We start from the raw sequence: 65,378 nt of genomic DNA on the forward strand, positions 1-65,378 counted from the left end.
GGAAACCGTCAAGGTGTCTTTGTAAAGGAGAGTAAAAACTTTAATTCTTCTAACTTGAGGACCAAGGGAAATGTAAGAGCCAATGAGGATTTGTCACGTGAGAAAGAAAAAGATATTGAAGAAAAAAAAGACGTGACAATATATTTTAATTAATACATTGTTTATTTTTCATTTAGAAAATTTTTATTCTTATTTTTCTTTGTTTTAAATACATCTTTATTATTTTACTTCAACTGAATAAATTTTACAAACATTTTTAGATAAAAAATAAATAAATTTATTTAATTTTAAATATTTATCATACTTGAAAAATATATTTTTATATCAACTAGTTATTTAGAAGAAGAAATTTAAATATGTATATTATTTTATATATAATTAAATTATTAAACAAATTTAATTATAAATTCATTCAAATTATTTGTAACATCCCAAAATATAATGTTATAAGAGATCTATCACATAATTAATAAAAGTAGAATAGTCGACAATGCAAGACATATAAAGTTATTTATAGTCATCTAAATAACCCTAAACACACTTTATATACCAGACAACTAATCAAAACTAGATACACATAACTGAACTATATAGAAACAAAGCATTTGTTGATCCTCCCTCCAAAGTCTGTTCCACAATCATTTCTTCACCCTCTGCTCATACCCACTAGATGATCAGAGCCAAGACCAAAAAAAAAAAGAACATACAAATTATACACAAACAAAAGGGTAAGCTAAAGATACAAAACATTTCATAATATACTTAAACATTTCTCACATAATTCATATTTCACACCAAACCAACCAAAAACTCTTTAAGCATGCCAAGACTTAGACTCGACTATCACGATTAGTATGAATATTGAGCTATAATGGTTCATACACTTGTAGTGGTGAAACAACTGGTCCACCCCCAGCTACCACACAAAGTTAGTCCATTACCACTCGCCTTAGGCCAAGCTAAAGTCCCTAGACTAGGAACTCCTACTACTCTCACCACATGTCTTACCCCTCTCTACTTGAGAATGAATGACCATTAGAGTGTCAAGATGAACCCCAAGACCGAGCTTCCTATATTCATACATATAATACTTGAAACTACAACAAAAAAGTTGCTCCTTGGAACTCATTTCCACAACTTTCCATTCAATACATATGCATACACATATAAATTTATGTATCATAACAAAACCAACATTAATCCATTTCACATACATCAAAAATTCAAAACAGTGTATTAAAAAACACAGGATAGACCAAAACGGACTAAGGGATGCTCAATGCCTGGAAAAGGGGCGTCCAGGCGCCGAACTCATTAGAAAAGGGGGCTTAAGAGAGCGCTCAAGCGAATTCTTCTCGCAAAAAGGGCGCCTAAGGGTCGCTTTGGAGGCACTTAAGCCCAAAGCTTGTACAAAAAGGGCGCTTAAGGGGCACCCAAGGGGTGCTCAACATCACACCAGAATCTAAAATACCTCTAATGTAATATGTTCTCCCTTTATACAAGTTCAACTAGTTCCTATGACATTCTAAACATAGAGGAACAATTGGAAACACACTTCCAACTCAAATTATCTACCTCAAACCCAACTTATCTACTCCAAACTTACCTAAGCTTAAATCTATTTATTCTAACACCAAATTCTGCAAACTGAAGGCGTGAACAAGTCATAAATGACTCAACCACCAACCCCAAACCATGCTTTTTCGAATAGAACTCATACTTTAGAATCCCACCATTCAAAACCTCTAAAATTTGAGCTTAAAACCTTCTAAAACCTCTCTACTAGCTAACACCTATTTATAACTCATAAATATAACTATTTCTAATGTCTACAAGTTTTAAATGATATAAAAACAGACCTGAAATATCATATTACCCATTCCAATAATTTTCTTACACTTTTTCCTATTAAGAGCTCTATTTTAAATACTAAACCCTTTTCTTTGATACTCACTACTCGTTACCCATTTTAGCCAATTCCAATTATTCATACAACATCACACATGTTATTCACAACATTAATAACATCATATCCACCTCATACTAGTTACTCAAACAATTACTCTACTAACTCAACATTATCCAATCTCAAGTAAAACTAAAACGCATATCACATTTATAATTTAATTATCATATCATCCAACCAAATACAAATTATACTTATAAATTAGATGTAGGACTAAAACACTAGTTTTTTTATCTTACACCAAAACAACGGAGCTTTATAAACATTGAACCATTTCTTAGAGCTCAAAACACCGAATTGAAAATGGAATGAGTCCTTAGGTTCTTAGAGTACCAAAACAGATGATTAAGAAGTTAGAATTTTTGGAAAAAAGCGATAAAAAGTTAAGAGAAAGAGTTTTAGAGATATGATTTGTATTTTAAGTAAAGAGACGAGTTTAAGAAATTTTATTTATTTTATTAAATTATTTTAACTTTAAAACATAAGTCTCATTATTTTAAAACATCTATTAATTATAATACTCTATTTTTTAGATTCTTATATATTTAACTTAAATTAATGTTTAAATTTTAAATGTTTATTAAGAAATAACATGACATTTTTAACAAAATTTTATATCAATTTTATTTGCGAAAAATTATTATAAAATAAATGTTAAATAGTACTTGTAAAATATTGACGATTTTTATTGTTACATTTTTAAATTTCTAATTTTTGTATGATTTCAGTTGCATTAAAAAATTAGATAAAAATTCGATTATTGGATAATATATTGTGATGTACTTTGGACAATCAAATGACAAAAAATAGATATCAGTCAGTTTCTTAATAAATAGAATTCTTAGCGAGAATAGTAAACCATATCATTTTAGTAAATATCTCCGACAAAGTATTACTGCGCGATAACATGCAATTAATTAGTCGATGTTCTTGTATAATAAAAACTAAAAGTTAAAAATACTAAATACTTAGAATTAGTTAAATTGAATGATATATTTCAGTGGTGGTTATGGATAAAAACTTTGCTTTAATTGGTCGGAGAGTGTTGCAAATTTTGACAGAATTATATTATTTAAGTGTTTTTTTAATGAGCAATGCATATTTATATTTATTTGATACACGTTATAAAAAAATAAAATATGACAAAAAATAAAATTTTATATATTTTTAAAAAAAGTAAAAAGTAAAAAAATAAATAAATAAATGTAAAAATTTTATTTGTGTAAAAATATATTTATCTTTTTCAATCTGAATTTTCATTTAATGCATTAGTTAAACATTTATTTCATATAACTGTTTTGGAGATATAATACGAACACGTTCTCTATCTCATAATAATGTACTCATCTTTAGGTCGTTTTGTGTGACTTATATATGTTAGTTATTTTAGAACTCTATTTATTCTTGTTAATATTCTTATTTATTTGTTTTTATCTTAGTATTTTAGTAAATTCGTACACATTCGATTTATTAATAATTAAGGTCTCTTTTAAATACTTATATAATTATTTTAATCAGTGTTTTTCTTACAACAATGTATTACATCTGAGAGATTCTGAATTTTAGACTGACTTTATTAGACAATGATACCAATTCAGATTCTTTAATATGCCTTAAAATATTAAAATTAGTGTATATTGATATATTTTTAAAATATAATATAATAAATAATATCATAAAATCAAGAATTGAAATTCCTGATGTTGCAAGAATCACGGTGTCATGATCAACAAAAAACAGTGCCGACATTGCTGGAACGATTATGTAGGTTTTGATAAGTCAAATGTTCTTCATTTTAATATACAATAAAAGTCAAATTTTCAGTGTTTCACATTGCATCAATGGCCCAACTTGAAACTCATTTTAATGCTATTTAAAACATTAATGCTGTGTTTGGGCACATTATAATGGATAATATAAATAAAATTACATTATATGTTATTATTGTACTTGTATTTGTTTTTTAGTATCTCTTTGGTCACATATTTTAAATGATAATAATTTTAAATTTTGTTGGTATTATATTAAAATGACAGGTATTGTTAAAGCTTTTGGTGGAATTTATATTTAATATAATAATTAATTGTGAGAACCTGATAAAATTAACACACTTAAATCCATTCTCTGATCACTGTTTTAATATACCTGCCACGTCAAAATTCCACTAAATCCTCTCTACATGCACTGAATGCCATATGTCAATTTGGAAGCTTCTAAAATCAGTATTGGAAACCAGGTGGCAGTGAATAACTGCTCAACCGTTTGACGAGGGAGAGAAAGTGATTTCTCTGAAAAACACTTCTCTTCATTCCATGCAATCACCTTCTTCCTCTCCAATTTCTGATCTTCCATATTCTCTGCATTTCTCTGCACTCTTTCATCTCCTCTCTGAAGTAACTCACCATAATCTACTCCAATCCCATTTCAGAACCAGTAGAAAAGTTCCCTGCACCGTGAGTATCAAGTTGATCCGAACAGAATTGAGAACTGAACTGGTAAGTTCTCATTCTGCATAATTGTTCATTTAGTTTATGCGAACCAAAATTCTGGTTGCATGCAGAATTAGAAATCTGATCTGTGATGATTTTGGTGTATTAGATTTAGTGGAAGTGGTTGAGTGATTTACTGGATAGAAAGCCGTGAGTGCTAGAGTGAAATTTTAAGCAATTTGGAGAATACTGCAGTAACAGGTAAGGGAAGCTTTAGTAATTTCATTTAATATATGTTTGATCTGTATGACAGTAATGAATAATGTTGAATGTCTGAAATGTATGAAATACGTGATGTGTAATTATGTGTGAAAAGAACTTGTTGTACTGGTTGCATATGAAAGATGAATACTGTGGAAGTGTGCTGGTTGTCTGAAATGTATGCCATAGATGAATTTTGAGTGTGTGCATGAATCAGCAGAGTTGAACTGGATGTATATCAGAAATGTTGTTTGAAATTATGCAGAAAATGAAATGTATGGACTGTATTATGATTTGAATTCTGGATGATTTGGAATGATACGTTTGAATTGGGAAATTCTGTAAGGTATGAAATAATGTTGGAAATAAAATTCTAAGTTTATGAATCATATGAAAATCTGTGAAGTTATCGAGTTGAAAAATCTGGAAATTTCATCTTCTCTGATTGATCATGTGCGCTCGTTATCGAACGGTCTTATACCGTTCGGTTTCCCTGGAACATCACTTAAAATGAGGATCCTTTCATTTGGAAAGGACTCTGATTTAGAACGAGAGTTATTGGTGTTAAGAGTTAGGCGTGAGCGTTCGGCTTAGCCTAGCGTGTCCAACCATTGAAAAATAGTTAAGTATAGTTGGGACGCTCGGTTTTGTTTACCAGCGTTCGTCATAAGGGGCGCTTAGTATTTTACTGAGCGTTCGTCCAAAGTAACTCTCGATCTTAGATTGAGCGTTCGTCCTAGTTAGCGTTCGGTCTGATAACGGACGTTCGTTCAAGTGCACGTGCGTTCAAATGCGCGTTCGTTCAAAGTACACGTTCGTTCTACTTGGTGCTCGATCATTGATCTGGCGTTCGTTCTGAGCAGCGTTCGGTTTTGTAATTGAACGCTCGTCTTTCATGGCTTCGTGAGCGAACGTATCTGGCGTTCGTCCAAATTATTAATTAACGTTCGGTCTTAGACTGGCAGTGTTGTTTTCTGAATTCAATTATATTTGGTTGTTTATCTAAATAATTCTTACTGGTTTAATTCTTTGGATTCTGCCTGGAGTCTTTATACTTAAAATTTTTCTAAGTATTATCCATAAATTCTAAGATCAAGCTTTTTAAAGTATTAAGTGTCATCAAGTATCAAGGGATAAATGGCTCGTTTCTATCGTTCAGAAACGTGGATGTATGAGTACTGCAATATGTTCCTTCCTATCTATTGAGTGATGGTTGTTCCTTAAAAGTAAGAGAGTGAATACAGAATGAAAATTTGATTAAGAGAAATTGTGAATATGTGCGAATTATGGATTGAATGGATTTATTGGAATGGATTGTGAAAGAGCGTTCCAAGGAGGAACGTCTCCATGATGTGAATATGAGAAGTAGTGTAGTATGACCATGGATAAGCTACTGATGGCTGTTCATCCTGATATTCCGTGATTGCTCATCCTCATGTAGAGGAGAGTAGTTCATGCGTGGGAATGGCAGGAGGCCCTAGTCCTTATAGTACTTGGGCTGATAAGGGTTAACCTCGGGTGGCAGCTGTTGAGGGTATCCCAGTTACTACATCACCCGGGTGCAAAGAACGCCTGTAGATACATGGATCATACAGTCCGGACAGTCTATAATTATGAGAATTTGAATGAGTTCCTTTATGCGTGGATTTATGTTTAATGTTGTATGAACTGTATGATTGATTTTATTATGTTAAATCATGTTGATTGTATTGAATTAAATTACCTAAGCTTACCCTTGCAATTTTCCTTGTGTTGTCTACTGTTTCTGTATGTCCGTCTTGTCAATGCAATGATCATCCGTTGTGGATGTGAGCAGACGGTGAGGCTCCCCTTGAATCTATGCTGGAAGAAGAAAATTTGGAGGATGCCAACCTTGTGGAAGTTGAAGTTAAAGCTGAGCAGTAGAGGCTCGTTCTATAGCAGCTTTTAGAATTTTGAGTACTGTTATGTGCTGTATGTTCAGTTTTAGATTTCTGAACAGCTTCTGTAAATTACTGTACGTGCTGTTTTATTTTGGAACAGCTGTTATTTATATTAAGACTGTATTGTGTTTACTGTAAATGTGATTAGTTCTGATTAATGGTAATTATCATTTATTGGGATGTTACATTTATTGGTATCAGAACAGTTTTGTTCTTTTAAGGACATATAGGGTATGAGTGCACTGTGCTTTTCGTTGTGTGCTTGATATGTGTTTGATGAGTTAGTAATTTTTAACTCTTGAACATAGCTAACGTACGTTTTCTCTGATCCAGAAAACGAATGGCTCCTAGACTTCCTCCCCCACCTCAGCCGAACGAATCTGATGCAACAGTTAGTGCCCGTGTGTTGGAGGCAGTCATAGACAGGCTTCAACAACAGAACGCAACTTTGGTGGAGCAGAACGCTGCCTTGATGAGGCAAAACCAGGAAGCAATGCAAAGTATGGAGGCTTCTCGTGTTCATTCAGAAGCAACGCAGAGACAACTAATGGATATTTTGGCAGCTGGCCGAGGCACACCAGGAGCCTCTTCTTCTAACGCTGCACCTCATGCAGAATGGAGTTTAGAGAGTTTCTTGCAGCACCATCCAGCCAAATTCAATGGCAAAGGGCTTCCGGATGAAGCTGATCAATGGTTGAGGGATATGGAGCGTATCTATGATGCCAAAAGATGTCCAAATGAAAATCGTTTGGCATTTACAGAGTACTTATTGACTGGTGAAGCTAGTCATTGGTGGGCGAGCATGAAGGCCATCCTAACAGATGCGCAGAATCCAATTTCTTGGGAGGTTTTTAGAACCAAATTTTATGAAGAGTATTTTCCTGATAGTGTGCGGTTTGCTAAGGAAGTGGAGTTCCTTCAACTGGTGCAAGGTGGTATGTCCGTCTCGGAATACACCAACAAATTTAAGCATCTGGTCCGTTTTAACACCATGGCTACAAACGAAGAATGGCAGTGCAGGAAGTTTGAGAATGGACTTAGAAGTGATTTGAAAGTGTTGATATCCTGCCTGTGCATTCGGTCTTTCCCTGCCATGGTTGAAAGAGCAAAGGTACTGGAGAAGAACGTTGCTGAGGCTGAACAACTGAAGAAGCAGCAGATGAATAGGGGGCAGGTGGTATCCAGAAACACAACGAACGTAAGAAGGTCCCCATACGTTCGTCCAACTCAATCATCAGGTGGATCACAAGCCTTGGTCACTGTTGGCCAAACTGGGCAGCAGAGGAGTCTGACGTGTTATCAGTGTGGAGGACCGCATTTGAGATGGGCGTGTCCTCAACTTGCTGGAGGGAAACATTGCAACAAATGTGGGAGGAACGGACACTCGGATCAGGAGTGTAATATGGGAGGCCGTGCAGTGATGAGACCTCCAAATGCTGGAAGAACTCAACAGGGAAGAGGTGGACGTGCACAAGCAACAGGAAGGGTGTATGCCATTACTGGTGCTGAAGCTGCTCGTTCAGGTACACTAATCACCAGTACTTGCTTACTGTTTGGGAAGCCGTGTGATGTGTTGTATGATTCGGGGGCAACTCATTCCTTCATCTCGAAGGCGTGTGTTGAGAAGCTGGGATTAGTGGAGAGCGAATTACAGTTTGATCTGGTGGTGTCAACCCCAGCAGCTGGTGGGATTAAGACATCTACAGTTTGTGTGAGATGTCCTATAGAAGTTGAGGGACGTAAATATAAAGTTAATCTCATTTGCCTACCCCTTCAAGACTTAGAAATAATTTTGGGGATGGATTGGTTGAATGTCAATCGGATCCTCATTGATTGTGGGAAGAAGGAGTTGATCTTCCCAAATGAAGAAGAAGAAGAACTGTCTATTACTCTTGGACAGTTTAAGGAGGACATTATGGAGGGAGCAAGCTGCTTTCTGATTATGACGTATGGAGATGATGAGATAGAGCGTTCATCCACTATTGATAACAGTGGAGGACGAACTGTAATAGATGAATTTTCGGATGTTTTTCCGGATGAAGTCCCTGGTCTACCTCCCATCCGTGAGGTAGAATTCACCATTGAGTTGGTAACTACTGCTGCACCCATCTCGGTTCAACCTTACAGAATGGCACCAGCTGAGTTGGTAGAGCTTAAGAAGCAAATTGAAGATTTAATGGATAAGAAGTTCATCAGGCCGAGTGCTTCTCCTTGGGGAGCGCCTGTATTGTTGGTAAAGAAGAAGGATGGCAGCTCACGGCTATGCATTGACTATAGACAACTCAATAAGCTGACCATCAAGAACAAGTATCCTCTTCCAAGGATTGATGACCTGCTGGACCAGTTGCATGGTGCGTGTGTATTTTCTAAGATTGATCTACGTTCGGGCTATCATCAAATCAGAGTTAAAGAGGAGGACATTCAGAAGACTGCATTTCGGTCACGCTATGGCCATTATGAGTATGTGGTGATGCCCTTTGGAGTGACAAACGCACCTGCAATCTTCATGGATTACATGAACAGAATTTTTAGACCGTACCTGGATAAATTTGTTGTGGTGTTTATTGATGATATCCTCATTTATTCCAAGAGCTTTGAAGAGCATGAAGACCATTTGAGGACTGTCTTGAGTGTATTGAGGGAGAAAGAACTGTATGCCAAGCGTTCAAAGTGTGAATTCTGGATGAAGGAGATCCAATTTTTGGGACACGTTGTGTCTGCTGGTGGTATTGCAGTGGATCCAGCCAAGGTGAAGGCAGTGCTGGATTGGGAGAGTCCACGTTCTGTAACAGAAGTTAGGAGCTTTGTGGGGCTTGCGGGCTACTATAGGCGATTTATTGAGGGATTTTCTAAGATAGTAGCCCCTCTAACTTACCTCACCAGGAAGGACCAGCCGTTTGCTTGGACTGATAGATGTGAGGAGAGCTTTCAGGAATTGAAGAAGAAATTAACAAGCGCTCCTGTGTTGGTCATTCCAGACACGGCCAAACCTTTTGAGGTATATTGTGATGCATCGTATCAAGGTTTGGGCTGTGTACTGATGCAGGAACGAAGGGCAGTGGCATACGCTTCTAGGCAGTTAAAAATTCATGAGAAGAATTACCCCACACACGACTTGGAGCTGGCAGCAGTCGTGTTTGCTTTAAAAATCTGGAGGCATTATCTGTATGGTGCAACGTTTCAAGTATTTAGTGATCACAAGAGTCTCAAGTACCTCTTTGATCAAAAGGAGTTGAATATGAGGCAAAGGAGGTGGCTTGAATTCTTGAAGGATTACGAATTTGAATTACTGTATCATCCTGGAAAAGCAAACGTGGTGGCTGATGCATTGAGTAGGAAAGCAGTAAGGGTTTCGGCAATGATGATAAAGGAGTGGAATTTGGTGGAGAGTTTTAGAGATCTAAGATTGCAGTTTGATGTAGGAACGGACGTTATCAGATGCTGTAATCTTAGAATTTCCAGTGATGTGTTTGACAGAATTTGGATGAAGCAACGTGAAGATGAAGAATTGGTGAAAATCTTTAACGTGCTCGGTAAAGATCAGGCTAAGGGATTCAATGCTGGAACGGATGGCATGTTACGTTACATGGGTAGAACGTGCATTCCAAACGATGGAGAGTTGAAAAGAATTATATTGGAGGAGGGACATCGCAGCCGTCTTAGCATGCATCCTGGCATGACTAAGATGTATCAAGACCTTCGTTTATCCTTCTGGTGGCCGGGTATGAAGAGTGACATTGCACGTTTTGTGTCAACTTGCTTAACCTGTCAAAGAGCTAAGGCTGAACACCAAAGACCTGGAGGATTGCTGCAGCCATTGGAAATTCCAGAATGGAAGTGGGATGGCATCTCTATGGATTTCGTGACTCATCTGCCACGCACAGTCCGAAACCACGATTCAATTTGGGTGATTGTAGACAGATTGACTAAGAGCGCTCACTTCCTTGCTGTTAATTTGAAGATGTCTATGACCAACTTGGCAAAGCTGTACGTTAAGGAGATTGTTAGACTGCATGGAGTTCCTTCAAGCATTATATCAGATAGAGACACGAGATTCACATCTCGTTTTTGGCAGTCACTGCAAGGAGAATTGGGAAGCAAACTGCAAATGATTTCTGCTTATCACCCTCAAACGGATGGCCAATCTGAACGAACCATCCAGACTCTTGAAGACTTGTTGAGAACCTGTGTGATAGATCATATGGGGGTTTGGGATGAAGTTCTGCCACTGGTTGAATTTACCTATAACAACAGTTATCAAGCAAGCATAGGAATGGCACCGTTTGAAGCTCTTTATGGAAGAAAATGTAGAACTCCTTTGTGTTGGTTCCAAGAAGGTGAAACTGCAGTAACTGGACCAGAATTAATCCAGCAAACAACAGAGAAAGTGAAATTGATTCAAGAACGTTTGAAGACTTCTCAAAGTAGGCAGAAATCGTATGCAGATAAGAGAAGAAGACCCTTAGAGTTTGCTGCTGGAGATCACGTGTTCCTGAGGTTGAATCCAGTCACTGGTGTGGGAAGAGTCCTGCGTCCAAAGAAGCTTTCTCCCAAGTACGTTGGACCTTATCAAATTCTGAAGAAGATTGGAGCAGTGGCGTATGAACTGGCTTTGCCACCTCAACTGTCCAACCTGCATCCAGTCTTTCATGTTTCACAACTCCGGAAGTATATAGCAGATCCATCACACGTATTGGAGTTAGAAGATATCCAACTTAGGCCAGATCGAACACTGGAGATGCAACCTGTTTGTGTGGAAGACAGCCGCACCAGACTCTACAAAGGGAAGGATGTTCGTCTTGTGAAAGTGGTGTGGAATGCAAAGACTGGTGACTCAACATGGGAGGTTGAAGAGGCAGTGAAGGAGTTGTATCCACATCTATTCCCTGGTAAGCCTTAGAATTTTCGAGGACGAAAATTTTTGTAGTTAGGGGGAATGTGAGAACCTGATAAAATTAACACACTTAAATCCATTCTCTGATCACTGTTTTAATATACCTGCCACGTCAAAATTCCACTAAATCCTCTCTACATGCACTGAATGCCATATGTCAATTTGGAAGCTTCTAAAATCAGTATTGGAAACCAGGTGGCAGTGAATAACTGCTCAACCGTTTGACGAGGGAGAGAAAGTGATTTCTCTGAAAAACACTTCTCTTCATTCCATGCAATCACCTTCTTCCTCTCCAATTTCTGATCTTCCATATTCTCTGCATTTCTCTGCACTCTTTCATCTCCTCTCTGAAGTAACTCACCATAATCTACTCCAATCCCATTTCAGAACCAGTAGAAAAGTTCCCTGCACCGTGAGTATCAAGTTGATCCGAACAGAATTGAGAACTGAACTGGTAAGTTCTCATTCTGCATAATTGTTCATTTAGTTTATGCGAACCAAAATTCTGGTTGCATGCAGAATTAGAAATCTGATCTGTGATGATTTTGGTGTATTAGATTTAGTGGAAGTGGTTGAGTGATTTACTGGATAGAAAGCCGTGAGTGCTAGAGTGAAATTTTAAGCAATTTGGAGAATACTGCAGTAACAGGTAAGGGAAGCTTTAGTAATTTCATTTAATATATGTTTGATCTGTATGACAGTAATGAATAATGTTGAATGTCTGAAATGTATGAAATACGTGATGTGTAATTATGTGTGAAAAGAACTTGTTGTACTGGTTGCATATGAAAGATGAATACTGTGGAAGTGTGCTGGTTGTCTGAAATGTATGCCATAGATGAATTTTGAGTGTGTGCATGAATCAGCAGAGTTGAACTGGATGTATATCAGAAATGTTGTTTGAAATTATGCAGAAAATGAAATGTATGGACTGTATTATGATTTGAATTCTGGATGATTTGGAATGATACGTTTGAATTGGGAAATTCTGTAAGGTATGAAATAATGTTGGAAATAAAATTCTAAGTTTATGAATCATATGAAAATCTGTGAAGTTATCGAGTTGAAAAATCTGGAAATTTCATCTTCTCTGATTGATCATGTGCGCTCGTTATCGAACGGTCTTATACCGTTCGGTTTCCCTGGAACATCACTTAAAATGAGGATCCTTTCATTTGGAAAGGACTCTGATTTAGAACGAGAGTTATTGGTGTTAAGAGTTAGGCGTGAGCGTTCGGCTTAGCCTAGCGTGTCCAACCATTGAAAAATAGTTAAGTATAGTTGGGACGCTCGGTTTTGTTTACCAGCGTTCGTCATAAGGGGCGCTTAGTATTTTACTGAGCGTTCGTCCAAAGTAACTCTCGATCTTAGATTGAGCGTTCGTCCTAGTTAGCGTTCGGTCTGATAACGGACGTTCGTTCAAGTGCACGTGCGTTCAAATGCGCGTTCGTTCAAAGTACACGTTCGTTCTACTTGGTGCTCGATCATTGATCTGGCGTTCGTTCTGAGCAGCGTTCGGTTTTGTAATTGAACGCTCGTCTTTCATGGCTTCGTGAGCGAACGTATCTGGCGTTCGTCCAAATTATTAATTAACGTTCGGTCTTAGACTGGCAGTGTTGTTTTCTGAATTCAATTATATTTGGTTGTTTATCTAAATAATTCTTACTGGTTTAATTCTTTGGATTCTGCCTGGAGTCTTTATACTTAAAATTTTTCTAAGTATTATCCATAAATTCTAAGATCAAGCTTTTTAAAGTATTAAGTGTCATCAAGTATCAAGGGATAAATGGCTCGTTTCTATCGTTCAGAAACGTGGATGTATGAGTACTGCAATATGTTCCTTCCTATCTATTGAGTGATGGTTGTTCCTTAAAAGTAAGAGAGTGAATACAGAATGAAAATTTGATTAAGAGAAATTGTGAATATGTGCGAATTATGGATTGAATGGATTTATTGGAATGGATTGTGAAAGAGCGTTCCAAGGAGGAACGTCTCCATGATGTGAATATGAGAAGTAGTGTAGTATGACCATGGATAAGCTACTGATGGCTGTTCATCCTGATATTCCGTGATTGCTCATCCTCATGTAGAGGAGAGTAGTTCATGCGTGGGAATGGCAGGAGGCCCTAGTCCTTATAGTACTTGGGCTGATAAGGGTTAACCTCGGGTGGCAGCTGTTGAGGGTATCCCAGTTACTACATCACCCGGGTGCAAAGAACGCCTGTAGATACATGGATCATACAGTCCGGACAGTCTATAATTATGAGAATTTGAATGAGTTCCTTTATGCGTGGATTTATGTTTAATGTTGTATGAACTGTATGATTGATTTTATTATGTTAAATCATGTTGATTGTATTGAATTAAATTACCTAAGCTTACCCTTGCAATTTTCCTTGTGTTGTCTACTGTTTCTGTATGTCCGTCTTGTCAATGCAATGATCATCCGTTGTGGATGTGAGCAGACGGTGAGGCTCCCCTTGAATCTATGCTGGAAGAAGAAAATTTGGAGGATGCCAACCTTGTGGAAGTTGAAGTTAAAGCTGAGCAGTAGAGGCTCGTTCTATAGCAGCTTTTAGAATTTTGAGTACTGTTATGTGCTGTATGTTCAGTTTTAGATTTCTGAACAGCTTCTGTAAATTACTGTACGTGCTGTTTTATTTTGGAACAGCTGTTATTTATATTAAGACTGTATTGTGTTTACTGTAAATGTGATTAGTTCTGATTAATGGTAATTATCATTTATTGGGATGTTACATTAATCAATCAATTTATATATTTAATCATTTCTAATACTTCACTATTAACATAAAAATAATAAAGTGTTTCAGTCTACAATTTAAAATAGTTAATATCAAATAAAATTTGAATACTTTTAATTTTAAAAGAAATACATTCAATAATAATCACTACAATTATTTTTAATTGTATTTTGGATATATTTTGATATAATTAATATTTTTAATAAAGTAAAATTATTTTTGAAATATAATTTAATTTATATACAGTGTTAGTACAATATATATTTTTTTCATAAAGGAGATAAGTAAATTTGATTAGTATGCTATTTTATTTATTAGTATATTGTAATTTCCGTTGATGTAAATGTTTTACTAAAAGAAAAAACTTGTAATAACCACTTTTAACATTAACATGAATTTACACCAATCATTTGTAATATATATCAAGAAAATCATTCACCTTCAAATACTAGAAAGAATCAAATCTTACTAAAACCACAATGATACTAAAACTCATCATTTAAAATCTCTCAAGCTTAGTTAAACTATTAAAGATATCAATTTGATTCACAAAGTTTGTATACGCAGAATTAGTAATAAAGCACAAAATAAACTATTCATTTGTGTTTTAAATTGAAATTTAGATAAAAACTAACTTACTTAACTTAAAACTATTCATTTATAATCTAAATTTGAATTTAAAATAAGGTTATATAACTTTAAATTTCCTTTATAAGTAAAGAACTAAAGTTGAAGAAGATAATGAAGTTAAAGCATTCAATAAAACTTTTGAAATTCTAACAATTTAACATCATAAAATGAAGCTTAAAAACCCAAAATTTCCTAATCACTATAAAAGAAAGAAGAAAAAGGAGGAAAGGAGAAAAAACATAACTAGAGCATAATGATGTTTTACATTGTCCTTGTAATTAGAAGAAATTTATGAAACGAAGGAGCAAAGGTTTTATGTGCTGTTTTATAAACAAGAGGAAGAAGAGCTGGAGAATAATGATAGACAAGCTTTGCTTAATTAGGTTTAATATGATATTATTTGGAAATTCAGATTACTAATGGCACCCCTCGATTTAATAAGTTCATCCTGTTTTGTATTGATTCTGTTATAATTTCAGCTAACAACTCAAAGGGCCAACTTGCTTTTGCTATATTCAGGACCCTAAATTACTAGTAGTACCCCTCTATTTAAATATAGTTTGAAAAGGGAGATCAGTTCTTAACAAAATCAAAATTTGAATTCAGTTATCCTTACCAACAAAAGAAAAGAGTAAAGCTTCAACTTTAGACAAATATATAGATTATTTATGATGTTTATTATAATACAAACTGATTAAAATATATTATCATAGATAAATTTTTGCATTCACCTAAAACTATTTAATACATCATTGAAGTATATCAAAATAAAAATAAAAATTGATTTGATTAGCAATTTATCAGTGTCAAAATCTTATATGAATTAATGCAGTACACACAAAAAAGTTATATGCTCAAAATACTAAAACATGTTTGGATTTCGTGTGTATTGAATGACATTAAAAAGGTAAGGGTCCACGTCATTGTATAGTCTTAGTTATTGTTAAACAAATGAAAAAATATATATAAAAAAAGTTGAGATTTTCATAGTTTATGTATAAAATTATTTGTAATATATATTTTTATAAATTTTATTTTTTATCTCAATATAAACTAATACTGATTTATAAAAAAAAAAATTGGTTTATAAAAGCTGCTCCAAACAAACTTTACCTAACATGTTTGAGGTTACGGGTATCTAATCTCATCAAATTGATCACTTTAACTAATTTTGATTAAATCATATTAAATCTGGGATTAACGTAAATAATTGATGACCTAACCGTTAAGGTATTGCATTAAATTGAATTCATTTGATCATTAAAAGCAATTAACTCAATTTATTTGAAATGAATTTGTAGGGATTATTAGTGTGTTTATCCATTACAATCTCCCCAAGCAATTAAAGAGTTACTACTCAAATTCATTCATTCAACATGGCACCAATTTCTATTAATATTTTCAAAAACTAAATCCTTTTTAAAAATGTAATTTGATTTATACATAAAAAAGTTATTGTTTATCTCTATTTCTAAAATCTGATTTATTTCTTCCATTGTATAAATTGATTTTAGTTTTGAAAAAAAAATTAACTGGTAAACTTCCTTTGACATTAATCTTTCAGATTCATCTGTCTAGGTCTCTATTCATGACAGAAAATGACAGAAAAACCAAAACACTGCGTCAAGAACACCCTCACAAAACTAAAACCAAGAACTCCCAAAATGATTAAATGTTAAATCCCTCGTATTTATATTCAATGCATGAAAAAGTTGACGATAAAGTAGAAGTAAAAGGGAACAGAACAGAGAGTGAAATGTAGCTGAATTATAATCAATGATAATATGTTTACAATAAAAAAGAAGTTTTGAATTACATTTCACATCCTTAAAGTTTAGAGAAAATGTAATGAACACTGTATTGCATTCTCCATGCAAAAACTGCACAAGGGTCTTTCCATCTCTTTGAAATCTTACCTGAGTATGTTCTTTGTATGAGAATATTGAGAGTCAGAAAACAGCATCTCTTTGATGCATACCTTCACCCTCCACATGATGGAAAAAGGGAAGTTACCGAAATTACAGAGCTGTGTGAATGGGATGTGACTTAGAGCTGCCATAAAGTCTTGGTTGCAACTAGAATCTTCTCTCTGCCGTGTGATTCGGGTTCTTTATCATAAATGGTAGGCTTCCACCGCACTGCTCCGGCGATGCGAGCTACTTTGTCGATCACTTCAGGGGCATCCCTTACCACCACAGTTCCCTCTGGACGCAACATTCGATCAATTTCTACCATCAAATCAACAAGACTACATCTGCAATCAAAGTGTGAGCTCATTGTTTACTATGCACTACATTTGGCATCAAAGTAAAGAATTTAGGGTGTCTTTGGATACAAGCTACAAGTGTTTTCAAGATCTTTACTAGAAATATAGACTTGTTTCAGTTAAGAAGCTTTCAGAAACTCTCAAAAATACTTTTAGCTTTGTATCCAAACAGACTTTTAATACAAGGTAATTTAATCGTAATCAATTATTCCAGAGCAGACCAAAGAATTAGAACATTGAATGTCTCTTTGCAGGCTACACAAACTCAAACATAATATAACCTAGTTGCAGAAGTAGATCATTCATTTTCAACATTCTGAAGTTTGAAACATTTAAATGCATTCAATACAATGATATAAGTATTCATATTCTTGAGGAAAAATAATCATACTAAAATTATGTGTCAAAGAAGCTATGAAGACATAAAAGCAGAGAGAATGAAAACACTATACGTCTTAAGTAAATCAAGTGGATATAATTGTTTCTCTTGAATATCAAAATACAAACACCAGTTCAGAGGCAAATCAAGCAGTGAAGATATATGCTTCAATACACATGTAACATGTTCGTGTGTATAACTCATAACTTAGTTCCCGTAGCAATGTTTCTTTCTATCACGCTTGCCTTGTTTGTTCTCTTTGTTAACAAATATCTATACGCAATGACCATTAGTTTTCATTTAGGAATTCGATATATTCACCAAGATCTTGTACAGTCCCTTTGTACAAAAAATAGATATCCCAAATCAATTCGGAAGTGGTGTGACTTCATACAAGAAGTTAAAAATGAAAATACCTGTTTTTACCAGAAGCTGGATCTTTTATAAGGGATTCAATGCTGGCTACGTGGATTAGATCATAGCTACGAGGGTATGTTGAAAATGGTTCACACCTGGAAGGATAAACATAAAACTTAGATCCAATAAAATTCATCCATTATAAATTGAAAAATCATTCAAATATATTAAATAAAAAACTAGACTATCAGAAGCAGGATCTGGATTAAAATTAAGTTAGAGAGCTTATGTGCTTAAGTTTTCATTTTATAAATGATATGTAAAAGACTTTCACTCCTTTTCCATAGAAGATTCGCTACAATCACAAAATATTACCACTGAAGTTTTATTTGATGAAGCCGTATGATTAATTGAGAAGTTTAACACAATTTAGATCCAAAAAACTATCTTAAATGAGAACAAAATTAGCTTGAGACACTCTGAATTTCTTATACAGCCATATTTGTTAGCACACAAAGACACATCCATAATACAGTAGAGGTCCGTAATTTTCAAGTGTAGTAGAGTGACAAGCATTGCAAACAAGTCAAAATTGGAGAAGAAGGAAGCACTTGCAAAAAAATAAAACCACTGAATACCATGCGAATAATCATTGCAAATCACAAAAATTTCTCACAATATATCCTATTTTCAAATCATATTATCAGTTAAAAAAGGAAGGTTTATTTTCAAAGGCAAGTGCCAAAAAGATCAGAGCACTAAAGATTCTGGATAATCCCATTTAAGAGAAGAAATGCAAAAAGATCAGAGCTCACCAGTCATGATAGACTCCAATAAGACCTCTGTCAAAGATAACATCAAGAGTGGGTGGCTTTTCAGCAGGAACTACATTCATCACCCACACCGGATCAGATTTTAAGGCAGCAGCAAAACCCCCAAATAATGCATTCATGTCCATGACATTGCGTACAAATTGAGTGCCCAACTTGGTTTTTAGATAATTCTTATAGTGAGCCACCCTCCTTACCCATCTCTTAGTGTCAGCCTCAAACAAATCAACACCATTCTTCAGGAGGGTGGATCTTGGAGGTGTTGCAGTTAACCTCTCCGGCCACTTGGGAATTACCCCTATAGCATAATCTCCTTTTACAGATGTCCTACTGACACATTTCTTCAATTTGAAGTACCTACAAAACAATCAACTGTTTGAATTTAAAATAATCCATAAGATCTTTTAACAATGGCAACATACACTCTAGTAGTACTATATACTGATGCTGAACAAAGCAAAATTGCAAAGCAATGAAAATAAGAGCAGAAATAACTTAATCTAGCTGGTCTGCCGGAAATTACCAAGCTTGACTTGGGTCATCTGATTCATCACATAACTGAAGACCAAATTCATTTTCATTAGGAAGACATGTTTCTCCTGCAGGCTTCTTCCAGATCACAGTGTTACCATCTACAGCAATCAGTTCATAACACAAGATTCTTGCCACAGCCTGGAGATCAGACCATTCTTTATCTTGTTTATGCCACTGAACAGGGGGGCCAGAAATAACTAAATATCCACCAGGGCGGAGCAATCTGTCCACTTCAATGAAATAAGAGGCATCTGCAAGGCAGATCTCCTGCATTAGGGAAGTGACAAGCATGTAGAAGATTGGAAGACATACAAGTGAGCTGCAATGAAGAAACTTACTGTAGGCTGTAAATGGGATCAAACACCTAGAGCAATGAACTAAGTCAAATCCAAATGCAGGAAATGGGAGTCTTCTAGTACCAAGCATAGCAACAAAAGCCGGTATTCCTCTTTCCAAAGCAAATTGTATTTGAGCTTTATGAGAATCTCTTGGAGCAAAAGACATGGTCAAAATATTGTGAGATAGCATAAATCCTCCAAAACTAGCAACCTGTAAAGAAATGGGATATGTTTGCATGTTAAGCAACAATAGATTCTAGTGAGTTCTCAAAGGAAAAGAGTATAACACCTCTTACCCCACACCCCATGTCAAGGGCAGTCCTCAGAACACCTCCACTTATTGGAATGTACTGACCAAGTTTTTCAATATATTGCTCTGCTCCATCTGGAAACATTGTACCACCACCAGGGAATATAAAGTGTTGACCTTCTAGTTTCATCCATCCCTGGTGACCTTTCCTGTCAGCAATCTTGTTGTATGGCATGTTGCTGTGCCATATCTGCACAGAATATATCATCAATATTTTGGATTGACAAATCATGAGTGATAAACTCTATCATCATTCTAAACTACAGTATAGGACATCTTGAAGATGTCCCTCGTTAAATGTGAAAGAGAAAAATGTGGAAAAATAGAAAGAAAACTATTATAGGCACTACCATCTCCCATCCATCCTCTTAAAAATATTTTTACGATTAGAGTAATGAAAATGAGAACCTTCTATATAGAAAGCAACCAGGGGAACATCAATTGATCAGCTGTCCATATACACAACACAACTACTAAAACATATTTTGTCCATAGCTCTCTCAGGAATTAAAAATTTACACTAGAACAATTGGCTTTAGATCGACTAAGTATTAGATAGAAATAAACTCATCACTCACATGAATATAATTTAATCCTTTCTTCTCTTTTCTGTCCTTTTTCTCCGTACCATCTCGTTCTCAATTTCATCACACTATGTAGCAAATTCTATTTTGGCTGCCAGCCTAACATCATATTAAGATAAAGTGACGCCCTAACCAAAGAGACCCCTTTCCTAAGTATTTGAATTCCTATTCTGAAAGGAATTCTCTTTGTCCTAGGGGATTCTAGAAATAAATACGATGTGGCCTAGTAGCCACAATTTCACCTCTGAAAAACATGAGCACATTCTTTAAACCCACAAGAACACTAAATTAGAGACAGCCATAAGGGGGACTCTGTTAGATCAATAAGAACTCTAAATAGAGAGACCCATCACGGCACCTTCCTTCAAAAACATCGTACTAACATCTAATCATGAATTGATCTTGGTCTGGACCATTAAAATATGAACTCTTCCGCAACAAACAGCACAATTACTTTATTATTTCAACCACCAAGACGCATCAACAACAAGAATCAAACTGGCAACAAGGTCCAAGATCCAAAAGCCGCTGAAAATGCAAGTTTCTTCCAAAACACAAAAAGGGACAATAAACACTACCGATTTAAACCCCCCACCAAAGCCCCGTCCCATTCCAAACTCCAAATCCACAAAACTAGCTCCTTGGTCCATCCTCTAAGTCAACAATAGTCAGCATACACAATAACTAAACACCGGAATTAAAAAAAGAATTCATTTGAATACACAATAAATGTGAACATTCACAATTACTCTATAAATGACTTCTAAATAATTATTACAAAAGTCAAGGTAAGGGTGGGTCTGTTAAGAATGTATTATTTATAAGTTGCTTGAACTAAGTTTGTGACAAATATTTAATCGTTTTTGTTATCTATAGGAATTAAACACGTACAAGGGAGTATACAACTCACGCCCCTACTGAAAGACTCCCTTGAGAGTTCATGAAAATGATAGGTCCGTTGATTAAATGGCCTTAAATAGTTAGTTAGGGGTCAATCAGTGGGTTACTCAGTTAAAATAGGCTTTGGGAGAAGCTATAAGAGAACTTTTACAATCCAGCTTAAGTATAAACTAATTTGATCTCATGGAAGAAGCTTAGCTTCTTTTCTTAAAGGTATTCCTTGAGAAATCTATCCAAACCTTAATCAATAACTTCATAACTAAGTTGTTTATCCACATGGACCCTAAATTCATTAACAAAACATAAATAAGACAAACATCTGTCCAAAGTAACCTCAGCACAAAAACGCAACACACACCTTGTGCAAGCTCTCCGGCCACGGCACCGGCACCCGGTAACCATTCGGCGGCGGAATCAAGCAGAGTGGCGACTCTTCCGGCCTGGGACAATGCCTCTCCCTGTAGTAGTTCATCTCCCTGCTCAGCTGGCTGTTCAGCCTTGGATCTTCGCACGGCATGTAATCAGCCGTATCGGCGGGGCACGCCTCCACGCCCCGCCCAGCTGTCTCGACCGCCTCCACTAGCTGGTGGCGGTGACGGGAGTCAGCACCAGAGAGGAGCAGCGTCTGGCGGCCAGAGGCGGCGAGCGAATCGCCCAACGGGGTAAAGACCATGACGAAGAAGAGCACTACAAGGAAGAAGAACACGCCGGTGACGAGGTCCAGGAGCCGCCACTGCCGCACGTGGCCGCGCTTGGATGGCGACGAAGAATTGGAGTGACCCATTTGAGGAAAATGACGGATCGAATCAAATCTTCATCTGGGTGTCGGGTTTCGGCGGTAAAAATCGGTGCTTTAAGTTGGAATCGTGATGGGTTGCTTGGCTTGCTTAATCCGGTGCTTTTATTTTATTTCTCAGGTTTTGCTCTCTGATGGAATGAAGAGAGTGAAAGGTTTACAGAAAAGTGAAGTAACTTCCTTTCTTCCTTGTTGCTTTGATGAGAAAGTGCTGGTAGAAACAAGTTGAACGAGTGAGAAGGAGAAAGAGTCTTGAAGGAAAGAAGAAGGATCAGATGTGATATTGTTCAGCATTTCTGATTTTTTAACCATTTAGTTTTCTAGCACGCATAAACTAAACAAATATCACCAAGTATAACAAATAATAAAATAAATCTTACTTAAAAAGAATGCCCTCCTTCTTATAAAAAATTATTTATATTCTTTCAAAAAATAATTAATATCATTTATCAATGTCAATATTATTCAGAAATATTTTGTAAATTAATTTCATTAGATTTGATATAAAAAATGAAAAAAAAATACTTAGAAAATATAAGAACATATAAAATAAAGTATTAGAGTTGATAGATGTATTAAAATAATAAGACCGAGTATTTTATTATAAAATAATCTTATAATATAAATAGAATTTTTTAAAGCTCGATTCATTATCTAAAATATTTCTATCTCTTTAAAACAATATTCTCTTTTCTTTCTCTCACTTTTCTCTACAATTTCTTATTCCTCAATCATCTCTTCAACGATCAGGAAGTGTCTAGGCGATCCCTGCGTCAAGGGCTACCAATCTGACCGATCAATTGGTTTAATCAAGCAGGTAAGTGGTAAACCCCTTTTTCCTTAGTGTTTAGGGTTCTTGATCATGTAAAGTGGTTCTGTTTTGCATGGGTCAAGAATCTCTCTCCCGTGATTCTTAGTTTGTTTATGATTCTAAGGTTGGTCTCCAATCGCCAATCGGTGATTTGTAAGTTTTATAGAAGTTCCTTGTGCCGCAAGAAATCTGTGGAGTGTTTAGAGGTTTTGGAGTTGTTGAGTCGAGGTAATGGAAGCTAGATAATTGTTTTTAATTGAAGTGTGTAGTATAAGTTTAATGGTATGTGAGTACTACATTGTTTGGATGAAAAATGTTATTGTGTGTTAGTGATAATTGAACTAATTGGATGATATTGATGATTTGAGTGACAATGAATGTTGTATAATATGTTGAATCTATTGTATGTATGTTTGTGAGATTGGATTTGATGTTGATGAAGTGAATTGTGTTGATTGAACTGTTAGAGGAAAAATAGTAGTCTTGGTTGTAATTTTGTTGGGTTTAAGTGGAGGTTTAAGGTAGTGAAATGGTTGGTAAACTGAACTGTTGAAGTTTGGGTGTTTATGAACTAGTTTGGGTTATGTTCAACACTTTAATTGGGCGAGATTTTAGTTTGGGGTGAGTGGTGGTAATTGTGTAGAGTTCAACTTGGTTTAGAACTCAAATGGAGGAAGTAAAATAGTGAAAACTTGGTTTTGGGGTTCTATGTTCAAATGGTCATTTTGGAGAGCTTTGGTAAGTTGTTTGGGACTTGTTTGAGTCCCTAAGTTGCTTGAAATTGTGCCACAAGTGGTAAAATTCAATTTGAGTCTCTAATTTGAGTTTTTGTGAGTTTTTGGTTGAGATCTTGTAGCCATTTGTTAAAAATAGGTTTAGAAAGGTCTAGCCACACTTATTTAAGTATAATTGGGTATGTAATATGATCTAGGAGGATTAAAAGTTGGGAAAAATATGTTGTTGTAATTTGAGATAATATCTTTAAAATCTTCCTAATTAGAGGAAATAGATATATAATCTTTATTTTATTTTACTTTCCTAGTTTCCCTATTTCCCTTTTTAGGAGAATTAGATTATTTCAAATAGAAAGTATCAGAATGAACTTTTTATGATTGAGAATAATAAATCAGTCTTATTTTCCACTTGGTATCAGCGCTTGTCTGATCCGCTTCCGCTGTCTTTGTTGTCTACCGGCGGCTGGCCGCCATGGCCGTTGGCGGTCCCCTAAAAGTCTTTTCTTTAACATGTGTTTTTAATGGGCTCCAATTACCCTAGTCAAGTTCTGCCTTAGAATTTTGGCCTTTCTCCACTATTATCAAATACATTTGTTTTTTCTAATAACAGTTATTACAAAGTTGTGTTGTGCTTCCATAATCTGGCCTAGCTATAAGCTATACTTCCAGTTAAAATCTGACCTAACTATAAGCTATACTTCCAGATTTTAATATGACTTAGCTATATGCTATACTTCCAGAAGTTATCTCAGAATGGGTATTTTAAGTGATGCCCAATCCTTTTTTGGCATTCGCATTGCCTGTCAATCAAAGATCAAAAGTCTTTATTGTATTCTGCTGTGCACCGTCGCTCTCCGCCGCCGGCCATCGGCGACCACCGTCGTAATTTCAACCAGTGACCAGCGGATCTAGATCGTCTCTTCAAGCGATGGCCAACCGCACCAGTTCCGATGGCTAATTCTCATTCACGCGCCGCCACGAGTGCCAAATCAGTCTGGTAGTCACCGTCGCTGCCGTTGTCTTTTTCTCTAGCGAAGATAAGGGTTGGGTGCGCCTCAAGGAGCGTGGCTCAACCCTAGTAATCCACCTCCCAGAAGCCTCCACACGCGCCGCCTTTCTTCAGCTGGTCTCGAGTGCGTGTTTGTCACGCACCGCTGTCTTGGTGTCGGAATCACACCGCGATGCTTCCGGTCGACTCGTCGGACCTCCTCTTCTCTATTCTGACCCTCCATAGCTGCCATTGCTACCATCTTTGTTGCTTCACAGAATCTTCATTCCTCGCAACACACTTCTGCAACGGGTTGACGAGGATCCATCTCATCCGCGAGGAGGAGAAGGTGTCACCTCGCGTTTCCACTTCGAAACTACTGCCCTTTGTTGTTCTCTCTGATGCAGTCAGTCGTCGCCGCTGCCATCACAGTCAGTTGTCATTCCTACCTCTACTGCTTCCGCTATTTTGTTCTCCATCCTGAAAGGTGTCCCTAGTTGCACCTGGAAATTCATTTGCTGAAAAATTGTGAAGAAGGCCTCTGATTCCAAATCTGTGGAAGGGGCCTTAGCCTTCCATTTTCCCTCATTGTCTGTTTCCCGGATGTTCTAAAAAACCACTTAGCTCCAAAATTTCCTTCGTGGCGTCCTCGGGCAATGGGCCACCGCTAACTCCATCGTAGACGTCGTAATCACCAATAGCATCATCGAAGCCGACATCTTCAGCATCAGGGAAGGAAACATGGTTGTTATCAACGCGGACGAAGACGCGGTTGGATTGGGAAAAAATGGGTCAGAGGTGTCGTGAGCGATGAGCTGGAAAGTGGCAGAGTTCTTCTTGTCAATGAAATTCTTCTTCCTCCCTCCCATTTTCACTTCCAATTGTTTGACGAAAGGAAAGACTCTAATAATTACAAAGTGTGTCAGTGTTTCGATAACTTCTTGGGCGGCAGTGTTTGTTGTGTTTGTTTCTTCTGTCATCTTCTTCTCCATTGAGAAGGGTTTTATGCCTTCACGGGCTTTCTTCCACCACCAATGGATTTATTCTTCCTCTTTCTTGTGCGACACTGATTGGTGTTTCTTGCCGACGTCTCCACCGTTTGTGCCGCCGAATGCACTGACACCTGTGGCCAAGCCTGTCTCCACCATCTGTTAGTTGTTGCAACCTCTACAGTTTGTCACTGTTGTCGCATTTTCTTTGATCAAGAGTTTTCGCTGTTTGTCGTAAGGGGAAAAATTTTTCTGCCCCTGCCGAGAACTTTCTTCTTGGGCTAGAGTTTAGCCCGAACTTTTGTGATACATTGTAAGTATCACCATTTGGGAGTAGTCCAGTAGAGAACTTAGGACCTCCAACCTATCTTTGGCCTTTTGATTCCATCATAAGTCCCAATCTTTGGTGTTTTTTGGTTTTTGCAAATGCCTTGTTGTAACAACTCAATGAGAGTTGTTTTGTGAGACCACCCGCTGATTTGACTCGTTCGATGTTAGGGGTTTCAGATTTGTCCTCAAGTACGGAATGGTTCTCACCAGTTCTTCCACCTTCACGTTCTGTCATTGACGTGCATATGTCATTCAATCGTGAGGAGAAGAAAAGTTTCAGCCGTCGTAGGGTAGTTAGTCCTTGAAGGTTTGTTGCTGTTTCAGCCACTGTAGGGTGGTTAAGTCCCTATAGGTTTGTTGTTGTTAGCCACTACAAACAGTTCAGTTCCTGCAGGTTTGTTGTTGTTCAAGGCAGTTAAGTCCCTAAAGGTTCGTTGTTGTTAAGGCAGTTAAGTCCCTTAAGATTTGTTGTTGTTCAAGGTGGTTAAAGTCCCTCCAGGTTTGTGATTGTTAGCCTTTTAGTGCCGCTACAGGGTAGTGTAATCCCTACAGGTCTGTTGTTGTTTAGAGCAGTTAAGTCCCTGAAGGTTTGTTGCTGTTTAGGGTAGTTAAGTCCATACAGGTTTGTGGTTGTTAGCCTTTGAAGGCCTCCCATATGTTACTCATGGAAATCATGTTCTTGAAGTTTTGTTGTTGTTCGCCACTATTGAAAGCAATCCAGTCCTTGCAGTTTGTTGTTGTTCGCCACTGGAGTCCTTTCATCTGTTCTTGTAGTTTGTTGTTGTTTGCTGCTGCAAGTCATCATCCCTTTGTTATGGAAATCTCCCTCGTCCATTTCTATCCAAGTTGAAGTTTCATGGTGCTAGTTCGCCCTCGTCCATTGTTGTCCAAGTTGAAGTTTCATGGTGTTAGTTCGCCCTCGTCCATTGTTGTCCAAGTTGAAGTTTCATAGTGCTAGTTCGCCCTCGTCCATTGCTGTTCAATTTGGTTTATTGACGTTCTCTACAATTGAGTTTGACTATTCCAAGCTTGGTTCATACAATCTTGTATGTTCCAGCTTGAGGGGGAGTGTTGTAATTTGAGATAATATCTTTAGAATCTTCCTAATTAGAGGAAATAGATATATAACCTTTATTTTATTTTACTTTCCTAGTTTCCTTATTTCCCTTTATTTTACTTTCCTAGTTTCCCTATTTCCCTTTATTTTACTTTCCTAGTTTCCTTATTTCCCTTTATTTTACTTTCATAGTTTCCCTATTTCCCTTTTTAGAAGAATTAGATTATTACAAATAGAAAGTATCATAATGTATTTTTTATGATTGAGGATAATAAATCAATCTTATTTTCCACATATGTTCATTTGCTCAAGAGTGGTTTGAGGGTAATAATTCTGCAGTTTTCGTGCTACAGAATTATGCAGACTTGCTGAGCGACTCTACTCACTCAGCGAAAGGTCAAGGAGTATGGGTCATTGTCTCAGGTTTTTCGCCGAGTAGGGTCGTTGAGCGAGTAAGTTGGGGGTCTGAACCACTGTCTTTTTATTCGCTCAACGAGTGGGGTCGTTGAGCGAGAGGACTTTGTGGTCGCTCAATGCGCTTGGTCATTGAGCGACTAGTCCAGGGGGTGTTTTATTCTTTCTATTCTTGTTTTCTTATGGAGCGGAGTTACATTTCTATTCATTGTGAATGATGTATAAGTATGTATGAGATTTTATGATCAAAGATGTGATGTGATGATGATGTTCAAGTAATGTGTGAGTTGTGGATTTCATGTTCCACGTGAGAAAGGAATTCCAAGGAGGAATATCCTAAGTTGATTATGTGGTGTTATATATTGATGTAGGGGCTCATGGATTGGGGAATGATCCTGAGACTCTCAATAACCCCATTTCATGTAGAGATGGGTGATTATGTTGTGGAGAGTAGCAAAAGGTCATAGTCCATGGTCACTAGTTAGGGCCATAGATGTTTGACGGATTAACCTTGGTGTATGATTTTATTATTGGTGGTTGAGGATGTGGTTATTATTATTATTATTTATGAGCTAAGTTGCTCAACCATACACGGGTGCAGATTCCTCATGAGTCCGATATCAATGCATCTATCTGGATAGTAAAAAGTGTTTCAAATGGATTGGACAAGTTGATGTGTTGTTTGATTAATCATATGCATGTATATTGTTATTGTTTTAAATAGTATGTAAAACCTTTTGATACTCTAGCTTACCCGTGATTTTTTGTGGTTTGTCTTTGTATGTTGTTTCTCTTTCACGATGATCACCTTAATGGTGTGAGCTCAGGGATGCAGCCTTTTCAGTTGGCGCAGGTGAAGATGGGGAGTGAAGCTTATAGTATAGGTAGTTACTTTTGTTCTTCAGGTGAAAATTTTTATTCACCTAATCTGTAGTTCTTGTTCTATCATTATACATGTAATGTTCAGTTTAGTAGTTTTATATTACTAAATTTGGGATGTTACAGAAAAAAGTCTCAAATATATTAAGATATTTTAGAAATAATTTTAATAAATATAATCAAATTATTCGAATTGTTATATTTAAGAATTAGTAATTATGAATTTTTTATATTTCAGAGCGAAAAACATCTTAAATTGTTTATTTTAAAATTAGTAGATAATTATAGATTTTTGTTTTAAATCAATATTTTGTATAATGTTTAAGATGAACATAGGAAATTGGGAGAGTGTAAAAAGCATAAAGGTATGAGTATATAACTTTATTTACATATAAAATTGTATTTACATATAAAATTATTTACATATAAAATTGTATTTCAATATCTATAAAAAGAAGAAAAGAAGCTTATCTTAAATAAGCTATAAAACAAACCTCATTAACTAAAAAACAGAAAATCCCTAAACACAATAGTCTCCCTTAAGTTGGGCAATAAATATTCATTAACCCTAGCTTGCAAATGTTAGATTTGAATTGGCTCCCATGAATGAATTTTGTAAAAACGTTTGTGACTTGTTCGATGGTGCGAATGGGCAAAAGAAGTAGGATATTTGATTGAATCTTCTCAGGAACCACATGACAGTCAATGTCTATGTGTTTCATGCGTTCGTGAAAGCTTGGGTTGTGAGTTATGTGACCAGTCAATTGGTTGTTGTAGTACAACATAGTCAGAGTAGAAGGATGATATTGCAAATCGTAAAGAAGAAATGGGAGCCATTGAAGTTCACATATGACAATAGTCAAGTCATGATATTTTGCCTCTAAGAAATCAAGTTCCCTATGAAAATGAAGAACCTTGTAGTGGAACATAAGGTGTTTGAACAAGTTGTCTAGTCAGAGTCACTAAATGCTTTAAGTTGAAGTTTAGGGTTGGTAGGGAAGAAAAGCGCCCAGGCAAGACAAAACTTTATATATCAAAGAATGTGTTAAGTGCCTTGTGGTGTTGAACATTAGGTGCTTGTAAAAATTGATTAGGTGAACTGCAAATATTTTATCAGGGCTAGTATTTGTTAGATAAAAGATCTTCCCTATGAGTCTCCTATAGGAATCAATATTGCAAGGTTGTTCCTTTGGTTAAAACAAAACAGCGTGGAACTTGTTTTGCTTCCAAGCATTCTAGCTTCTTCTAGAATGTCAAGTGCATACTTGCATTGATATAAATGGATACCCTTTATAGAGCTAGCTACTTCAAATCCAATGAATTATTTCATCTCACCAAGGTCTTTTATTTTGAAAGTGTTGTGCAAGAGGTCTTTAATCTTCTTTATTTCAATTAATGAATTTCTTGTCAATATAATGATATCTACATACACAAGTAAGGAATAATCAACTTTTGACTATTAGAATAACATTTAGTAAATAAGGAATAATAAGCCTTTGATTGAATGAAACCATTTGAAATAAGGAAATTAGACAACTTAGTGAACCATTATCTGTTGTTTGTTTCAAGCCATAAAGAGATTTAGTGAGTTTAGAAACTTGCTAATTGTTGGTGATAAGGTCAAGAGGAGGACTCATGTAAACTACCTCATGTAGCTATCCATGGAGAAAGACATTTCCTACATCAAGTTGATGTAGGTGTCAATCTTTGATAGCAACAAAAGCGAGCAATAACCTAACAGTTGTTATTTAGCTATAGGAGGAAAAGTGTCCATAAAGTCTATTCCCTTGAGCTGTGTATACCTTTTAGCCACCAACCTTTGGGTCTTTCAATAGTGTCATCAACTTTGTGTTTTATCTTGTAAAACCATTTACAACCAATGGGTTTCTTCCCTAAAGGAAGACTAGCTAGATATCATGTCTTATTATCTTGGAGAGCCTTAATCTCTCTGCTCATAACATCAATCCAGACTTTTTGTTTGAGGGCCTCATTATAATTTATTGGTTCATTACAACTAAATATGACAAGATTGCATATTAAATTACCTTTAGATAGAGAACAAGATAAGATAGAAGAGATAGGATGAAATACAATTTCCATTTCTGTTTGAGAAATTGGTTCCAATAATTATCTAGGACGCAATTGATAGAAACTTTAGGGTCTTTATGAAAAAATAATTTCATAAAAGACTACATTTATCCTAATAAAAATTTCTCTAGTTTAAATGTCCATGAGAATATAACATTTAATTCCAAATTTATAACCAATGAAAACACATCTTTTAGTTTTAGGCCCAAGTTTGGTTCGATTATACTCAAGAATAAAGACAAAACGTAGCCATCCAAAAATTTAAGATTCAAATAAGTAGGAGGAGAGGCATGAGGTAGTTCATATGGAGTTTTTCCAAAAAAGCACAATAGTAGGCATTTTATTGATAAGATGCATAGCGTGACAAACTACATAAGATCAATAGGCTTTGGGTAAATTAGATTGAAAAATAAGGTTGCGTGCAATGTTTAAAATGTGCTGGTATTTTTTATTCACAACAAAATGTTGTTGTGAAGTTTCACACAACTTTCGTGGTGTAAAATGTTATGTTTGTTGTCAAAATCATAATATTCAAATTCTTATCCCTTATTAATTTTGATGATTGTAATGTTTTGTTCAAATTGATAATGTTTTGTTCAAATTGATTTTTTATATAAGTAACAAAAATGTTTAAAAAGGGTCTTATTTCACATTTATTGTTCATTAGGAAAATCCGTGTGTGTCAACTAAAATCATTTACAACAATTAATAAATATGTATGGCCATGAACATACGATATAAAACTAGGACCCCACATATCTATATGAACAAAATAAAAGATTCTAGGATATTTGGTATCACTTTGTTTAAAAGAAAGTGTTTGTTGTTTGACATGATGATAAATATCACAAATAGTTTTAGAGTCTAATATGATGTGAGGAAAATGCATGCATATTTGTTCAACAATTTTGTTGGCAAGGTGTCCTCGTCTAAAATTCCATAGATCAATGTCATTTTGTTTACAAGTATAGAAAAAAATAATAGGGACAAAATCTTTATCAAAAATAGAAGAAAAACCCTATAGGTAGTATAATCCTTTACATAGATCAACATGTCCAATCATCTTTAATGATGAACTATCTTGAATCTGACAATACTCACACAACAAAAAGTTAGTTTGCAGTTTGAGTCTTTAATCATATTTTTGGACAAATATTAATTTGAAAGAAAAATCTAGTATGAAGAGAACATTGAAAAGAATAAGATATTTTTGAAAACTATAAGGGTCTTACATATTATGCAACAACATGGGTATGATTAGGCATCTTGACATGTACATGTTCGATTTTGTAAAAAGTGACAAAAGTTTTTAACATAGGTAACATGTGGCTCCTTAAAGAAAATTACCTTGTTGATTGTCAGTTTTAGAAGACTCGATTATATTTCTTTGAACATGATTAACAGAGTGAGTAGGGTTGTCAACATTTTCTAAAAGCTTCAAAATCTTTTGCATTTGCTTGGGTGTGAATTGATTGAGATCTTGATTGGGAGTTTGTGTATTAATTTGTGACGTTTCTTCCTTTCATGTTGAGATTGCAATTTACCTTACTGCCTCCCGTGTCTGCTTATACCATGGTTGGAAACCATATTTTGAGTAGCATGCATCTGTAGTATGATTCATTTCATTGCAACATAAATATTGTTTACCATAGTTAAGATTTCGTCCTCTTCCTTGATTTATCTCACCTGTGTTTCCACGTCCTTGCCTTTTCCAATTTCATGTCTTCTCAACAACATTGATTAGAGGTTTGCTTTTAGCCACTAAACCAATACCAATTAATTGTCGTTCTTGTTTTAAGACTAGAGAGGAAACCTTGTTGATATTCGGTAAAGGCTCCATAAGGAAAATTTGTGTCTTGATAGTGTTCTATATATCATGAAGGCCTTTCAAAAACAAATCCAATACTCTATTTCTCTATATTTCACTAAGGTTTTAGATAGATCACAAGAACAAACAGAATTAGAAATAGGTCTAAGAAATTCAAGTTCTTCTCATAAAATCTTTAAATTAGTTAAATATTTACTAACATTTATTTCACATTGTTTAGTGGAATATATCTCTTGTAGGAGATTAGAAATTCTAAAATAATCCCATTTTGAAAATCTTTCTTTCAGTTCCCATAAATCATTTGCATTTTCAATATATATGACGTTGTGTTATTTATGGTGAAAAGGTTTGAATGATCTAAGAAAGAATCATCACATTCATTCATTCCCATGCTTCACGTGTAGAATCATTAGATATGGGAGTCTTTATGTTTCCATCTAGGAACTTTCCTTTGTTCTTTGACAAAAGAGCACACCTCATATGGGCTTGAGAGGTTTAAAGTCATATCTATATGATTTGCTTGATTATTGAAGGTTGGCTCCTTACTAGTAGTTATGTTCTTTAAAAAGGAAGATATAAAAGAACTTCAAAATCTTGAAAAGAAATACTAACAAACAAAAACAGATTTTTTAACCTACTTTGATACCATATTTGATATGACACAAACACGTGTTTCTTCTAAACTCTGAAGATTACAAAGTGGTGAAACTTAGAATATTGAAAAAGAGAAATGATCTATGAAAAAATAGATACATATAAGATATAACTTTCCTTTTCTTTCATATAGAAAAGTATATTTCAATATAAAAGAAGAAAAGAAATCTATCTTAAATAAATAAAAAACCTCTAAATATAATACAAGCTACCACATGTGACATTTATTTAGTTTGATGTGATTGTAACATGTTTAATTTTATTTTTTAATTAAAATTATTTTCTCTATTTCAGATCCTTTCACCTTTTTCTTATCTTCTTCTCACAAATCCTAGGCTCTCTTTCTTCTCATCGTTGTGATGAATCCCAACGTTACCACCAATAATCTTTGCTAAAAATAGGTTTAATACATCATTTGGTCCCTAGTTTTGGAATTTTGTTCAAAGTCGTCCTACGTTTTAAAAAAGTTCAGTCAGACCCCATATTTCGTTAAAAAATGTTCAAAATGGTCCTTTTGGCTTATGACGTTAAAAACATAACAGTCCAGTTGCCTTCGTGGCCAAAACTAAATGACGTGTAAAGTTTTTGCAATACGTGGCACATATGATATATTTGAATGTGTAAATTAAAAAAATAATGATGTCAGTTAGGTTTAACGAAATGGGTTAAATCAAATTATACTTATCTAGGAATGCTATCGTGATTTCTGGGTTTAACAATCTGATGAAATTGGTCTTGTAATCACTATGGTGTGGTGATTCCTTGAAGGTCAAATTTGAAGAGCGTACGTACGTGAGGTAAGTGTTACTAACCCTAGCCTACTTACTTGATGTTCTTGTTGTTGGATTTGGGGGTTAGGGTTTGAGGTGGAAATAGGGGGTGGAAAGTAATGGTGGAGAGGAAGTGGATGATGGAGTGGAGGTGGATAGAGATGGTGGACTGGAGGTGGAAAGTAATGGTGGAGAGGAGGTGGATGGTGGAGTGGAGGTGGACAAAGATGATGGACTGGAGGTGGACAAAGATGGTGGACTGGAGGTGGAAACTAAGCCAGATATCTTTCATGTGTTTTTCGTTGATATCCATTTGGGACCAAAGTACACAGTTTTAAATTGAAAAGGGGACGACATTGCACATTTTTTGACCAAAGGGGAAACTAAATTTAACATTACATATTAACACATGAATGTAAACATTGAGTTTTACCTTCACATTACATGAACACCTATACCTGAACGTAAACATTGAGCTTCACCTTCACATTGTTTCTGCGTTTTTGGCTTGTGCAATTTGCAGGTTGGTACCCATGGATACTGCTTGCGAACTAGGGTTTCTATGGTTTGGCTAGCGATTATGTATGTTTATGGTTTGCTGCAAGTGTGAATTGGGTTTCTAAGTGTCACGATTGCAATTTTCTTGTTCATATTTGGGTTGGAATTTTTGGTTTGCAGGTTAGAGATTTCGATTCGGTTCTTGCTTAATGGTGGTGAGGCGCAACGCATGGTGGAGATTTTGCCCTGATTACTGGCTACACGGTTTAGGGTTTCATGGTGGCTAAGGTTTGATTTCTGGGTTTTCTGTTGCTTTTCTCTGCTTCGAATTGTATGTCTTTGTTAATGGTGGTGACGACAGCATGATGGCCTAAGGTTTTGGTGGTGGCGCGTTTCGTTCTGCGGTAGCGGTGACGGCTAGGGTTTCACGGTGGTGGCACAAAGGTTTCTGGTCTTAGGGAAATTAGGGTTTTATGGTGTCCTCCCATCCTTTTACATTAACATTGCCACATCAATGGATCACAGTTGTCACGTCATAAAAAATTGGACAGATCACAGTTGTCACATCATTACACCGTTATGTTTTTAACGTTGTAAGCCAAAAGGACCAACTTGAACCGTTTTTAACTTGGGATAATAGTGAATTTTTTTAAAAGATAGAACGACTTTGAACAACGCTCCAAACTAGGAACCTGATGAATTAAACCTTAAAAATACTATGACTAGAGTTGGTACGGGCAAAACCTACCATTCTCGTACATCCAAGACGAAGCAATTGCCAATTTCCTTCCTTACACCAGTGCGTAACTCCACTTTATCTCCTTACTCGTCTTTTATTTTAAATTTTTTGGTTGATTAATTTGTGTTATTGAAATATTGGAAGCGAAGGTGGAAGACTGGAGGGTGTGTGAACGAAAAAAAAGAAGAAAGTTTTATGATAGTTTATAAATCAAGAAAAAACGAAACAGTAAATAACTTTCCACTAAAGTGTGAAAAGAGTTATACAACGAGAATATATAATCTATTCGACATAAAATTTAATTCATTAACTTAAACAAAGTATTTACCTTTTATTGTAACATAATAAGTTATTAAAATATATAAACATAAATAACTAGTAAATATTTATAAACACATTATAATATAATAAAACGAATAATTAAAATGAAAATATTCAAATATTAACAAAAAGGTAAATTTAATATTTTATTAATATGTTTTTATATTAAAAAGAGAACATGATTAAAATAAAAAAATATAAAAAGTAATAAATAAAACAAAATAATTAATTTAAAATTTGATGACTTATTTTAATATATTTTATAAATATATTATATCACATCAATTAAATTAAGTTAGATAACCACCAAATTAAGATTACTTTTTTTAATAGTCAGGCGCCTTATCCATTAGGCCACAGGCGCTTGATATACCATTTAAGTAAACAGTGTGTGATTCATAAAGTATAATTAGGATTCAATGATAAAGTCAATATTACTATAGTTATTGAGGCTTCAGACCCAATGGGTGCAGTTAGATTCCGAACTCAGATATTTATCGTCACCTTTTTCCATATCCATCTTTTCGTCAAGATTTCTTACAGACATTCCTTGCAAAAGCAGGTTTATCGCCATGATTGTGAAATGGTGACAAATTTGTCTACAATGTTACGTGACTCAGTACTGCAGCACTTTGAAAAAGATTACTTTTATGTGTTTGCTGCATTAGTGAAGAGCCGTTGTTTTTACAATATAGTGAATACCATTGATGAAGAAACTGTCAAAAGAGCTCGTCCGAAACATGTGTGGACAACAATCTTTGCCTGCAGGAACACAACACTTGAAAGATCGAAAATAAACGATTAATGTTGTTAAAAAATAAATACTAACACATAAAGTTTATATAAATTTGCTAATTTACACATGCAATAAACTTTAAATTTATGAGTGTTAATTTACTAAATATAGACTTTTGAAAAGACGACTCTAATAAATTTAGTAAACATTATTTCATTACTAAATTTTAAGTTGATTTTTAATCCAGACCACACGGCGAGGCCAGTCCTCCATCGTGACGGAGAATGGGAAGGGAGAAGAAATTGTCGCACTTCCATCACAGCACTAAAAGTAATGCGAGATCACGGTTGATACCAATTGAACTCCAGATCAAGGTTGACACAGAGGAACACGGAAAGATGAATCGTATTTCAGAATTAGGGATTTTTACCAAAATTAATTAAAAACAAAACCCTAAATTTAAGGATTTTCTCATAAAATTACGGTGAAGAAGTCTGCATGTTGAACTCAAAATGTGTTTCATAAACTAACAAATTTTGCAAGCTGATTTTTATGTGTGAATTGAAAATGGTAAAAGGTAATGATATTTGTGAGACATTTTTGTATTCTCATTGCCCTTTCCTAAACTATGGCTATTTGGTTAAAAAATATATCATTTACTAAATTTAATCACAATGACACATCTTTTTAAAAATAAGACATGATTTAATTGGCTTAAATTTTTCAAATATACATGAGATAATTACAAAAACGAGAATCTACTTGAAATTTTTAACAAATATAAGACTATCCGATGATTTTGAATTAATAATAAATATAACTTCTAGAATAAGAGAAACATCTTCTTGGCGGTAGAAGAGTTTCACATAAATTTTTTGTGATATTTAAATTTGATTATTTTTATTACAAAAGTATTTGCAATCTCAATATGATTGTTTTAGGTGACAGTGCCAATATGATACTAAGAAATAAATAAAAAAACATATTCTTTGATCACTTCGTCTTATAGGTAGAAAAAGAAAACACACATCATGATTAACATCAATACAAAAAAAAATATCAAAGACCCTAAATTTCACTTCTTCTTTGCTTTTCCTGAAAACAACAGATCCCAAATTATGTTTGAAAGATTAGAGAAATGAGTTCTTAGCCTTCTTAATCTATTACATTTTTCATAAATAGATATATTAAATCTTAACTAATCTTGATTAATTCAAATATTTTTTTTTTGTAAAACCCCAAAAAAATGATATTTTTATAAGTGGTAGAGGTCTAAAAATAGTGAAACTCGATTATTTTAATGTTAAACGATTTTATTATAAATAGTTTTGTTATAAACGAGTTTCATCATTTTAAAACGTATCATCTTTCAAGAAACCAATTTTCGTTCTCTACCTTCTCTCTAAGAGTTCTAACTCTTGAATTATCTCTTTGACGATCAAGAGGTGTGTAGACGACCATGACGTCAAGGTCTACAAATCCAACCTATCAATTTCTGTTTTAGAGCAAGTAAGTTTCTACTCGTTTTTTTGTCCTCTTTGCTTCGGTCAATGGTCATGGACAAAATTGTTATGCATGTATCATTTAGTTCTCTTTTCTTGCTCTTGATGAATTTAGAGTTCTAAGAACTCTGTTTGTTTCAATTTTGGTGCCTCGTAGGTCTGTTTAGGAATTTCTTGCGTTTCAAGCGACCGTCGGGACGTTTCCGTGGATTGAGGTTGTTTCTTCTAAGGTAAGGGAAACTAGAACTTGTCTTAGTTGTGTTTATATTATAAATTTGGTGTATGTATGAGTTATAGATGATTTTGAGAAAATTGGTATGATTAGGTGTATAAAATGTATGTTTGATTGGTGATTTTGATAGTGTGATGTTGAATATGAGTGATATAGTGTGATTATGATGATTAATACTGTTATAATTGAGTATGATGATGTTGAAATGTTTGAAACTGAATTCAAGTGGTTGAGTGAAATATTGGTCAAGTTACTTGAGTTTCAAGCTTAAAAGAGAGGTTTTGGTGAGTGAAATTGAGAATTTGGTATTTGAGTGATATGACAATTGGTCTAGCACTGTTATGTGGTTAATTGGGACTTGTTAGAAGAGTTAAATGGTTGAAAACTGATATGGAGTAAAGATTAGGGTTCATTGTTGATGTTTTGAAATGTTTTAGTGGAAAAGGGGGGGGGGGTTGAGTAGTGAGAATTAGAAGTAAGAGGTGTTGACTGTTTTGGACAGTTGAGAGTGTGTTATAAGACTCATTAGGACTTGTCTAGGTTGTTCAATGAGAAAAATCTGGTATAGGACAATTGGTGTCATCTTAGGATGAGTTTTGAGAGGTTTTTGGCCCAATTTGAGATTTTGAATGGTGAGATCTTGAAACAGAGGGATTGTAATCAATTTGGGGTGTTGGGGTGTACTAGCTAGTCTGTTTAGACCTGGTTATGCAGTTGGGAAACTGATATAGTGGTTAGAAAGTATACATTTGAGTTTGGGTAGCTTATAGGAGTAAATTTGGGTTTTCATAGGTCAATTTGGGATTTCGAGTGGTCAAGTCAAGTTAGGGGTCTGTTTTTAAATGTTTCTCAGTGCCTAAGAGTTTTTAGGAATAATTTAAAGTTGTATAGAAAGTCACCAAAGTCCAAATAGGTGAATTTTAGAACCTGGTGCAGCGTTAGGCGCCCTCCAAGGGGCCCCTAGGCGTTTTTGCGAGAATAATTCACTTGGGCACCCCCTTAGCGCCCCTGTTCCAGGGGTCTGGCACCCGGGCGCCCCTTTTGGGGGCGTTGGGCGCAACTCAGCAGATTTTTTTTTCACTTTTCGGGATCTCAAATTTGGGGTTCCGAGTGTTCGTTTTGGACGTTCTTTTATTTTAATTTGGGGGTTTTGGACCCTATTCCAGAGCTATTGGTGAGGGTTTCAGAGTTGTTTTCCTTACCTAAATATATGAGTATCAAGGTGCCACAAATAAATTATGTTAATGGGTGATTTCTGATTACTTGTATGATTGTTTCTATTTCTTTAATGTATGATTAGTAGTCTCATGTATTGGTGTACTATTTGAATGTGAAGTGATATCAATGGTTTCAAAGTTATAAAGGTTAGTTCCAAGGTGGAACTTCTTGGTGGTGGTTTCAAGTATTCTAAGTATGAAGGTAAGAAGCTCAGTTCTGATGGGTTATCCTGACACTCTAATGATCATTCATGCTCAAATAGAGAGAAATGAGTCATGTGGTGAGAGTAGCATGAGGTCTTAGTCTAGGTGCTTCCAGTATGGCCTAAGACGCGGTACATACTAACCTTGTGTGGTAGCTTTGATGGTTGTCAGTTGTTTCACTACACAAGTGCATAACCCACTATGGTCTTAGCCTAGGGCCTTTCTCCATCTGGCAAAAGGCATGTTGAAGGACTAACCTTGTGAGGTAGCTTTGATGGTTGTCAGTTTTTCCATTACACAAAGGGCAGAACATGTTTTAGTTCGACATTCATTGTATATCCGGATAGTCAAGTCTAAGTTTGTTGCATGTTTAGGATGGATGTTTATGTTGTGTGAGATGTAAAACATGTTGCAATGTTGTTTTATTATGATAAATTGTTTTACTCGTAGCTTACTCTTGCTTTTGTCTTTGGTTATAAGTTATTATCTATGTAATGTTTTATTTTGATAGTTTTATCCTATGACACTTTTTGAAGAAATTTAGTTTTATTCAATTTTAGTTTCACTAAAAAAAATTGAATTATTCTTTTCGAGAAAGCTGCTTTAATCATTATTAACTGTTTCAATATTTTAATTTCAATAAAAAAAATAGCAAAGCTGGCATCAACTTTAACTTTTCATATTATTTTTGAAAAAATGTTGTGATCTAACGATACAATTACATTACGCGTTATTAAATTTGTTAAATACATATTAATGTGTTAAGTGACAGTCAGTAAACAAAATAAAACGCGTTATGAACCAGCTCGATTCCTTACATAACCAGTAATTGCAGGTACGTTTTACATTCCCAGTCTTTATAAGGAAATTGTGATATTAATCTGCTTAAATTTCATTTTACAGTTTTACCTTTTAATAATAATTAAAATTTTAATTCTTATAAAAATGTTCATATTCGTGTAAAATGACATTTAGTAAGGAGACAAACATATGATGTAGAGATCCTGGTGTCTGGTAAAAACATTATAATCGGTTCCTTTGCACACTCATTTGATTGATAGATATGGAGTACAGGATAGATAAGTTACCAAAAAGTGAAAAACTTAAGAAACCATAATTGGTGTAAAGAAAAAAATTCACTTTGCACACCACCCATAGAAGCGGGGGTTGGAAAAGAATAGAATTCTGAAAAAAATTGTGAACACGAAATAAAAAATTACACATATGATGAGCCAGAAAGAAGACGAATTTAGAGTTTTCTATGTTGATTTTTGTTCTGGGGGTGGAGCAGTCCAGTATTTCTTAACAGCAAAGAATATCTTTTCTCTCTGGTGAGGCCCCTTTTCATGGTCTGCGATTCTGGAATCCCATTCCATTGCATCTGCAAATTTCTTCACCTTCAACAACACATCCACGTCATCACGCAGGATCACACTGCCCTGTGGCCGCAAAATTCTATCCATCTCAAGAAGAATGTCCTCCATTTTACACCTGCCACAGGTTAAGACAATTATTTAATACAATTTTTAAATTATTGAACCACCATTGAAGTAGTTATCTGTCAGTTTTCAAGTCTTTCAATCAACTATTGAAATAGTACTTAGTCAACTTCGAAAGTAGGAGATGCCATCCCTGTAACATTTTTTAGCTGACCAAATTGAGAAATACCTGTTTTGGTATAGGCTGAAAACTGAGTCACCGTGTATGAAGTCGTAAGTTCTTGGGTATGTGGACATTGCTTCACACCTGTAAGCAAAAGTAGTTAGTGTTGAAAAGTGTAAAGACAAAGATTTGGTTTCTAAATCATTCATAATAATAGATTGAAAACAAGTGTATCTGTATAACAGTGCCCTGTCTATGGTAAAGGACAAAAGTTGGTACCACTTGAGTTGTGTTTAAGCATTTAGCAGTGATGAACAGAAATTAAGCTAAAGTGAGATATGCTTCTAATCTAATCAGTCAATGAGAAAGCTACTTTCTACCCAACTATGTTCTACTTTTCCTAGAATGAGTCCCTCTACTAATTTACTATTATGGAAGAAAGGCATACCAGTTTTGGTAGGTTCCAATCAATCCACGTTCATATATGACACCAAGGGTGTTGAACTCGGCCTCAACAGGGACAGTGTTCATGACCCACAGAGGATCATCAATCAGTGCAGCTGCAAAGCCTCCCAAGAAAGCATTCATATCAAGCAGATTACGGTATCTACCACGCTCTGCTAGCTGATAGTCCAAGCTCTTGTAGTATGCTACTCTCTTCTTCCATAACTCTGTGTTTTCTTTAAACATGTCAGCCGTAATTCCCTTCAAGCTTCCACTACTAATCCTTGGTGGCACTGCTGTTAATCTCTCGGGCCAATTTGATAATTTGCCACCACTAACTTCACTGACGTCATTCACCTCTGGCAGTGGTGTCAAGCAGGTCTCCATTTTGGTGTACCTGACAACGAAACAAAATGTTAAAAGTGAAAAGGTCGCCAAAAGCATGTAAACAAAATATTTAACATTAGGGGCCACACAGAATCTTCTCCTTTTGGCTGATCAGCTAGATTCGGGAAGGTAAGGGAATGGAGTGAGAAACAAGATGGAAAAAGCGACATAGATTATGGTTGCACTGACTACTGACTAGTCACTTTAAAAGCTTTATCTTCCAAGTGGTTTTGGTATCACTACTAAACTCTCATTGGCAGCAAGCATAATTTGCTTTTTATCCTTAGAAAAGAGAAAATAGAAAAGCTATAGGCTCAAAAGCAAAATCAATAGCACACGGAACTAACAGTGACAGTGATTGTAAGCCGATCTATCTGCAATACTGCCAACCTAAAGCTTCACTATCCGAGAATTATCTTCATCTAAGACGTATTTTAGGTCTCTCAACTTTCAGCCATAAGGGTCTATTCTCATCCTAAATCTGCCACCAATTATATATGTGTCTAAAACCATGGAAATAGAATCAATTTTGCTAAAACACATTTTAGCCATCTTAAGATTGGTACTGCCGTTACCATGCTGTGTCTGGATCCTTTGCCATACAAAAGGGTCTATTCTTGAAGACTTTTCTTGTTATTTTGCAATGTATATGATTGGTGGGCTTCTGCCATATGGCAAGGTCACCCTTTTGCACCAATTTTTTCCAGCATAGGCTTTTTGCCACTTTCTCTATTGTATCTTGTTCCTCATTGAGACTCTCACGAGTCCTCTCCCAACCCTTCCAGTGGCTCTGCCAATTTATCGGTGGCCCTGAAAGAATCCAGTAACCACCTGGACGCAGCACTCGATCAACTTCTGTCAAATAAATTCCCTCTGCCAACATCACCATTGAAAACCAGAAAAAACAAAAATTAGTCCACACAAAAATGTGCACACGAAACAAGATTTGATGAATTTATTATATGTACCTCTCTGGCCCCAGGGAATGAGGCAACGTGAGCAGTGTGCCATGTCAAAGGCCCTTGAAGGGTAAGGAAGCCTAATTGAGGCAAGAACTCCAATCAATGCAGGAACCCCTCGTTCAAGAGCAAATTGAACTTGAGCTTCGTGTGTATCTCTTGGTGCAAATGACACTGCTAAAATGTCTCGTGACAGAAGATATGCTCCCCAACTTGCAACCTGAATGGTATAAACAAATCATTAAATTAGGCCAAATGGAGAATTTGTGACATACAAAAATGAACTTCTTCTGGTAATTAACCATGTCAATAGTAATAGGCTTATAATGTGTTCCAAATTTTTAACAGAAAACCATTCCAATGTGATTACCAAAATAATGCTCGTAATGGAACATGTTTCAAAACCATGAGAAATAAGCTTGAGGGGTCCAACAAAATGTCTTCTTCTAATAATGAAGTTTGATGAAGTAAATTGCAAATCAGATGAAGAAAGCATAATTGCGATGGTTGGTTAGGGATCAACATCTAACTCCTTAATCAAGATTGTCCTTTCCAGAGATTCTTCAACGAACAACACAAATTCCAATAATATTATAACCATGATTAGCACCGATTGAATTGAAAAATATATTTAGTATGTTTGGCCAATTGCGTAGTACTTTATTGTCATAGTCAAGATCGCACTTTACTTCGATCTGAAGAATTAAGTAGATTGTTTTGTAAACTAGTTTTATGTGATTCCCATTTCACTTTCCTCCCTTCACAACTGGACAAATTCGTAGTTCCAATTTTCACGTCTCTAATATCGTCACTCAAATCCTTATCTATTAATTCATGGCATTCACAAAGAAGGGCCACCATCACATGTTATAAAAAAATAGGAAAGTATTAAAAATATATTTTAAAAAATCGGAAGAACATGCTGAGACAAAATTTGCGGGATTTAATTTTGATCAATTTTCGACCTTTTTTTTCTTCTTTCACCCACATGATCACTCAAATAAGATATTCCATTCCATAAAAAATAACATTTTTTGAAGCATAGAAGGAAAGAATACGTAGCATTTACAATCCCGATTCATCCTCATTCTCTTTTCGAAACATTCCAAATAAGACAAAATTTCCCACTATTATTAATACCAGAAAAAGAGTTTATCTTTTCCGGAAAAACCCAATTGGTCAAGGGTGGACCCATTATTCTATAGTTGTTAAACCACCAATGGAAAAGAGGCGAACCACTCGGTTCACCTGAAACCAAACACAAACATAAAGCTTCTACAGAAAAATAAAATAAAATAATCAAAAGTAAACAAAAATCCATGGAAAGGTGGTGACCCGCCCGGTTCAACTAAAACTAAAAAACATTAGAAAACAAAATAAAATAAATTACGAATTGAGATTCAGGCCTCTCAATTTTCAATCAGAAACAGAATGTAATTCGTATATCGAATAAAAGAATATGATATTCAGAATTTTTATTTTCAAAATACAAGCATATAGAAAATTTTTAATCGAAAATGAAGATCCGAAAACAAGTGTTACAGTAAAATTAAACAAGAAAACAGTGTAATTTGAAAGAATGAAACTCTTAAACCGAACCGGTTCAAAGAAAGTACGTACCCCACAGCCAGTGTCTAAGGCGGTTCGGATGGACCCATCTTTTAGATTAATGAGTTTTCCGATGTCATCAATGTACGCACCTGCGCCACGTGGAAACATGGTCCCACCCCCTGGGAACCTGAACCGGTCTCCCTCGAACCGGACCCAGTTCTGGTTCTTCTTCTCCACGGTCAGCTCCTTGTGTGGCACGTTCGCGAACCACGCAGCATCGCGGCTCTCCGGCCACCGCAGCGGCACACGGTATCCGAACGGCGCAGGAATCCGGCACCGCAGCACCTCAGCCTCCACGGGACAGTGCCGCTCGCGGTAGATCAAGTCCTCGCGAGGGAACAACAGCGACCGTTGCACGTCCTCGCAGGGAGTGTACTCCGCCAGCGTCGGATCACAAGGCGGCGCGTGGAACCCACGCGCCGACTCCTCGGGATCGGGAGCGAAATGGGTAGCGGAAAAATCCAAAGTTGAATTGGAAATGGAATTGGAGAGGAGTTTTGATGTTGGGTCGGGGCAGTTGCGGGCGCCAGAGAGGTGTGTGCCGGCTGAAACGGCGGCTAGTGAGGGCGGAGAGTGGTGCCAGAGGCCTAGGAGGTAGAAAAGGGTGCAGAGGAAGGTGGTGAAGGTGAGAAAGTAGAGTCTTGTGAGTTGTTTGTTTTGCTTCTTGGAAACGCAATTCTGAACTAGGGCTGCCCAGTTGGCCATTGTTTGACCGATGAATCAGAAAGAAACCGAAACTGAAGGGCTTGTGGTGGCGTTTGACGTGAAAGGTGTTGCTGTCGTTATATAATGGTGTTATGCGTCTTCATGGGGAGTTGTGAGAGCATGACGGAAGAGAAAGACGCGTTATTATTTAAACGAGTGCGTGTGTAGAGAGAGAGACACACACACACCCATGGGGAAAGAGTCGATGAGAAGAAGAAGAAGAAGAAGAGATAGAGAGAGAGAAGAGTGTGGCGGTGGAATCAGGTTCTTCTCTTTGGTTCTTGCTTTGCTTGGACTGTGTGTTTGTGTGAAATGAATGGACGATGAGTGGACTGTTTGTTTGTGCTGAATTGAATTGGATTGAATGAATGAATAAGTAATATGAATAAGCACTCTCTGTTACTATACGTTGCCTTTTTTTTCTACAGATTTAAGTTTAAGAGATTAATTAAATTTAACAAAATTATTGCAAGGGACAAAATATTTAATCACTAATTTAATGCTCTTAATTATTTATTCAAATTTTAATTACTTTATTTAAGTTGGAGTTGCATGCTGCTAGCTGTTCTGTACACGTTGAGTTTTATTACAATATATTCATGAATTCAAAATTCTTGTTCAACCATTTATTAATTTTTATAAAATTTATTTAAAGTTTATATTAAACTAAATAATTTTTAATTGATTAATAACAATACTAAGATGTTTAATCATAATTAAAAACTGAAAACATGTTACCATTGTAAATGAATTGGTTTCGGTTATCTTTTCTTTTATTTTATTCTACCAAAAACATTTTAATTTGATTACGATTTTACTCATTTCATTTAGACCAACATGAGAATTGATATAATCAAAATCTCATATTTAATAATTGTCCCATTAAAATATGTTTTTCTTTTATTATGGCAAGTTGTTTATCTTGTATAGAAGGTTGTATAAAAAGTTGACTAATTCTTTGTACTCAAAATGTAGTGTTATGATTTCACCCAGATTTGACTTGCTTCATCTATATTTAAATGACAACTGATATAAACCAAAATTCCCTATTCAATAATTTTCACATTAAAAGTCTATAGCACGATTCAATTATAGTTTATTATCTACATTTTTTTTTTGCAATTCATTACAAATTATTTATTTAAGTTGGTGCATTTTGTTGATAAAAAAATTCCGTGCTAAATAAAATCTCATTAAAATTTATGAATGAAGAGTGTTATATTTTTCAAACTAAAGAAAATAATTGTTAGTGAAAAATAAATTGCCAGATCAATTTGAAACCATACCTTAATAAAATAATTAATACAAATAAATTATATTAGTGTATACGTATATATGTATATGTATAAATTATATCAGTGTATATGTATAAATAAATAATGCATAAGTAGAAAGAAGTGTCATGAAAAAGGAATGGTGGTATTAATAACAGAGAGAAAAGGATAATGTCGAGGAATAATTTATTTCCAGAAGAACAAGGAATATTAAGATTAGTAGTGTACTAAACTTTTTTCCATTTTAAAAGAAATACTATTTATAAGTTTATTGCCATTCAAAATAATTAGTCTAAAATTGTATATTTGATGGAAGTTTACAATTTTTGGTATTTGGAAAGAAGTAATGAATACTAATTTTTAATGACAAATTCAGAGAGATGAAAGGGGAATGAAAACTGAGGTTTTCCTTCAAAAGGATGGAAAACGTAACGTGAATTGGATATTTAATTTTAAGAGATGAAACTGAAAACAAGCCACAAAACCGAAAAATGTATAATTTTTTTATACTTAGCTGTTCCCCAGCTCACAGAATCATCACATGATGTTGACCTTAATGAAAACGTAAATGTTTAGGATTGAGAACTTTGTAGGATTTAAAACTTCGCATTAAATGCTTTTTTTGAAAATATAAGAACAATTAATTTGTTATTTAGGGATGATATTTTTGTATTTTACATTCAAAAACTATTTGTGAGAATATCATATTTGTCATGGATGATAGAAGATTAGTAGTTAGGAATGTGTGTAAAAATAGTTATTTGAAATAATTCATATTCTCTTTTTTTTTTCTTTTTAAAAACAAATATTTTTGTGTATTCATGAATATTATTAAGTTTTAATAAAAGAAATAGATAAATTTGAAAATTGTTTTGAAATATATGTATGATTAGTTTATGTATTATTTTTAAAACATTAGAATAATTTAATTTTGGATATTAATAGTTCATTTTTTATAAGGTAATAAGCAAGATGGAAAAGTCATTTTAATATATATATATATATATATATATATATATATATTAATTTTCATTATTAAAGAACTAATGTTAAAAGATATGTGAAAGACATTTATAAGTTTTATTATTTTTTTAATTATTTTATTTAAGGAAAGAAATTTGGCTTCAATCTCAAATAACCAAAGTAATATGTCTTTTCTGTTTTTGTATTTAAATTATCCACTAAAAGATGAATTTCCCTTGGATCACCAAGCATATACCACAACACCATTTATCACAATTTTAATATATCACATATATTAAAATATCAGGCTTAACAAATTTAATATCATTCAATCAACACAAATCAAAATAATCAATATTCAGAAGCTCAATATCACACATCATTCTATTCATAACAAACAATTAAAATAAAATTCAACATGTAAAAGCTAAAATTAACTTACTTCACTTGGCAGGACAACTTAAAATTGCTCTAAGACACAACCATCTTCAAACGATCAAATGTTTTACACATAGAAACACGAGAGTGATCACATTGACGACTCTAACGATAAACAAATTGAACCAATAAAAATGACAAAAATTCACTTACTTAAAAGAAGAAATCGATCAGTTGTTCTTGTCCATAACTTCCCTCATCACAATCTTTTATTGTTAAATAGATAATTGAGAAGATCATAAACTTATAAAGAAGACAAAAACTTTAGAAAAATGAATTTTAGAGAAATAGTGATTTTAATATTATATTGTTCTTGTTTATAAAATCAAATTTATGATTTTAAAAAAGAAAGAAATTAAATATTATTTAATGTGATAGAAAAAAGAGATTAATTTCATGATTTATTTTAGCAAATATAAGTTATGACTTCACAACGTTTTAATGCCACAAAAAATATACCTTACTTATGCTTTTTAATCAAAATTCAAATTCTTTATATAGAGCTTTAAACTTCTTTTTTGGTCTCTCTTAGATCAACATGCCAAAGTGCTACTGATATTCCCACCCTAAAATGTACATTTTAAAAATGGTTTAATATACTTTTTATTTTGTCTTAAGTTCCGTGTAATTTTTATATTTTCAGTTTTAATCTCCTCATTCATCCTGCCAATTTCCATTCTTAACAAGTTTCTGCATTCAATTTTTATTAAATACTTAATAATTTTGCGATTAAAATAAAATTCTAATCACTAAAAATTAGTTTCCCATAAATTATTTTGTATAAGTTATTTTATATAAATTTTATTTTTTACATTTACGTATAAATGAATCTAATTTAAAAAAATATTTTTTATGGAAAATCTCTTACTAGCATATAACATCACATAATACAATCATATAAGAATAAAAACTAGTTATATTTATGTAATATATGTTCATATATTTTCAGTATATATATATATATATATATATATATATATATATATATATATATATATATATATATATATATATATATATAATTTAATTGGCTTGGTTAATTTCTCCTCTAATTTTAGTCAGGATGTATAATTCTCAGTCAATTTATTATTATGTGTCTTTTTCTTATAACCTTTTCATATAGCTCTTCCTATCATGATATATCAACTATCATCAATCTTTTCTCTATTTTTGCATGTCAAAAGGACCAATCATTGAAATATTAAATTAATATTGGATAGAGACTACCCTAGGTCGTGCCATTTGCCATCTTTCCACTTTCTCGAATTTTATGCTACTTATAAGACCTACCCATGGTGTTTTCTGACAGTAATGTTTTAAAATTTAGATGCAATTGTATTCCAAACTTCGTGACTAGGTTCAATCTTATTATATTAATTTTTAACTTATCCTATTTTCAACGGATGTTGAGTATAGACGTACAACGTTACAACTTAGGAAGGTCACATCATACACGTAAATTATAAATGCTTATGAAATTATTGCATAACTCAAATACCGTTGACGCCTTTTTGTTGCTAGAGATGTGATAGCCTAAAGTGTTGAATTAAATTTCAAAGTTTCTGATCAAGCATGGCCCTATGCATATGTATCTAGTTGGCCTCTGATTCATTGAAGAACCGATTATTAATGTTACTAAAGATGATTGTAACCAAAATGAATGTCAAAAGTTTGAAGCTATATTTAATATATAAATTTAGTTTTCATTTTATAAATTTCATTATTTCTAAATCTCTTAATGTTGACTTCATTTTTAATATCTTCTCCAATTAGAAATTATCTTGTAAAAGATAATGAAGATGGGGACAAATTGATCAAATTTTGTTTTAGAATAGATCTCATTTTTTTTCATTGCGTGTTTTGTATGAGGTGGGTATATATTTAACATGTGATATATGAACAAATTGGACTAATATTTAGTCTAGATGGTATTATTGTTTTGTTTGTGAATCACGTTCTACAAGAGCAAGTTAAAACTTTCCTTACTTAACTTAGTATTTGAAATCTTTTATTGACGAACTTTGGAAAAGACTTAAGGGGGTTAGTTTGGTTAATTTCAAGTTGGCTTAAAATGGTGGTGTTGGTTAAGAATAAATAAATTGAATATATATAAATAGTTGGTTGATTTTTTTTATTTGATTTTTTTATTTGTAATTTTGATTAAAATGTTGAATTGGTTTATATGATTGAATTGTTTTTCACTAGTACAAAATATACTTTTAAACTCGCACAATAGACCTCTTTTTATACAAAACCGCTGTCTATTCAGACACGGTGGCAATTTAGTAAAAAACGAGACTTTATAGGCCTCGGTTCAGACGAGACCGGTGCCAAAAAGAGATATTACTTCGGTTGTAAAGACAACCGGTGCCTAATTATTAGTGTCTGACGCAGTTTCTGACGCGGTTAAAAGGAACCCGAAATAAAAGAACTGTACGACATCGGTTTGTACGAACGACCGAGGCATAAGCCTCTACTGCTCAGACCCGAGGCATATAAGCCTCTCTTTTTTTCCCCAAAATTTTCCCCAAGTTAACCTACCCTCCGCACTCTCGCCTCCCCTGGGTCTCCCTCCCTCCCTCCCTCCCCTGGCTCTCCCTCCCTCCCTCCCCTGGCTCGCGCCTCGCCTCCCCTCCCCTCGCTCTCGCCTCCCCTGGCTCTCGCCTCCCTCCCCAGGCTCTCGCCTCCTCTCGCTCTTGGATTCTTCTCTCCCTCCATTCCATTGCCGCTTCTTCCTTACCCCCACGAACCTCCCACAACTAAACCACACCATGCCACTACCAGCCCCAGATCTGCCACCGTTTCCGTAAAGAGCACCCGATGAAGAGGAAGGAGAGGCATCACGCAGTCGGCGGCGGCGGAGGAAGAGCAGCGCGCGACAGAGGAGTGGACAATCTCCGATGAGATGCGGCGGCTGAAGGAGAATATCGGAGAAGAATGGCGCGAGGATGAGGGCCTTGTGGCGGAGGCAGATGCGGAGGGCGCGGGGGCGAATGCGGAGGGCGCGGAGGGCGCGGAGGCGAATGCAGAGGATGTGGCGGAGGAGGAGGAGAAGCGACAGAGGCAGCGGTGATGGTGGAGGCGGAGGCGGATGCGGATCCAGATTTCATTTCTTTTTGTCCAGCTTGTGCGGATCCAGAAGCTTTTTTGTCCAGATTTCATTTCTTTTTGTTTTGATTTGTTTGGTTCCTTTGTTAAATTGAATTTGACTTTACTTGTTAAATTGATTTGTTGAATTGAATCTGAGAAGCTTGAGGCACCATAATGATTTTTGTTAAGAAGCTTGAGCAAGTGTCTGTCTGATTCTTCTATCAGTGTTTCATATTTTCACTCACCCTTCATCAATGGCACTCTCAGTTTGCAGTGTTGGCCCCTGGAAGGTAGCGTGAGTGTGGTACGGTGTGAGTGGGAAGGTAGCTTCAAATTTCAATGGTTGATTGTGGCAGGTGAAGATGGGTCCTCTGAGTGTGTCTCCCATGGGGTTTGGAACTTGGGCATGGGGCACCAAAATGATTTTTGTCAAGAAGCTTGAGCAAAGACAGAAGCTTGAGGCACCAAAATGATACGAGTGGCTAAAGAAGAAGAAAAAAAAAATAAAAAATGGACCCTACTGCCTCGGTTCAGGCTCCAACCGAGGCAGTAAAGGGAGTGAAACGATTCCGGTTGTTAGAACCGAGGCCTAATCGTATTATTATATGTCCCGTTTCAAAACCGAGGCATAAAGTGCACTGTTTTTTACCTCGCCCGAATATGTCTCGGTTCAAGAACCGGTGCCTATCAGCGAAAATAACCGCTGTCGTTTCCCTTAACTGTACTAGTGTTTATTTATGAGGTACTTCCTCATCAAGTTAATATAGTAAAATTGCTAGTGACATTGAAATTATTGAATTGATGTTGATTTTGGGAAAGTAGAAATGGATCTTAATAAATTAGCAAAACTAAAGTAGAAATGTTTTCATGATATGACCTCCAAAGCTTTATATGCATTATTTTTATTGATATTAAATTGATGAAACATTTTTAGGATGTTTTTATTGTATTTTGAATAATGTTTTAGTTTGTATGTATTTTAAATCTTTGATATTTTCTCTGTCATTTGAGAGATTTTTTTCTCAAGGTAAGTCAATTATCTTCAGTTATTTTTTATTTTATGAATTTGATAAGGAAAATATGTTTTTAGAATATTATAAATGGTATGAAGTGATTGTATGATACACATATGAATGTTTTAAGTGATATCTAGTGAGACACTTTGATTATTTATTGGTATGTTGTCTCTTTATTACTATATGGTGAGGATACTTGAGATAATATTGTGTAATATTAAGCACAAAACTTATTAAGAAAGAAAAATATCCTTTTCTTGATGATATGATCACATAAGGTGGTGAGAATTTAAATATTGTTATTTTATTACCATTTTTTGTGATTGTTTTAATATATTCAATAGTTTTACATAAATTAAAAGTCAACTAAGATGAACTTAAATATATCTTTCTCCTTAAATTTTTGAGATATCTTTTAAGAACAAAATCATAATAGAAGTTTCAGACTAATAGAAAATACATTGAATCCGATGATTGATCCAACAATGTTATCTTAATAAACTTGATGAATTAAAATAATAACAAATGCAAGTAATCATCCTAATATAAGATTTTGAGTTTGATTTTTATTTATGGAGATTCTAATAAATTAAATGTTATTTTCTATTAGAACATTATTAGTGTGAGTCTTTTAGAAGGAGTTTTGAGTGTGATAGTTTCTTTCAATCAATGATATCTAGTTGATAATAGTCTTGCATATTGGTTATAAGTGATTCAATAATGATTTATTGTGTTTCTTATTCATTGTCACAACGACCATGATATTTAGTATGAAATGTGAAGGATGTTAATGTAGTATAATACTTTAATTATCATAATATATTGTGTTGTTTGAACTACAATTTTTTTTAGAATTATCAATGGAATTTTACTAACAAAAATAAATTCATTGATAAATTCAAGTTATTGACATATTTTACCGATGAATTTTAAATTTTTTATTATTTAAAAATTTCATCAATGAATTTATTTTTGTCGTTAATACACATTTCAATCACCAATAGATTTTTTTGTCAATAAAATTCGTCAGTAATCATATATCTTAGAATTCATTGGTAATTTTAAATTTTTATTACTAACAGATTATTCCATCAATAAATTTATTATTATAAAAAGTAATAAATTTATTGTCTAAATCTGACGAGACATACATTATAATTTAAGTAGATAGATGAGGAGAAAAGAAAAAGAAAAAATAAAGAATATAAGGAGAAAGAAAAGGAGTCAAAGACACAATGGTAGCATAGTGATGCAATTGTAGTGAAGGAAGAGAAAGAGAAAAAGCAAAAGAGAGAAGGAAGAGTGAGAGAAGTAGAGGAGAAGGTACAAGAGAAGAAAAAAGGAGTTGGCGATGGCAAAGAACGGAAGCAATGGTGGAAGTGGTAACAATGGTGACAAAGGAGGAGGAGGAATGTGGGAGGTATTAGAAGAAGAAAAATGATAAGTTAAAAGGAAAAAGAAAAAAGAAAAAAAAGAAAAAGGAAGAAGATTAACCCGATCTCAATTTCCATTGATAAATTTTATCGACATAATTTTTAATCTATGTTTAAAATTTATTAATGAAGATTTTAACAATAAATTTTTGATAATCGATAATTTTAATTTATCAACGAATTTTAAATATTATTAACAAATCATCGGTAATATTAATTTTTCTTATAATATTAATATTTATATTATTTATGTTAACTTAGTATACAAGTGAGATGTGTACTCATATTATTAACTATAAATAATGATAAAATGATATTGTTTAGCTACTTTTATTTTGGGGAGTATTACCTAGTTTTTAAGTAAATAAAATAATCCTCTATTCTAATAATCTTAAGATTATTATAGATAAAAGTTGACTTGCAAAACATATTAAAGTTTTAAAAATTGTTGGAGAGGTTAATGTGAGAGTTTTCAAGTGATGTGTTGTACAACTTAAAAGTAGAAAGCTAACAAACTAGTAACTAGCCTCTCATTTATTGGTTGAACTTAAAGATATAATTAGAATAAATTATGATTTTCCTAGTTAGATTCTCACTGAACTGATCTGATAACATCAGACAAATATACCGTGAATTTTAAGCATAATAATGTTTTTCTAATTTTATATATTTTTAATGAATCTATTCCATTGCGTTTTTCTTTGTTAATTATAGGACGAATGTTTGGGGTAAAAAGTTGAAAAGAGACTAAATATGAGCACTTATAAAATTAAAGAAGCTGAAATTGCAGATAGGTGTGTGTGGTTTATATATAGAGAGAGAGTAAAAGAAGAATATACAGTAGCTGGTACGTGTAAAAAGTTTATGAATAATAGACCTTAGCTTGAAGAAAGCATGCATGGTTTAGTTGAGATCACTGTTTTGAACATGACAACTTCAATGTATAGCAGAGAAGAAAGGGACCAGAAATCACTATTGCTGATTTATATTTTTGAGGTTCAACTCTCATGTCATTTCATATACCCTTCCTAAACTTGGTTGTTTCAAACAGAGAAGTTAAAGAACAAGAACAGAGTGAAAACCCTCCTAATTTCTGAACCTACAAAAGGACACCATAACAAAGAAAACACCAACGTCTTCGGTGCAATTTCTCTTCATCTCTAGTTTTCAGTACAAATAGTTTATTTTTAGTAATTAGTCTTTATCTCTATTTCCATTCTTAGAAGGATTATTACATATTGATTAAGATTAATATCTTTCTAATATAACAAAAATTGAAGGATATATAAACTAGGTTATATTCAACTATTGTTAATATCTAAACTTATGTACAAAATGTCTCTGCATAAAATATTGGTGTTCACCGTGGGGCCAAGCGACATCCTCATGAAACCACGAGGAATCAGACGTGTAAACGTGCGTTCGATCTCAACATTGCTACTTCGGATCAATACCAGATTTTGCAACAAGAGTACAAAATTCCATAATAATTTCTAAAGGCATATCTTTTGTTTTGAGAACTTTCAGGAACGTTCAGCCTTACATCCAACCTTGTCAGGTTTCAATACTTTTTATTATAATTTATAAATTATAACTTTTATTTTGTTTAACTCATGAGTAAAAATATCTTCCACAAAAAGGTTCAGTCTTACGTTCAATCTTGCCACTTTTTATTATAATTTATAAATTATAATATATTGAAGCATTTATTTTATTTTGTTTAACTCATATTTTTGTGAGTAAAAATATCCTTTACATAACGGTTCAGTCTTATGTTCAACCTTGTCAAGTTCCACTTTTTATTATAATTTATAAATTATAATATATTGAAGCATTTTATTTTGTTTAACTCATATTTTTGTGAGTAAAAATATCCTTTATAGGAAGGATCAAACCAACGTTCAACCTTATCACGTTCTAATGTCATCTCATTATTGAATATTTTATATTTTTGTGAGTAAAAAATATCCTGCACAGGAATGTTCATACCAACGTTCAACCTTATCAGGTACTAATGTCATCTCATTATAAAAATAAAATATTGAATATTTTATTTAAGGCATATTTTTGTGAGTAAAAATATCTTGCACAGGAAGGTTCAATACCTTACCGCTTGGTCAATTGGACCATCAACGTTCAACCTTTATCAGGTTCTAATGATTTCTCATTATAAAAATAAAATATTAAACATTGTATTTAACGCATATTTTTGTGAGTAAAAATATCCTGCGCAGGAAAAAGTTCTAAAAAGAACTCCTATCGCTCGCCGCTCGGCCTAGGAAAAAGTTCTAGAAAAAGAACTCCTATCAGTCGTCGCTTGGCTCAGAAAAAAAGTTCTGGAAAAAGAACTCCTATCAACGTAGGAAAAGGTTTCTCGGGCTCTTAAGCTCAAAAGGGAATCCTACCGTTCGTCGCTCAACGTGGGAAAAGGCTCTCGGGCTATTAAGCTCAAAAGGGAGTCCCCACCGATCATTGCCCAACGTAGGAAAAGGCTCTCGGGCTATTATACTCAAAAGGGTGTCGCTACCGTTTGTTGCTCAACGTGGGAAAAGGCTCTCGGGCTATTAAGCTCAAAAGGGAGTCCCCACCGATCATTGCCCAACGTAGGAAAAGAGTCTCGGACTATTATGCTCAAAAGGGAGTCCCTACTGTTCGTTGCTTAACGTGGGAAAAAGCTCTCGGGTTATTAAGCTCAAAAGGGAGTCCCCACCGATCATTGCCCAACGTAGGAAAATGCTATCGGGCTATTATGCTCAAAAGGGAGTCTCTATCACTCGTCGCTCAACATAGGAAAAGGTTCTCGGGCTCTTAAGCTCAAAAGGGAATCCCTACCGCTCGGCCTAAAGAAAAAAGTTCAAAAAAGAACTCCTATCAGTCAACTACTCAACAAGTCCCGTCCTTTCTAGCTCGGACCACCTATGTTTATCTTTATCAGGTTCCAATGCCTTCTCATTATAAAAATAGATATTGAAGTGTTTACTTTATTTTGTTTAACACATAATTTTTGGAGTGAAAATTTCTTGCACAATATGCCGCTTGGTACAGAAAGGAATGAAGACTTAAAGCGCGTCGAAAATAGACTCCCTAAATACAATGACGTGAGCGACCTCTTTTAAAGCTCATAATAATCCATACACACCTCTCTTAATAAAGAGCTTGGGCTTGGGGGGCTTATGTACTATATGAAATATATCGATCAGAATTAATTGTCATTTATGCACAATTAACAGGTATTAATAGGTCAGATTGCCTTACGCTTTACAAATACACGGTATTATTGGGTTTGATTGGCTAAAAATATATTGCACTAATGGTTAATCAATAGACTTGGAGTGTCTTCTGCAAGAGGATTGCATTCTCGAGGAGGATTGAAGATCAAAAAAGAGCAAAGAAAGAAATACCACAGACCCTCAGACCAATTTAACCGAAACAAGTGTATTGAGATTTTTATAAGATAAAATTAATTGATAATATATAAATATAGATAACTTTTAATTTAATTATAAGATTAAATATGTTTATAGTTTTTATAGTTAGATGTAAAATTAAAATTCAGTTATCTCTCTAACTTTGATCTTTAATTTTCAAACTTTACAATTATGTTAGTGTCTAAATATAATTATGTTAATTTTTTTTATATAATAAATAACATGTCAAACTGACACTTAAATTATAATATATTAAAAAATACTAAATATTTATATATAAAAAATTATAACACTTAAATTATAACATTAATATTCAATATTTATATATAAAAAATATTATAAATAATTATATCTTTTAATTTATAAAACTTAAAAGACTAAATTATATTAAAGTTTATTAATAAATTTTTAATTTCACCTGAGAGTATAATAATTAAAAATATATTTAATTCTTAATTATAGTTATGTAAAGAAGATTTTCACACGATAATTCTAAACATAATATTTCATTTTCTTAGAATGAAATCGGGATAGTTTATAAAAGGCTTAATACCTTATTTTGTCTCCAATTTCGCTCGAAAATGTCAAATTAGTCATCCTTTAAAAAATGCATCAATTACATCCTTACTTAATAAAATAAAATTTATATCAATGAAATCCTCCGTAAAACGGCATTAATTATTTTTCTCTCTCTTATACTTTTTCTGCTTTTTCTGTGCAACATAGCAGCTTTTTTTCTATCTTCTACTATTCTTCTTCTCTCTTCTACCAATTTTGTTAGTGATTTAATTTTATAACAAAAGTTAGTGATTTAAGCATAATAACTTAAAAAATATGTTTTATAGATAAAATTAAATAATTATCATTTTATCTTGATGATAAATATGATATAAATTTAAATATAAATAATGAATATTATATTAAAATGAAATTCAAATTGTTATTTAAAATTGCAAATTATTATTATTATTTTTATTATATTATTATTATTATTATTATTTTTATTATATTATTATTATTATTATTTTTATATTATTATTATTAGAACCCTGTTATTAGAACTCATCATCCTCCTAGAACCCATCTTCATTTGTAGTACTCCACGACAGCGATGGACAGCACCATCAAGCCACACCTCCAGGCCAAACCAACAATGGCATTATCAGGTCACAATACCAGAGACTGCACCATGAGCTTGAACATGCACATTCTCCATCAAGTTCATAACTGTTGTTACTATTGGCATCTCACTCTTGCTCTTGGTTGGGTTGATCTTCACAAGTACTGTCATAGGGTTGATAGTTGCAACTCCTCTTCTTGTGATCTTCAGCCCCATCCTTGTCCCATCAGCTTTTGTGTTGTTTCTAGTTACTTCCGAATTTTTGTTCTCTGGCAGTTGTGGTATGGCTCCCATTGCTGTTTTGGGTTTTTGCACCAAACTAGGCATATTTGCCTTTAATATTACTAAAATGGGCAAATTCAACCGAAATTACGAAAATGGGGAAGTCGTGGGGGGTCCAAACGACTTCAATTGAAGAAGTCGTGCCCCCCTACACGACTTCATACTGTTCATTTGACCAGTGTTGAAGTCGGCACCCCAAAAATGACTTCGGGGTGCTGTAATCGATTATCAAACACTGTAATCGATTACCACGTCTTTTTTTCGTTAAAAATAATAAAAGTATTGAAGTTGTACGGGGGGTCACGACTTTAATATGAGAAGTCGTGCACCCCCCACACTTTTATCTTTTTTTTAATTTTTAATTTCTTTATTAATTAAAATGATTTATAATTAATAAATAATATTTTTAAATATATTTAAAATAATATAAATTATATCTAATTAATATTTAAAAGTTATATTTCATTATAATTTAATTTTATGAATTTTAATTATTATATTATATTAATAATTTCTTTTTATTATAAACTATTTAAAATAATAAAAAATTTTAAATGTTGAAAACGTTTGGGGGGTTCACGACTTCTTTACTTAAAGTCGTGCACCCCTTCACACTTTTATTTCTTTAGTTTTTTATTATTTAAAAAGATTTATAAGTTTTATATAATATATTTAAATGTATATAAAACATTTTAAATTATACATAATCAATAATTAAAGTTTTTTAATATTATTAAATAAATATATTTTATAGTTTTATTTAATTTTTGTAATTAAATTAATTTTTTATAAAAGATATTTCAATTAAATAATTTCTAACCATAATTATTGTGATTACATAAATAAAAATGTATAAACTTATTATATTTCATCATAAATTATTTTTTATTATAATTAATTACAAAAATAGTTAATTAATTAAATAGTTAATATTTAGTATTTTTATTAATTAAATAGTTTATAGTGAAAAAAAATTATTAATTAATTATAATTTGTTAAAAGATATTCTACAATCATAAAAATTCAAAAAAATAAATTATAATAAAATATAATTATTTTTAAATTTTAATTACATAATTAAAATAATTATAGTTATAAATTATTTAATTAAAATTATTTTATAAAAAATTTAATTTAATTACAAAAATAATTAAAATTATAAAATTTATTTATTTAATAATATTATTTACAAATTATAAATGATTTTAATTAATAAAAAAATTAGAAAATATAAAAAGTAAGAATGGGAGGGGGGGTGCACGACTTCAATTAGAGAAGTCGTTAACCCCCACACAACTTTAATTTTTTTTTAATTCTTTATGAAAAATGACTTTGTAATCGATTACAAGTATCTGGTAATCGATTACCATGTTCTAAAGTCGTTTTTGAGTTGCACGACTTCAACACTGAACAAATGAACAGTGTGAAGTCGTGCTGGGGGGGCACGACTTCTTCATTTGAAGTCGTTTTGGCCCCCACGACTTCACTTTGGGTCAAAATTTGCCCATTTTGGTAATATTGAAGGCATATTTGCCTACTTTGGTGTAAAAACCGCTGTTTTGTCTTGGATTTACAACTACGTATCTGGGAACCAGCCTGCAGATTCTGACACCCTTGACTATGCAAAAGGGTATCTTGCTGATAAGGCTAGGGATGTGAAGGAGAGGGCAAAAGATTATGGAAGCTATGCTTAGGGTAAAATTCAGGAGGCTACACAGGGAGCTTATTAATCATGCATGCCTATGCAAGTTTGTATGAGGCTGAACTGAATGGAGGGAAGGGGTGCCCTTGTGGATGTGAAATGCTTATGTATTATAAGGCTTAATTGAAAGGAGTTATCGTCCCCTTGTGAATGTGCATGTTCAAGTTCTACTATTAATTTGAATTTTGTTTGCAGCGTTCAATGTTGTTTTGCTTTTGTTGTTTTACTGTTTTGCTTTTGTTGTAAATATAAAATAAGAATATAATAAAATTAATATAAAAATAATAATAATAATAATAAGAATATAATAATAATAATTTACAATTTTAAATAACAATTTCAATTTCATTTTAATATAATATTCATTATTTATATTTAAATTTATATCATATTTATCATCAAGATAAAATGATAATTATTTAATTTTATCTATAAAACATATTTTTTAAGTTATTATGCTTAAATCACTAACTTTTGTTATAAAATTAAATCACTAACAAAATTGGTAGAAGAGAGAGAAGAAGAATAGTAGAAGAGAAAAAAAAAAGCTGCTGCGTTGCACAGAAAAAGCAAAAAAAGTATAAGAGAGAGAAAAATAATTAACGCCGTTTTACAAAGGGATTTCATTCATATAAATTTTATTAAGTAAGGACGTAATTGACGCATTTTTTTTAAAGATGGACTAATTTGACATTTTCGAGCGAAACTGAGAACAAAATAGGGTATTAAGCCTTTATAAAATGATGAAAAGAGACACTAGAGAAAACTAAATGGAGAGTTTTATGGTAAACCATATTTTGAAAATCTTATTTGATCAAAAGTATTTTATTTGAGAGTAGGAATAAAAACTTGATTGATTAGCTAAATAATTAAGATTTGTATAGATTTCTGAATATTAATTAAATGGTTGTTAATTATATCATAAAAGTTGGCTGGTATAAAAAGTAAAAATTGATTGACCGTTGATTATTGTGCATTCCATCAAATTTCTTCGTGCACCTCACAAAACAAGGAAAACACTCAAATACCTCTCCCTACTGAGCCACACCACCACCCTCTGGTGTTGCTTCCACGGATTGCTATTGCAGAATGAAGAAGAATTTCTGAATAAAAATATTATCTGCAACGCCGAGAAAGGAGATGAATGATGAATTAATGGGATTCGGATTTGGCATGGATGGGTACGAATGAGGAAATAATGAAGAATGGATGTATTCCAATGATGAAGACTAGGGCATAATGGGAATTTACCATCTCTGAAAGATTTTTTCTTTAATATTCCTGAATAAACATTTTGGAAAATATTTTCAAATTTTAAAATATTTTCTAAAGCATTTTGAAACTTTATATATATATATATATATATATATATATATATATATATATATATATATATATATATATATATATATATATATATTTTGCGTCTTTTTTATATTTTTTTATTTTAAATTAAAGATAAAAGTTATTAAAATATCTTTGTATTTAAATATGTATTTTTTTTATGAATAGAGTCAACTAAATTTTGATACAGGTTATCTAATTAACAAAACTGGTGTAAAAAGAGATAAAAAGATTCTTTTTTATAATAATTTAGTAAAAGATGATTTAAGAATTACTAGTTTTATGGAGTGGATTACAAACAGCTGTTCAATTTGTAGAAGAAAAATTGAAAATTTTGATGTGGCTTAAATATAAGACATTTCCGCCCATTTAGTATTTTTATAACAAGAAAATTTCTTTTACAAACTCAACTTTTTTATTTGTCAAAATTTAGCTGGTTAATGATAATGATAATGATAATGATACAGTTACAAGTGTGAATTATATATCATGATTTAAAAGATACTTCATACATTTAAAAATATCTAATTTATAAATTTTAATTGTCTGTATGTAATATAAAAATATATGGTTATCAATATACTTTATATATTTAGTGATAAATGTTTCCCTATCACAAGCTAAACAATTATTAATAAATAAGATGGCAATAGAAAGGTTGTTTCATTCTACATCTCTAATTATTTCATTTTATATTTTCAATTTTTTAAAAATTCTAAAACTGTTTTCTAGAATTCAAAATACCTTATTTTTCGTATTTTATCAAATCTGATATTTTATTTTTATTTTTTATTAAATTTTAAAATTCAGTAAAAGATTTTTTATTTTCTTTCAAAATCTAATAAAATCTTTGAAATTATTTTTATTAAATTTTGAAATCTGATAAAAACAAAATTCTTCATCAAATTTTAAAATTTAATAAGAAATATAAAATATTTTTTAATTAAATTTCAAATTTTAAAAAAAAATATATATTTATCAAATTTTCAAATTCAATAAAAAAAAGTTAGTTTAGAAAATTAGAGATGCAGATTCTAGATGAAGGTGTAACAGCCTAATAGTAAAAGAGTTTAAAATATAAATTTTTTTGAATTATGGCGCTGAATTCCTTTTACGTATTAGTACCCGAATAAATAATAATAAAAAAAAGGTTTAATTGTTTGCATTGTCCCTAGTTTGGCTGTAACGTGTCAAAGTAGTCCATCTTTTTAAAAAAATTTCAATTAGGTACAAACTTGGTTTAAAAGTGTCAATTTCGTCCAAACGTATGTAAAATTTGCTTCAATCAAGTCCCTTCCGTTAAATTCACCAAAACGGACGTTAATTTTTTAGTTCTCTCTCCTCTGCTTCTCTGCTCTGCTCCTCTGGACATTATAAAATAATATAATGATAATATAAAATATAAAATAATACATTAAGCAATTATTAGAAAATTTGAAAATATTATGCATATATATTAAATGAAAAAAAAGTATACGTGGACTAAGTTATACAGAACTTCTGCACAGAGTAATGATTGTGGATGAAACTCTCATTTCTCATATATTTATACTTGGTTTTAGTTTATCTTACAAAAACATGAAAACTAAATCTAAACAAAAAGTATTCTTTTCACACCCATTTTCATTCGATAATTGCTTTTCGTAGTAAAATATTATATTAAAATAATAACAATAAATATAATTAAAATATTATAATTCGTAGTAAAATATTATCTAAAAATCAAATAATTCATTTTTCTGTTCTTTAACTAAAAAGGTATTTACAAAATTATTTATTTTAGTATAATATTGGTTGAACTGTTTCTACATATTTTCATTTTCTTTAAAAAAGAATTATAGGTTTTGTGTTAATTATATATATATAATTTATCGTCATTAAAAGTATATTAAAAATATATATAAGATAATAGGATAAATCATATAGATTTAAAATAATTTATTAATTAATTTATTTACTAAAATAGTTTTAAGATAATAAAATATAAGATAGATATTTATATTTGAGATTAATAAAATTATTTTACTTTAAAATACACACATATTTTAATTAATAGATACTGTATAACTTTAATTTTTTCTTTCAATTAACAGGCACAATTCTCTATTAATAAATCATATGTAGCATATTGGTAAAAAAAAAGTGGAATAATAATTTAGATAAAATCATTTAGTTACATCATGATCATGATTTAATTTATGTAAATATTAAATATAAGTGAAAAACATTTTACTAAAGGAGCAGCAGAGCATAGCAGCAGAGCAGTAGAGCAGAGAAGCAGAGGAGAGAGAAAAAAAAATTAACGTCCGTTTATGGGATTTAACAGAAGGGACTTGATTGAAGCAAATTTTACATACGTTTGGACAAAATTGACACTTTTAAACCAAGTTTGGACTTTTTTAAAAAGATGGACTAACTTGACACGTTGCAGCCAAACTGTGGACAATGCAAGCAATTAAACCTAAAAAAAAATGATATTTTAGCTGAAAAAGATTAAAAAAAAGTAAAAGAAACGTTTCATTGAGTTTCGGCAGAAATTTCAGAAAATAAATCCTCAGAAAAGGAACACCGAACTCGTAACAGAGAAGTTGGCTGTAAGAGAACCTTTGATTTCTCTGAAGTGATTCAATGGTTACAAGAAGTAGTAGCCAGTTCCACTTGTGCTTTCAATGGGAGTTCCACCGCGAAAAATCCCTGTTTTATCTCAAGCGATTCTTGGTTCCTTTGGGAAATGAAATCCAACATTTTCGGATTCAAATTTGGGTTTGGATGATAAATTGGAGTTGTGCGTTCAAAAAGTGTAGCTATTTGTGTGGCTGTGATTGGAATGAGAAGGCTCCTTTGCATGCCCCATTTATTCTTGTGGTGCTTCCAAGTGGGATTTCGTTACTGAGAAAATGTTACAGAATGCGTGTTGATGATGAAATCAAATTTATCCCAAAATGCTTGATATTCGTTTCACAGCTGACATTTCCACGAACAGGGATGGATGATTGAACTTTGAAGATATTGGAATCTCCTATTTGAATCCAGAAGTCAAGGTGAGATTTTCTCCACTAAAATCATGTTACTCTTCCTAATGATACAACTTGATTTGTCTTTCTTGAGATAACTCTATGATTTCTGCACATTGTGTTCACTGGGATGTATTCATCTTTATGCTTCAACATATGCAAGTCTATGATTTAGCTTTAGTTTTTTTGTGATTTTGTTTTGTAGATATCACGCCTTAGGAAAACAACAAGTAATAGCATGTTTGAAGGAATGGTGAGCGTTGAAACTCTGAATCGGGGTTTCACAAGGGAAAAAGAATCCTGCTCGGTTATGTGAAGTTAAAATCTAGTTTGAGTAGAAGTGGAAAAAAAATGCAGCTTTTGGGATCAGTTGAGAATTTGACTTCAGACTTACTTTTTAGACAAAAGGTATCCAAATATTTCACTTCAAACACAAATTTAACCAAGATCAAATTTATAAATTCATGACCATCCAAAGTAAAGTTTGCATCTTCTCAGCCAAAACACATTGATTTGTCTCTGAAGTGCATAACTGAAGGTTGAAGTTGTTGCGGTCTTAGCCAACTAAGGGTGGGACTTTCACTTGGACTCTTTAAAGAATAGCTCAATTGCGATGGACCTCATTCGAATTAGGTACACTCTGTTTCTCTCTCACTTTCTTTTATATATGTTATTTGTGCCGTTTGAATGGTTGGTACTCCTCATATCTTCTTTAGTAAGGTTACCTGATACTAAGTCTGATACATATATCTGATGTTGGAAGAATCCATAATCTAATCTTGGGTAGAGAAAATGGAGTTTTTTCCACAGTGGAAGTCCCATTGAACCACCAAAATGATACTCGAGGCATTTCTTTTGGCACCCCCATACCTTTTGTACCTTCCTCCGTACCGTTGTAGGTGTGAAAAAAAGTTCAATTGAAAATATTCAATAGTCAATAATACATAAATCTATTCTCACTAAATTTAAAGTTTGAAAAGCTATTCTGAATTATATAATCTATCAACGTATTACCAAATATATAAGTCAAAAATATATTAGGAATTGAACAAATTGAAATACATTTCTAAATTTGAAATTTTTTTTTAATTATGAAATGTATTTTTGATTATATAATTTGAAATAAACTTTTATATTTCATAACTTTAGAAATATATTTTGGATTATTCATTCAGATTCCAAAATCTAAAATATATTTCAGGATGGTACAATTGAAAGTATATTTTTGGATTGTGTAACTTGGAACGCATTTTAGATTGGATTATGAAACCCAGAAATACCTTCCAGGAATTCATTTTCAGATCCAAAACATGTTTCTAAATTTTGCAATCAAGAAATCTAAGGCATTAGTATTTTAGAAATTTCCAACATAAAGAAACTCTGGCGGTGCAAAAAGTAGTTATTAGAGCTGGCAAAT

At 33.4% G+C, this 65,378-nt stretch overlaps 2 protein-coding genes and 1 long non-coding RNA gene across 4 annotated transcripts; 1 reads left to right on the forward strand and 2 right to left on the reverse strand.

The window, feature by feature from the left end:
- The first annotated feature begins 4,124 nt into the window (after window positions 1–4,124).
- Window positions 4,125–7,189, forward strand: LOC148199070 (uncharacterized). Of its 2 annotated transcripts, none has more exons than XR_015786201.1 (3): window positions 4,125–4,461; window positions 4,565–4,656; window positions 6,912–7,189. It is a non-coding gene; the product is annotated as an uncharacterized LOC148199070 (long non-coding RNA). The 2 variants fall into 2 exon arrangements; XR_015786200.1 differs by lacking the exon at window positions 6,912–7,189 and adding an exon at window positions 6,473–6,593.
- Window positions 7,190–16,611: 9,422 nt separating this feature from the next.
- Window positions 16,612–22,448, reverse strand: LOC148199071 (putative pectin methyltransferase QUA3). Its single transcript, XM_088113759.1, has 7 exons — window positions 21,721–22,448; window positions 19,865–20,068; window positions 19,569–19,779; window positions 19,220–19,481; window positions 18,682–19,053; window positions 17,926–18,021; window positions 16,612–17,118 (listed from the first exon to the last, which is right to left on the reverse strand). The coding sequence occupies exons 1-7, from the start codon at window positions 22,144–22,146 to the stop codon at window positions 16,911–16,913; spliced, it is 1,779 nt and encodes a 592-aa protein (XP_087969885.1). The 5' UTR covers window positions 22,147–22,448; the 3' UTR covers window positions 16,612–16,910.
- Window positions 22,449–40,159: 17,711 nt separating this feature from the next.
- Window positions 40,160–45,173, reverse strand: LOC148199072 (putative methyltransferase PMT15). The gene is made up of 6 exons (XM_088113183.1): window positions 44,162–45,173; window positions 42,551–42,761; window positions 42,158–42,455; window positions 41,200–41,592; window positions 40,818–40,895; window positions 40,160–40,640 (listed from the first exon to the last, which is right to left on the reverse strand). The coding sequence occupies exons 1-6, from the start codon at window positions 44,855–44,857 to the stop codon at window positions 40,409–40,411; spliced, it is 1,908 nt and encodes a 635-aa protein (XP_087969309.1). The 5' UTR covers window positions 44,858–45,173; the 3' UTR covers window positions 40,160–40,408.
- Between the last annotated feature and the right edge of the window lie 20,205 nt (window positions 45,174–65,378).

The sequence above is a fragment of the Vigna umbellata genome, chromosome 4 (assembly GCF_029865625.1).
Source record: "Vigna umbellata cultivar VRB3 chromosome 4, Vumbellata_1.0, whole genome shotgun sequence".
Lineage (NCBI taxonomy): Eukaryota > Viridiplantae > Streptophyta > Magnoliopsida > Fabales > Fabaceae > Vigna > Vigna umbellata.

Bases quoted from the DNA above. Each gene is read 5' to 3' on its own strand.
- LOC148199072 (XM_088113183.1), bottom strand. From the start codon at position 44,857: ATGGCCAACTGGGCAGCCCTAGTTCAGAATTGCGTTTCCAAGAAGCAA. The intron at 42,762-44,161 runs GTACGTACTTTC...TATACCATTCAG, and splicing joins CCTTAGACACTGGCTGTGGG to GTTGCAAGTTGGGGAGCATA. The intron at 40,896-41,199 runs GTATGCCTTTCT...TTTTGCTTACAG, and splicing joins ATTGGAACCTACCAAAACTG to GTGTGAAGCAATGTCCACAT.
- LOC148199071 (XM_088113759.1), bottom strand. From the start codon at position 22,146: ATGGGTCACTCCAATTCTTCGTCGCCATCCAAGCGCGGCCACGTGCGG. The intron at 20,069-21,720 runs GTGTGTGTTGCG...TATTCTGTGCAG, and splicing joins GGCCGGAGAGCTTGCACAAG to ATATGGCACAGCAACATGCC. The intron at 19,054-19,219 runs GTAATTTCCGGC...ATTGTTTTGTAG, and splicing joins GATGACCCAAGTCAAGCTTG to GTACTTCAAATTGAAGAAAT.